At 40.5% G+C, this 71,060-nt stretch overlaps 4 protein-coding genes and 1 long non-coding RNA gene across 6 annotated transcripts; 1 reads left to right on the forward strand and 4 right to left on the reverse strand.

The window, feature by feature from the left end:
- Window positions 1-21,115: 21,115 nt before the first annotated feature.
- On the reverse strand, window positions 21,116-22,116 carry LOC149401292 (uncharacterized protein At3g60930, chloroplastic-like). Its single transcript, XM_089610656.1, has 3 exons — window positions 21,546-22,116; window positions 21,321-21,455; window positions 21,116-21,222 (listed from the first exon to the last, which is right to left on the reverse strand). Exons 1-3 carry the CDS (start codon window positions 22,114-22,116, stop codon window positions 21,116-21,118), a joined length of 813 nt encoding a protein of 270 aa, XP_089466782.1.
- A 2,218-nt stretch (window positions 22,117-24,334) lies between these two features.
- On the reverse strand, window positions 24,335-28,261 carry LOC149401293 (putative disease resistance RPP13-like protein 1). 2 transcript variants are annotated; one of them, XM_089611237.1, is made up of 2 exons: window positions 25,790-28,261; window positions 24,335-25,327 (listed from the first exon to the last, which is right to left on the reverse strand). In XM_089611237.1, exons 1-2 carry the CDS (start codon window positions 28,231-28,233, stop codon window positions 24,694-24,696), a joined length of 3,078 nt encoding a protein of 1,025 aa, XP_089467363.1. In that variant the 5' UTR covers window positions 28,234-28,261; the 3' UTR covers window positions 24,335-24,693. The 2 variants fall into 2 exon arrangements, with proteins under 2 accessions (XP_089467363.1, XP_089467362.1); XM_089611236.1 differs by having other exon boundaries at window positions 24,335-25,339.
- A 15,462-nt stretch (window positions 28,262-43,723) lies between these two features.
- LOC149401294 (putative leucine-rich repeat receptor-like serine/threonine-protein kinase At3g14840) lies at window positions 43,724-51,931 on the forward strand. The gene is made up of 23 exons (XM_089611241.1): window positions 43,724-44,134; window positions 44,245-44,395; window positions 46,657-46,728; window positions 46,928-46,996; window positions 47,119-47,190; window positions 47,292-47,363; window positions 47,463-47,534; window positions 47,637-47,708; window positions 47,797-47,868; window positions 47,973-48,044; window positions 48,166-48,237; window positions 48,318-48,389; window positions 48,529-48,594; window positions 48,747-48,812; window positions 48,892-48,927; window positions 49,025-49,065; window positions 49,146-49,721; window positions 49,934-50,092; window positions 50,322-50,440; window positions 50,521-50,731; window positions 50,815-51,052; window positions 51,129-51,279; window positions 51,361-51,931. The coding sequence occupies exons 1-23, from the start codon at window positions 44,038-44,040 to the stop codon at window positions 51,739-51,741; spliced, it is 3,009 nt and encodes a 1,002-aa protein (XP_089467367.1). The 5' UTR covers window positions 43,724-44,037; the 3' UTR covers window positions 51,742-51,931.
- Window positions 51,932-52,274: 343 nt separating this feature from the next.
- Window positions 52,275-64,709, reverse strand: LOC149401295 (putative leucine-rich repeat receptor-like serine/threonine-protein kinase At3g14840). Its single transcript, XM_089611240.1, has 24 exons — window positions 64,514-64,709; window positions 63,951-64,113; window positions 58,626-58,697; window positions 58,383-58,451; window positions 58,202-58,273; window positions 58,036-58,107; window positions 57,890-57,961; window positions 57,726-57,797; window positions 57,556-57,627; window positions 57,379-57,450; window positions 56,866-56,937; window positions 56,364-56,435; window positions 56,113-56,181; window positions 55,838-55,894; window positions 55,726-55,761; window positions 55,598-55,638; window positions 55,152-55,531; window positions 54,788-54,989; window positions 54,496-54,654; window positions 54,142-54,260; window positions 53,846-54,056; window positions 53,514-53,751; window positions 53,253-53,403; window positions 52,275-53,148 (listed from the first exon to the last, which is right to left on the reverse strand). Exons 1-24 carry the CDS (start codon window positions 64,602-64,604, stop codon window positions 52,774-52,776), a joined length of 3,009 nt encoding a protein of 1,002 aa, XP_089467366.1. The 5' UTR covers window positions 64,605-64,709; the 3' UTR covers window positions 52,275-52,773.
- A 1,943-nt stretch (window positions 64,710-66,652) lies between these two features.
- On the reverse strand, window positions 66,653-69,393 carry LOC149401296 (uncharacterized). Its single transcript, XR_016296430.1, has 4 exons — window positions 68,996-69,393; window positions 68,258-68,371; window positions 67,798-67,892; window positions 66,653-66,820 (listed from the first exon to the last, which is right to left on the reverse strand). It is a non-coding gene; the product is annotated as an uncharacterized LOC149401296 (long non-coding RNA).
- Between the last annotated feature and the right edge of the window lie 1,667 nt (window positions 69,394-71,060).

Consider the following 71,060-nt stretch of genomic DNA (forward strand, 5'->3'; position numbering starts at 1 on the left):
GGCCGGCTCTGAGTCGGCCATGGAGGCGAAGGCCGGCTCTGAGTCGGCCATGGAGGCGAAGGCCGGCTCTGAGTCGGCCATGGAGGCGAAGGCCGGTTCTGAGTCGGCCATCGGGCGAGGGCCGGCTCTGAGCCGGCCATGGCCGGGCGCCGGCTCTGGGTCGACCGTGGCCGAGCGCCGGCCCTGAGCCGGCCCTGTCAGGGGGCGGCGCGATCTGGGTCGACCCCAGCGCCGATGAAGCCCCCACTCGACTGGGTGGGGCCGTCTGGGTGGCCATCAGGCGCGCCAGCGAGGAGGAACGCCCGGGCGGAGCGAGCGGGCCGGGGGCGGTTGCGCCCGGTGAGGCCGGCGCCGGGAGGGGCGCGCCGGCCGGCGTCGACGTCTTTTGGGCCGGTCCCGACGCGGGGGAGACCTTCGCTCGGCCGGGTGAGGCCGCCGCGTGGCATGCAGATCGCGCCCAGGATGGGAGCGCTCCGGGCCTGGCCGCGCCGGCGATGACGCACGCCGCTGGAGGACCGCCGACGCCGGGCGCCACAGCCCAGGGAGGGGCCGACGCCGGGCAGGAGGCGGCCCGGCCAGGTGGCGCCGGCCAGGGGGCGGCAGCCTGCCCAGCCCCTGGGCAAACCCTAGGCCCCATTGGGCCGGGCCTGTGCGGTGAGGACCCAGCCGGCCAGGAACCGGGCTGGCTGCTGGTTCAGGCGCGCACGAGGAGGGCCCAACCAGCCAGGGGCCGCTGGGATGGGCGCGCACGAGGAGGGCCCAACCGGCCGGTAGCCGGGCCGGGCTGTTGGGCCTGGCGCGCTTGGGCGAGCGCTGGGACGCCCGGGCAAGGCTCACGGGCCGGGGACCCAGCTGACCGAGAGCTGGGCCGAGCTGACGGGCCGGACGCGTGCGCTGAAGGCCGGGGGCCGCCTGGGCCGGGCCTGCGTGTGGAGGAGCCACCCAGCCAGGAGATGGGCTGGGTCCTTGGGCTGAACGCGCGCACTGGAGGGAGCATGGCCGACCAAGGGCCGGGTCGGTCTGACGGAGGTGGCCTGGCCGGCCGGCAGCCGGACGCGCGCTCGGGCGACTACGCCGAGGTCGAGGGGAGCCGACGGCTCGAACAGGCGGCCGAGAGGGGGTCACACCCTGCCCGAGCAACGCTCCAGACGCCGAGCGCTTGAGCGATTCGTCGAGCCTCCACGTCACACCTGCAGCGACTCTTTCCTCAATCGCGCGGGAGGAAACGCGAGCCTTAACCTTCCCGATTGGAGAGTCGGCCATACGGGGCGACCTTGACTGCTCGGGTGTTGACGTCCCGAGTTCGCTCTCGATTATCAGCTTCATGAGCCTGAGGAAACGCTACAGCATCCCGGAGTTCGTGTCGATCCTAAGGCCATTACCTGATGATCTTCCGACTCGCCCGCGAAAGGGGTATGCCGCGGTCCACGAGGCGAGTCTCCGTGGAGGACTGAGGCTGCCCTTCCAACCGGTTATCCATGAGTTGCTGGTTCGATTAGGGGTACATGCTTCGCAGATGTCCCCATTCTTTTATCGAGTGGTCGCGCCATGCTACATGATGCTCTATCGAGCAAAGAATAGGGCCGTCACCGCGGACGACATTCAGGATCTTATGACGGTGCGAGGGGTCCCCGGGAGGCCGGGCTCCTACTTGGTATCGCATCGGAAGCGCCTCGCTATCATCACCACGGTTACTTCGAAGCACAGGTACCCTTGGGTGTGGGTGTCCGAGTCAGCTTTCGGAGTCGCGCCTCTCGCCTTTGGCCCCGCGGCCGACTTTTCACCCGTGGGCAATATCGAGGGCTCCGAGCTTGACGCGGTGATCAGGGCGGTCCCGGAGTCGAGGCGGCAAGGATCGCTCTTCGAATCCCCAGACCTAATGGCGAGGACTGGGTGGTTCGTGCCTGGCGACGACGCTCCTCCATGCTCTGGTCTCGGCGCGGAGGTTGCGGAGGATCCTGAATCAGAGGCGGGGGGTTCGTCCGCCCCTCCCCCCGACGCGGAGGGTACTAGCCGTGCATATGCTTTCGCGTTATCGCACTTTTCATTGTATTATGCTTATTGTTGTGTTCTAATCTACTGACGCCCTTTCTCTTTTGCAGATACCATGACCCGACATCGATCGCGCGCACGAGTTCCGAGAGTGGCACCTACCATCGAAGCTACGATCACGGCTCGTCCCCGAGCTAAGGCTCGCCGCGGGGGGTCGCCATCGCGGGCGAGGAACGAGGCGATCTCTTCCAACAAGCGACCGTTGTCGTTGACCTCCTTCGGATCACCCTCCGGCCACAAGCGTGCCTACGCATCGGCGGTGCCGGATAACATGGATTCGATGCTCCTCGCGGAGGCGGCGGAGCTGAGGGACCAGTGCTCCCGAGGGATCCTTGAAACCTCTCTGCGGGATTTCAAGGGTCTGCTGATGACAAACGACCTTGAGCATTTCCAAAGTGGGATCGGCGACGCCCGAAAGGTATGATTCGTTTGCTCGTCTTATGTGTAATCATTATACTTATTCCGATTATGCGTATATCACTTGTTCCCACAGATGCTCGCACGCCAAGAGCGAAGTGACCGTATTCTCCGGGACCTGCTGCGGAGCATGCAGATCATGGAGAAGGACAAGGAGAGCACGACGGCCGCCCATGCTGCCGCTCTAGCGGGGGTCCGTATCGCCCGAGAGTTTCAAGCGCTCGAGGAGGAGCTGGAGCGAGTTCGCAGGGAATCGGCGGCCGAGAAATCACTTCGCATGGCCGAGCAGGCGTCCCGGGAGAAGGCGGAACAGGCGGCCGACACCTTCTTAGGGGAGACGAAGAAGCTCCAGGCGGTACTCTCGAGCCGGGACGAGGAGCTGAGCATCGTCCACGCTCGACTATCGGCGAGCGAGATCTCCTGGGTCACGGCCGAGAGAGAGAGGGATACTTTGCGGGCAGAGGTGCAGACCCTCGTCGAGGAGAAAGAGGATGCCGTGCGATCCAAGACGGACTTGGAGGACGACTGGGACCTCGTGTTGGAGGTGGCTCGTTACGAGGCAGCCATACGGGTCCGGGACGCGACCGCGAAGGAGAACGTGTCTCGCGGGACCACATTTTCCTTCTTCGACGCCATGTTCCCTCCTTTGGATGATGAGCCGCAGGAGGATGACCCGCATCCTCAAGTCCCCGCAGAGGCCGCCCAGTCAACGAACCGCCAGTTTGACGGAGAGGCCACCGGCGGGTCTGACGCCCCTCGCCCCGAGGACGGCGAGGAGCAGATCGACTTCGGCTCAGAGTAACCAACTCTTCCTTGGTTTTTCCGCGCACTTGTTTAGCGCCCGCTTTATGTTTTCTTTCGGATACTTGTCATGTTTTTCACTCGTTTGACGTTTGTCGTACTCTCGTATCTTCTTGTTGGGTTGTTCGTACAACATTGTTTGCTTTCGTATTATGCGTCTTATTTCCTCGACTTACTATGCTTAGCGTAATCGATTTGCGCAGTCCGTTTAGTGCATGTCTTACGAACCCGGCTTACTATATCTAGCGTAGCCGGTTTGCACGGCTTACTGCCACACCTGGCGGCGAAGTTTCCCGCGACTCTCTGCCATCCATTCGTGACTCGCTACCTAACAGCGTGCGCGAGCTGGGCGGCCGTCGCGCCCATTCCCCGGCGAGTACGCTACCTATCGGCGTGCGCGTTATGCATCGGGATGGGCTCGTTGTAGACGCAGTTCCCAGTGAGCGTGGTACCTGTCGGTACGTGTGTCACGTTTTGGGTTTTGACTGCTGAGATCGACGATCCGGTGCGCGGACGCGATCCATCAATGCCGATTTGCGAGGCGTGGAATCGCACGGGGGCGCCTCGCGGGATTCATGCAGGGTCGGAGGTCCGGAGCGCGGATCCGACTTGTCGACATTTCGCTACCTCTCGGCGCGTGAAACGTCGATTCGTGCATGCAGGGTCGGAGGTCCGGTGAGCGGATCCGACTTGTTGACGTTTTGCTACCTCTCGGCGCGTGAAACGTGGAGTCACGCGATTGTGTCGCGCGAAAAATGTGTGCCTGTTATCCTCCTTAGCCCCCCGAGTTTCTTGTGTACTCGTAGAGGAAACTAGAAATTATAATACAATAGGATAAAGGTTTCGAAGTGAAATGTAATTCAATTATCATGTCAAAATAGTTAAAAATTACATTCCCAGGCCGTTGGCCGTACTTGAAATTTGAAATTGTCTTTTGCTAGAATCGAAAATGAGATGAAAACAACAAAACATAGGGCAAGCGGGAACGGGCTTCTACTGGTAGTATTGCCGCAGGTGCTCCGCGTTCCATGGGTGTGTGAACACGAGTCCCTCCAGGTTCTCGAGTTCGTACGTGCCGTTGTGGATGGCTCGGCGCACGCGGTACGGACCTTCCCAAGTGGGGCCCAAGACTCCCTCCCCTTGCACTTTGGTGTTTTGGAACACCCTTCTAAGGACGAGGCTTCCGTCGGCGAACTTCCGCAGCTTGACCTTGGAGTTGTAGTACTTCTTGACCTTCCTTTTTTGTGCAGCGAGGCGGGTGAGTGCGTCCACCCTCTTCTCGTCTATGAGATCCAGCTCGAGCCTGATTGCGTCGTCGTTGGCGGCTTCTTCATACTCCTCGATGCATAGGGTCGACAGCTTAGTCTCGACAGGTACCACGGCCTCGACGCAGAAAGCGAGAGCGAAAGGGGTTTCACCGGTCGCGTTTCATGCGGTGGTTCGGTATGCCCACAAGACCATGGGAAGCTCGTCGGCCCAAGCCCCATTTCTTTCTTCCAGCTTCTTTTTTAGGTTCTCTTTGATCGTCTTGTTGACCGCCTCGACTTGACCATTGGCCTGTGGATGGCGGGGAGAAGAGAAAGTCTTGCTAATGCCCAATTGTTCGCACATGTCTCGGAGGCGCGCGTTGTCAAATTGCTTTCCGTTGTCGGTCACAATCGACGCGGGGATCCCGAAGCGGCAGTAATGTTCTTCCAGATGAAGCTCGTTGTGTTCGCCTCGGTGATCTTCGCCAGCGGTTCGGCCTCTACCCACTTCGTGAAATAATCGATTGCCACGATCGCATGCTTGTATTGCCTCGGGGCCATGCATAGCTCACCGATGAGGTCGATTCCCCATTTTGCGAAAGGTCGTGGCACAACAATCGGACACAACAGGGCCGGTGCCTGGCGCGGGATGTGGGTGAACCTTTGACATTTGTCGCATTTTTTGGCCCACTCGTGGGAGTCCTTTTTCAAGGTAGGCCAAAAATATCCGAGCCTCAGTAGCTTTAGTGCCAAAGATTGTCCGGCGGCGTGGTTCCCGCACACCCCTTCGTGCACCTCGCGGAGCGCTTTCTTCGCCTCGACCTCGGTCAAGCAGCGGAGAAGGGGCATGGAGTAGCCTCTTTTGAACAAGTTGTCTTCCCTCATTGTGTATTTTGGCGCCAAGCTTCTCAGCTTTTTGGCCTCTTCTTTGTCTTCTGGGACGACTCCTTGTTTAAGAAATTCCACGAGCGGCGTCATCCATGAGGGGGGCGGAGTTCCGTCAATTACCCCTACGTCGCCTCTCGAGACGTAGGGTCGAGTCAACACTTCAATCGGAACGCTGCCTTCTCCCTCCTCGTCTATTCCGGACGCGAAGCGGGCCAGGGCGTCGGCGTCGATGTTCGCCTCTCGGGGAACTTGGGCGATCTCGAACCATGACATGGCCTCTAGATTCTTTTGGGTCTTTGACAAGTACGCAATCATGTTGGCTCTTTAGCGGCGTAGTCGCCTTTAACCTGATTCATAATCAACTGCGAGTCGCAGTGGATGCGAAGGTTTCGGACACCTAGCTTGTTCGCCAGCTCCAAGCCAACGATCAGAGCCTCGTACTCTGCCTCGTTGTTGGAAGCCTTGAACTCGAACCGCAGGGCGTATCTCAGCTTTTCCCTATCGGGATTTGTGAGCACAACGCCGGCGCCAGCTCCCCGGGCGTTTGACGCGCCATCTACGTGCAAGTCCCAGACCGGCCCTATCGGGCCGCCGATCCTCTTCTTTGACGACTCGTTGCGGTCATTCTCCTTGTCTTCCTTGTTCTCGTCGCCTTTGTCGCCCTCGTCAGTTGAGGGTGCGCTTGTGAACTCGGCTATGAAGTCGGCGAGGGCTTGGCCCTTGATGGCGGTTCTCGGCTGGAACTCGACCCCGTACTCGCCCAGCTCCTGGGACCATATGGCCATTCGAGAGGAGGTCCCTTTCTGCAAGGCCTTCTCGATGGGGTGTCCCGTGCGAACCACGATGGGGTGCGCTTGGAAGTAGGGCCGGAGCTTTCTTGCGCTCGTGACAAGGGGGAGGGACAATCTCTCGATTTCTGGGTATCGGGTCTCGGCGTATAGGAGCGCCTTGCTAATGTAATAGACCGGCCATTGCACCTTGTCTTCTTCGCGTATGAGAACTGCGCTCACGGCCCTATCGGAAACCGCGAGGTAGATGTACAAGGTTTCGCACATCCTTCGGCTTTGCGAGGAACGGGGGGGGGAGACGAAATAGGGCGGAACGCTTCTTCGCACTCCTCCGTCCATACAAACCCGTCGGTCTTCTTCAGTGCCTTGAAAAATGGTTGGCACCTATCGGTGGCCTTGGAAACGAATCGCGTCAGGGCGGCGATCCTTCCCGTCAGACTCTGTACTTCTTTCACTTTTTGCGGCGACCTCATCTCTAAGATCGCCCTAATCTTCTCAGGGTTAGCCTCGATCCCGCGGCGGCTAACCATGTAGCCCAGGAATTTTCCAGACTCAACCCCAAAAGCACACTTGTTGGGGTTGAGCTTCATCTTGTAACGTCGCAGGATCGTAAACATCTCCCTCAGGTCTCGAACGTGGTCGTGGGCCTTGAGGCTTTTGACAAGCATATCGTCCACGTAGACTTCCATAGTTTTGCCAATTTGATTGGCGAACATTCGGTTCACCAACCTTTGATACGTTGCCCCCGCGTTTTTTAGGCCAAAGGGCATGACCTTGTAGCAGTAGAGTCCGCGGTTCGTAACAAAGGTGGTCTTGATCTGATTCGGCTCGTGCATGCGGATCTGATTGTAGCCTGAGTAGGCGTCCATGAAGCTCAACAACTCGTGGCCTGCCGTGGCGTCCACAAGTTGCTCGATCCTTGGGAGAGGGAAGCTGTCTTTCGGGCAGGCTTTGTTGAGATCTTTATAGTCGATACAGATCCTCCACTTCCCGTTTGGCTTCTTGACCATCACCACATTGGACACCCACTTGGGGTGCTCCGCCTCCCTGATGAAGTCGGCGGCGAGAAGTTTGTCAACCTCTTCACCAATGGCTTGGTACCTCTCCCCGTTGAACGCCCGCCGCGGTTGAATGCGCTCAGTCACTCTCTTGTCGTCGTTGAGACGGTGAACCATTATCTCGGGGTCGATCCCCGGCATGTCGGCGTGTGTCCACGCAAAGACATCTTTGAACTCGCGGAGGAAGGCGGCGAGCTGGGTTCGGACCTCGGACGGGAGTTGGGCGCCTACCTTGACTACTTGGTCAGGCTTGGCATCGTCCAACACGATAGGAACGAGGTCGTCCGGTGTCTCCACGTTTCGACGCTCGACATCGTCCCTTTGGTCCAGTTCTCCGAAGGTGCCTCCTTCCTCAATCTTGCATGAGAACTTGTCCCCGAGCTGGAAGACGGTGCTCACCATCTTTCCCTTTTCTTTCCCGTCCACGCCTTGGATGTAGCACATTCTTGCCATTGATTGGTCTCCCAACATCATGGCTATTCCCTTATCAGTCGGGAACTTCATCATCAGGTGGTAAGTGGACGTAATGGCCTTCAATCGATTGAGGGTCGGGCGGCCGATTATGATGTTGTAAGCAGAGGGTTGGTCCACGACCAGGAACGACACGATGTGGGTGACCTCGAGCCCCCCCGGTGTCCCGAAGGTTACCGGGAGGTCGATGGTTCCCTCCGTCATGACCCTCTCCCCGGAGAAGCCGAAGAGTGGAGTCGAGATCGGGGTCGGTCTCACCCCGGATAGCTTCATCCTGCCCAGCGCCGACTTGAAGATTATATCGGCGGAGCTTCCATTGTCGATTAGGATCCTCCGGACGAGGTTGTTGGCGACCGGGGCTGAGACGACTATCGCGTCGTTGTGTGGGTGGAGGACTCATGCCGCCTCTTGGCCAGTGAAGAACATGGACTCGAATGGGGTCGGAGGAGGAGCCTCGTACGTGTGGTTGATGTAGTGCGCTACTTTCCGTTGGGAAAATTCACGCACGTACTTCTTCCTTTGCGTGGCCGAGTCTCCGAACTCCGGGCCGCCCATGATCGAGCCCACGATGTGCAGTTGTGAGCTCTCCGGTTCTTCAGTTGCCGCTCGGTCCGTAACGGTCACTGTCGCCGGACCCTTCCTTTCTTGCCGCGGGCATTCTCCGTGCGCCACGGCCGTCCCGATCGTTCTCAGGACATATTCTTTCAACTTCCCATCTTGAATCAGGGCCTCGATCTGACGCTTGAGTTGGTAACATTCGGACGTCAGATGCCCGTGATCTTGGTGGTATTCACAGAACTTGATTCGATCCCTTTTCGCGGGATCCTTCGTGAGAGGAGTTGGACTTCCCAGCTTGTCACGGTGCAGAGCCAGGATCCGCTCTTGCGGAGTATTCAGGGGGGTAAATGTCGAGAACTTTCGGAAGCTATCGACATGCGGCGGTCTTGGCCCGGGGATGGAGCGACCGTTAGGGGCCTGGTCTCCCTTGTTCCTCCTCTTTCGAGGGTCGGGACGATCTCCATCCTGGTCGTCGCGGCGGCGACTACCTTGTCCCCCTGACTTCCGGCCATCTCGGCCATCGAGATAGTCCTCGATTCCCATATACGTTCGGGCTCTCGTCATTAGCTCTGCCATGTCCCGCGAGACTTTTCCAACAATAGATTTGAGGAAGTCGCTCGTGCGAACTCCCTCGGTAATTACCGTGATGGCATCCTTGTCGTCGAACCCTTCGACCTTGTGAGATTCATCGGTGAAGCGAGCGAGGTATTGTCTCAACGTCTCGTCTCTCCCTTGTCGGATGGAGAGGAGGTGGGTCTTTGATTTCTTTTGCGCCACGAGAGTGGCGAATCGTGCAAGGAAAGCCTCTCGCAGAGCCCGGAAAGACGAGATGCTCCCCGGTCTCAAGCTTCGGAACCATTCAAATCCCGACCCCGTGAGGGTCAGGCTGAAGGCTTGACATAGGGTCGCGTCCGACTGTCCTTGCATTGTCATCCACGTCTCGTAATGTTGGATGTGGAAGTTTGGGTCCGTCCGTCCATCATAGGGAGGGATGAACGGCAGTTTGAAGTTCCCCACGCAAGGCTGTGCGAGGATTTGAGCGGCGAAGGGAGAGTATGACTCCTCGATCCCTCCGTACGGCCTTTGCCTCCCCGACTCCCTCATCTCGATGATTTGATTCTGGAGGCTTTGAATCATCGTGACCATGTCGAGCCTGTTACCAGGGCTGACCGCCGGGGCCGCGGGAGTCGCCTGTCGACGCTCGTTGGACGCTTGGTCCCCGACATTGGCCTGAGGTCGGCCGAGAGTCGTGGCGGGGAGTGCGTCCCTCCGAGAGTTGAGCCTTTGGCGCAGGTCCTCCCCTCGGGAGTTTCTCTGCGCCGTTAGGCGCTCTTTAAGATCCACGCTCGGCGCTTGACGGGGCGAGGCCGCCCTCGGCCGAACGGTCCGGCGGGCGCTTCGGCTATCGGCGCCATCGTCTCCCAAGGTCGCTCTCTCCCCGGCGAGGGGCCGTGTCCGGCCGCCTCTTGAAACCGAGGGGGCGAGTCCTCGGGAGAGTGACCGCGCTTGCTGCCGCGCCGGTCCGACCAAGTTGTCGTTCGTGCTCTCGGACCGTGAGGGGACGAAGCTTGGCGTCACCTCGTCGGTTCTTGACTCCCCCACATAGTCGGGGTTGGAGTCGTCTCAGGCGAATCTATCCTCGACGTCGTAGCCGAGGAGATTGGCGATGAGCGAGCCGTCGACGCCGGGACGGTCTAGGAGCTCCGCGAGCCGCCGAGCCATGTCCTCTCGGAGCGCGGCCTCGGGGTCATTCACCGGGTCTTGGGGCTGGCTCTCGTTATCACGAGGTTGCCCTTCAAGACGGTGCGCGAGGTTTCGGAGACCGTACCTCGAGCTCGTCGCTCGAGTACCAGCGGAGGCAGTAGGAATGTGACTCATCTCTCGAGAGTTTTGTCGTCGAAGGTAGAAGAAGAGTGGTAGAGGGAATGTGTCACCAAGGTCGGGAGATCCCCTCCTTCTAGCGCCAAAATGTTGTCGCTGTTTTTCGGACAACTATTTAAGAGCCTAGAGTGGTTAGACCCAAGGCCAGACCAAGTGGTCTCACTTCGGCTTGAGCGTGTCGGACTTGGTATCCCAAGTCGTCCCTTAGCTGTGAATGAAACTCACCTCGTCTCGATACCTGAAAAGCAGCAAAGAGTGCGTGAACTACAAAGGGGAAACAGAGGGGTTGCCTCTGTTTACCTCTCCGACGCTCAACATTAGTAGGGTTGAGGTAGATTGTTGAGGGTTTAGGTGTTTAGAGGTCGAGACTTGAGAGAAACGAGCGAGGTACGAGTTCGACAACGTTTCAGTACTAAAATTCGGATTACCTGGACCAAGGGAGGGACCCCGGTATTTATAGGCGACCAAGGGGCGTTTTGGGCATCCCCTTGGCCGAGGGCCGGCTCTGAGTCGGCCAGGGAGGCGAAGGCCGACTTTGAGTCGGCCATGGAGGCGAAGGCCGGCTCTGAGTCGGCCGTGGCCGAGCGCCGGCCCTGAGCCGGCCATGGTCGGGCGCCGGCTCTGAGTCGGCCGTGGCCGAGCGCCGGCTCTGAGTCGGCCGTGGCCGAGCGCCGGCTCTGGGTCGGCCGTGCGCCGGGGGAGTCCTAGGACGGCCACTATCGCGGCCGTCGCCGCTTTACCGGGCCGAGACAGACCGGTAACATTGGATTTCGTGGTAAGATTCTTCACCGCAGTCCTCTTCCATCTATTGAATCTGTGGTCAATGAGCTGTTGGCCGAAGAGATTCGTCTCAAGTCCAAGATTGACAAGGAGAGTCCATCACCCGCAGTGCCTGCTGTCCTTGCTGCCCCGAACCGTTCTCCTGTTGGTAGTACGCCCAGGTCCTCACTCCCTCTGGATAAATGTGCCTTTTGTAAATAGAAGGGACATTGGAAGGCTCAGTGTCCGAAGTTAGGCAGGGATGGAGCACAACAGCAGCAGCAACAACAACGTCCATCCCAGCCTCAATTTCGCCCAACGGCTCCGTGGGCACTTCATCCGATAGCTCCATGGGCACCTCGTGCACCAACTCTGTGGGCACCTCGTCTGACACTCTGTGGACACCTCCGCCCACCATTGACGTTGCTACCCCATATGTGGACCCGTACATGTTTGAGCAGTTCCAGCACTTCTTTGCCTCTCAACATCATGCCATGTTAGCCTCTTCCTCTAAAGGTTTGTCCTCATCGTCATTCCCAGGTATACCATCCTCCATTTGGGTACTTGATTCGGGTGCCTCCAACCATATGTCCCCTCATTTTTCATCTTTTGTGTCTTTTTCCCCTAACTCATCCATACCCATTATGACCGCCGATGGCATCCCTATGAAATTAGAGGGTTTTGGTTCTATTGTTACATGTCATATTTCCATTCCCGATGTCTACTACATTCCTAGTCTTGTTTTAAATCTTGTGTCTGTTAGTCAATTGACCGATTATGGTTTCGTAGTCACTTTTTCTTCTTCATCTTGTTGTATTCAGGATCCGCGATCTCAGACGGTGATTGAGACAGACTGTAAGCAGGGGGGACTACATGTCTTGGATGAACTTAAAGTAATGGATGTGGCTGCCTCTAGTGTGGATTTATCTTCTTTTCGTTTGAGTAATTTGTCGTCTGACTTTTATTTGTGACATTCTCGTTTGGGTCATGTTTCAGTGTCTCGTTTGCGTTTTTTGGTTTCTACAGGAATTTTGGGAAATTTGAACTCCCGGGATATTTCTGATTGTAGTGGTTGTAAACTTGCAATATTTTCAGCTTTACCTTTTCATAAAAGTGTTTCGTCCTCTCTTGCTCCGTTTGATCTTGTGCATTCTGATATGTGGGGACCTGCTTCCGTGTCTACTAAGGGTGGTTCTAGATACTACGTTTCATTTGTTGATGATTTCACTCGTTATACTTGGGTTTATTTAATGAAATGTAGATCTGATTTTTTGAGCATTTATCGTGATTTCAATGCCCTCGTAAAAACACAATATTCTGCTGTCATTAAATGTTTTCGTTGTGATTTAGGGGGTGAATATACTTCTAACGATTTTTTCCAGTTACTTGCTTCTGATTGGACTATCCGTCAAACCTCATGTACTGACACACCTCAACAAAACGGTGTAGCTGAAAGGAAACAACGTCATCTTGTTGAGACTGCTCGCTAATTCCTCATGTCTCCCGAGGTTCCTAGTATTTTTTGGGGGGGAAGCTATCCATACCACTGTCTATGTCATAAACAGAATCCCAACCTCTCATAATTCAGGTTTGTCCCCCTTCGAAAAGTTGTTTGGAAATGTCTCTGATTATTCTTTTTGCGTGTTTTTGGTTCCACTTGTTTCGTGCTTCGACCTCACGTCGAGCGCGATAAATTGTCTCTTAAGTTTGCTTTGTTTGTCTTTTTGGGATATGGTGTTGGTCAAAAAGGATATCGTTGTTTTGATCCGGTCAGTAAAAAATTGTATGTCTCTCGTCATGTTGTGTTTTTAGAGCATATTCATTTCTTCTCTGATCCCCCTAGTTCTCATAACATGACTCGGAATGATCTTATTCGTATTGATCCTTTTGATATTGACACCGATGAGGTTGTACACACTGATACTTTGGTTCCTGAGACACACACGCCTCCGACCCCTCATGCTACGACTGCTCAACCATTACTTGAGATTGCAGATTATCTTCATTTGCGTCAGTCCACTCGTCCTCGTAAGGTCCACAAAACTTCCCGATTTTGCCTATTCTTCATACTCTACCTCTTTTGTTTCATTTCTCGTGTCTCCTTACTCTTTATTTTGGTTTTTTTCTATAGAGAGGCTGTTGTTGACCCCCTTTGGCAGACGGTTATGGCTGAGGAACTTACGGCTCTACATCAGACTCAAACTTGGGACTTCGTACCGTTGCCAACAGGGAAGCAGGCCATCGGTTCTCGTTGGGTCTATAAGATCAAGACCAAATCAGATGGGTCCGTGGAGCGGTATAAGGCCCGTCTTGTTGCTAAAGGCTATTCTCAAGAGTATGTTATGGATTATGAAGAGACTTTTTCACCAGTTGCAAAGATGATAACGATCCGCGCTCTAATTGATGTGGCTTCCATACATCGTTGGCAAATATCTCAAATGGATGTGAAGAATGCATTCTTGTATGGTGATCTTCACGGGGAGGTCTACATGACACCCCTCTTGGTGTCGCGCATCAGCCCGGTCATGTGTGCAAGCTACGCAAAGCTCTTTATGGTCTCAAACAAGCTCCTCAAGCTTGGTTTGAGAAGTTATCCACTGTGATCACCTCCCTTGGTTTCATTCCTAGTCAGCACGATTCCGCTTTGTTCATCAAGCATACAAGTACATGTCGTATCCTCTTGTCTTTGTATGTTGATGACATGAGTATTACCGACGATGATTATGATGGGATTGAATCGTTGAAGTCTGACTTGACTCGGTGCTTTGCTATGAAAGATCTGGGTTCGTTGCGTTACTTTCTAGGTATAGAGGTGACTTTTTCGCCGAAGGGCTACCTTCTATCTCAGTCAAAGTATATATCAAATCTTTGAGCGCGCTCGTCTCACTGACAACAGGATCGTTGATACTCCTCTTCAAACCAATACTCGCTACACTCCATCTGACGGGTCTCCTCTGCCCGATCCCAACCTATACCGCACGGTGGTTGGAAGCTTGGTTTATCTCACGGTTACTGGTCCTGATGTTGCGCATGCTGTTCTTATTGTCAGTCAATTTGTCACTGCTCCTACCACAGTTCATTGGGCTACCGTTCTGCGTGTATCTTTGTGGTACTCAGTTTCAGAGTCTATTGTTTAACTCCTCATCTTCATTAGAGTTGCGCGCTTACTCTGATGTCGATTGGGCTGGTGATCTTACGGATCGCAATTCCACCACTGGATTCTGTGTTTTCCTTGGAGATTCACTCATCTCTTGGAAGAGCAGGAAGCATGATGTTATTTCTCGCTCTTCCACTGAAGCTGAGTATCGCGCTATGGCTACGACTACATGTAAGATTGTTTGGTTACGCTAGTTACTTGCTGATCTAGGTGTCAGTCTTCATCATCCTACGTCGTTATAGTGTGATAATCAGAGTTCCATTCAGATTGCTCGTAACTCGATCTTTCATGAGCGAACCAAACAAATTGAGATTGATTGTCATTACACCCGCCATCATCTACAGCTTGGTACAATCACATTTCCATATGTTCCATCTTCTCTTCAGATTATCGATTTATTCACGAAGGCTCACTGCACTTCGCGCTTCCGCTTCTTAGCTGACAAACTCTCAATGCTTATTGTTGTAGCATCGTGAGTTTGAGGGGGGATAATAGCGCTCGCGCGCGCGCACATATATATATATATATATATATATATATATATATATATATATTTGTCATTATTATTATTATTAATATTATTATATATGATGTCCTTGAACTGCTAGTCGTTTTTTTTATAAACGATAAACATATTCCACACTTGAAGATTTAGGGATTCAAAGAAAAAGAGGAAATCTGAATAGTGAATTGCATAGAAAAGAAATATAATATAGTCTGGGTATATATATAACCCTAATACAACAAAAAGGAAAATAAAGGAAAAAGAAAATAATAATAATAATTATTATTATTATAATTATAATAATAATAATAATAACGACTAATATATATTAGGGTTAGTCATTATTATATATACCCAGACTATATATACCCAGACTATTATATAATGACTAATACAAATTAGGGTTCCCTTTTTGTTGTATTAGGGTTATATATACCCAGACTACTATATTTCTTTTCTATGCAATTCACTATTCAGACTTCCTCTTTTTCTCCGAATCCCTAAATCTTCAAGTGGGGAATATGTTTATCGTTTATAAAAAAACGACTAGCAGTTCAAGGACATCATATCTATTGAGTAGTCAGTAAAGATTACATATCCTTCCGGATGAAGGTTCAAAGGCTCTACCTACCCATCATATACTAGTATTGACAGTAGAATGTATCACCACATCGAGTCGTGTTGTGTCTTTTCGTCGTCGTTATTCAACTTCATTCATGTGGTAGATTGTTGGAATATTAGTATTAAAGATCATTTAATATTATGTGTATGGCTGATTTGTGTCTAAGATTTAAGTGTGGTCCACTCATCGGAATTGAGTAATTTTGTGTATTATTATTCCTCATTGAGACGGGTATAAGATCGAATATTTGTTTGCCAAAATTAATGTTATATTGAATGAGAAATTGATGCTCAAAGTTTGTTGAAAAACATCAAAAATTGTGAAGGAAAGACAAGTGTGTTGTGAATGGGTATGCACATACAAAAGTTTCACATGAAATAGACATGTTGATTTTGTTATGCTTATAAATGGAGAAATTGGATAAGCCTTTGGGCTCCCAAGGGTAACCCAATTTTGTAGAGGGGCTGGAGCACAGGCAAGCTCAAGCCCACCACACACACGGCGCGCGCGTCGCCGCCGCTATCCGGTTGGGTGTGATTTAGTGTTTATAACCGAGCCTTAATGGCTTTTGTAGAGGTTGAATTATTTTGAACGTTTTAACAGCCTGTAACCATTGCCTTGAATGCACACTTATTGCTTGGTCAGATGTTAATGATGGATGTTGTAACAGCTCCACGCATGGCTTATAAAAGGCAGACCATGGTTCTCATTTGGACATATCGAAAGAAAGCCTTTCAGAGCATTCCTTTTGTACGGGTAGAGTTCGACCTTCTTTAATAAAACAACATTGGGCTGTCAAGCCCGATAATCAAACGAAGACCATTCTACAAAGCGACACATAATTTTTGTCGTTTGTTATTCATTGACGCAGAGACTTAACGAAATCACCACGAAGTATCACCACGAAGTCGAAGTCAGCATAGGAGACGCGATCTCGTCTTGAAACCCGGAGAGTTAATGACTTCCACCGAGCCAATTGAAATAAGGAAGCGACATGGCAGAAGGAGAGGCAATGAAGGACGAAGTCGCCAGCACGTGTCACTAGAGATAGCGCATCTCATCGTGGTATAAATTCTCTTCTTCTGAGAAGATTTGCACGTCTTTTTACCTATTATCATTCACATCTCTCTGGATCTCTCTCAATTGTATCTTCGAGCTCGTTAGTCACTTTTGAATTGTTGATTTTGGCATTTGTGATTGAGATCAGAATATCAATAAAATCGATTGCTTTCTCATTTAATTGTTGCATATATTATTACAAATAATTAATATTTGTTTCTATACAACGTCTTTCTTAGATCCACATAATAAATTAAATCAAATCAAGCACCAAAATACTCTTTTGTTTCTTCGTGATTGTTGAGGCTCAGAAACGACATCAATACATTTCTTTCTCTCATAAATTGTTTATTTTCTTCTGTAATCCGGTGATAGTTCTGGCTCTTGGTTCCAGTTCGCCGAAGTCGAGTTTTGTGGTGTCAAAGCTCGTCTTGTTTGTCATTGTATTCAAGGAGGTGGTTGCTCGTTGTTTCCTGCACCCGTGAGAGAGCAATAATACTTTAAGGAGATTGTCCACCAGTTCTCGGCATTTCCTTCCGTTTTTCTCTATTCCAGTTGAGATTTCCATCCGGTTTTGTTCTTATGTTCTTGTCCAATATTTTAATTTTATTTTTGTAATTTGTCTAATTATTTTTTAGAAAATATTATTTACAAAAAATATTGTCTAACAAGAAGTGGTAGTAGAGTGCAAAAATTAAATGGATGAAATATAAAGAAAATAATAGAATAATATAAGAGAGATGGATATCAAAAGATTTTTCTTCTGTAGCCTCATATTTCATTTAGGAAAAAGTATCTTTTTTTATAGGTAGAATGCAATTATGATGTTTTGTGAGATTAATTGATTAAGACGCAAAAAAAAAAAAATTAAAATATCCACGAGAAGATACGTTATTAACAAGAATTAAACATAAGGAGAACTTTTAACAACAAACAAATAAATGGAGTGTATGATTGTGATATATTGGAAAGAGCAATGCTATTTGGCACTACTCACTACTTTGAACTATGTATGATATAGAAGCAGTATTTATTTAACCAAAACATATGGGATATAGTTGATATTTGCTGGCTAAGGTAATTTTTTAAAAAATATTTTTCCCAATTATTTTATACGGGTTCTGACTTCCTTTGAAATACCGTCGACATTTTTTTTAATAAATGATTATGAGATTTGTATACTATCATAATATAAAAGGGATGGAATCAGAAAAGCTCACCAAGGGAGGTTAATTTTTTAAAAAAAAAATAGGAGGGGTTAATTTATAAATTTTTAGAGTAAAATATGTAAATTTTTTTTAAATGGGCCAAAAGTATAAATTTTCAAGATAAAAAAATATAATTTCCTTTAAAACTAGGTAAAAGAATAATTTTATTTATGGGGGCTTGAGCCCCTCCTGGGCCTACTGTAGCTTCGTCCTTAAATATAATGTTGCAGCGATGGTGGTTTATGAGAAGTTTCTCAGTTATCCGCTTAGTGTAGATAGAATATTATTTTGATGGGTCCCTGTATATAATATTTTGGAAATGAACTAGATTGCTCTATTTTTTTTAGCGGTACTCATCTATGACTCATTCTACAATTGTTTCCAAATCAATACCATTTTTAGTGTAAATTTTGTGCAAGTGTGAGACACTTTTAAGAAGAAAACATGAAAGCGACGTAGAAGCCTACCAATATTAAAATAAGGGCAATAAATGTCATTTTCTCATTCTTAATGGTTTCCCAAAAGTAAAAAAAAAATATGGCACTAAAAGAGCAATTTGTTCATATTATCATTTATCTTTATTGGATAGAAAAATTTAAGAAGTTCAAGAACTGAAAATAGATATTTTAGCATAAATTATGGATCCCGTCGGTGAATGGTGTTGATTTGCAAATACTGTTTGATATTTGCATATGTTGTTAATTATAATAGTTTCAATTGATCTAAAAATGAATTGGTGATAATTGAGATTCACGACTTCTTAGGTCTTTTTTTCGACTTATGGCCTTATAATCCAAGGAAAAGGAATGACTAAATTTTGTAATACAATTTTTTAATAAACTTCCTCAACTTTTATATTTTTAAATTTTCTTTAGGAATTTTGACACAAATATTTTTAAACTTATATCATTTTACCAAGATCAACTAAAACATAAAAATCGACAATTTTATTATTAAATAAGTTGTGCAAAAATAATCATACCCTTCATAATTTCATAATAGATTGGGTAAAAAATATAGAAGTGATTTAAAATTTTCTGACGGATTGATCACGAAAAAAGAAATGGTTACAAAAATGGTATTTTTGTAAAAAATAATTCTCTCTCTTGATTTTAGTTATAGACCTTTTAAATTTTAAAGTTTGATTGATTTTGATAAATGATATGAGTTAAGTAATATTTGGGTCAAAATATCTTTTTTCTTACTCCAAAGTCCAAACTACACAAACAAACAAAAATGCAATAAATCTTCATTTTTGTCACTGAGATTTTTCGGGTCCAAACATAGGCCAAAGGTTTTTGCTGTCTTTCATATGGTTTATTTTGTTTGGATTATTATCGTTTTGCTAACGTATGATTTTATAATTTTTTTATGTGATTTAATTTAAACAAATTACAAAAACAATATATTTCGCATTGTTTAGGTGATTTTCCCTCGCATATACACCATACCCACTGCATAATTTTTTTTGTATTACAGAAACTTATTCATTCATCGCCACAGAGTAGCATTTCCGGAGCAAAACTCATCGATAAATTATTTCTTGAGAACCAAGAGGCGAAGGCGGATAGAAATCCAAACAAAATAAAGATTCTTTAAAACAAGCCACAATGATAAGAACACTTTCACAAATGGATGACAAGCGTCGGTTCCAACAAGAATTCTGTCTCTGCAGGGCATCAAAAATTGATCTATGATCACATTCAAACACAACTCTGTCACTACGTTTATAATTACACAATTAAATTACTTGGACAAAATTTACAGCATGTGTGATGTGTCCAATGCAATTGGTAGGGCCTTCTTTGTAACCCAACCACCCTTCCCAAAGCAGAACAGTTCACATACACAAAAATATGTGAAACATCAGATTTGTTTGGATCACCCAAAAAAAAACATGAAGATGTCAGTCCGAGTCCTGCAAACCCAAAGAAATATTTAACCCAAATAAGTGAATTGTTTCAGGTCAAGTCATATAAATATTAACCTTTCGATGCAGAGAACACTTAGGTCGAGTACAAGATCAAACGCAACTCCCAAAGAAAACCTTTTATGACTACTAAACTACTAAGACTTGATTATTAGGAGACGAGAACTTAGTCTATGTAGACATGTGGAATGTGGGCGATCTTGAGCCAGTCTTGGCCGTGGTCTCTCCGGCAGCGTTGCGTTAGCAAAGGGCACTCCGAGATATGTAACATCGAAAGCGAGCCTGGAAGCCGTTCCTCCGGCAAGCAGCGGAGCCCGGAGCAGCCAATAACTGACAGCCTGTCGAGGCGAGTGAGCCTTCGAAAGGCCTCGGCACTGCTCAGTCGGAAATGTCCCCCTTTAGAGCCTCCGAGATCAACTCTATGTTGCCTCGGCACTGCTCAAGCTTCCTCAGGACGATGATGGCCTCGTCCATCTTCTCCTTCTGAGCACGATACTTTAGTATCTGCTCCCGATACCGCATCGAGGTCGCTTTCCGCGTCGACAGGACTGCCCGAGCCTTCTCAACGTTTGCCGACCTCTTGACCTTCCCCAGTTCAGTCATAGCGGCGGCCAGATCTCGGTCCCGGTTCCTCACCTTGGCCTCGGATACGTCCAGCTTCTTTTTGAGCTCGGTCGAGTGGACGCCCCAGTTCTCGATCGCGGCCTCCTTCCTCGCGACCTCAGCCTCCAAGCCCTTGGCCTTCGCCACCAGGTCGGCCTGGGCGGCTTTGTACTTCGCCAAGAGCGCGTCCTTGGCGGCGACATCCTCCTCAAGGGAAGTTACCTTCCCGCCAACCTCCTTTAGCTCAGGTTGAAGGGACTCTGTCCCCTTCTTCACCGTGTCGAGCTCTTCGAGAGAGGCTTTCGTCTTTCGAAGACGCCTCTCATACCGGTAGACTCCCCGGTTGAACTGGGTACACAGCTGCCAACAAGAGAAAAGAAAGTGGAAAACGCTAAGTATTCCAATTCGACCATTTTGGTCAAAGTTAAGTATTTCAGTCCGGCCACTTCGGCGAAACGGACTGACTAAAAACTACAAATATACTTACCCTGGTGATGGTCGACGACATGCATCGATACCAGTCCGACTCCAGCAGCTCGGGAACCTTGGGCAGATCGTGACCATCAATGGTCATCTGCCTGACCAGCCCCGCGGACGAATAAAAATCGTCGCAGAGAAGGTGATCCTGCTTGTAGTGAAAGCTGATGCAGTGCTTCTTCTTCGGTCTTGAAGAAGAAGCACCAAGATCACCTCCTCGCACCCTTGCAGGGCCGCCCCGGGCCCTCGCCTCGTCGCTCCCAACAGCCTGCGTGCTCTCCCCTTGGGCCGCTCCGCCTTCAGGAGCTATCCCTGATTCGACCGGGGCGACTACGGGCTCCAGGTCCCTGTTCCCGTCACCCTTGTTCTTCTTCTTCCTCTTCCTCTGAAGAGGAACCTCTTCCTCTTCTTCTTCATCTCGGCCCTCGCTCCGGCCGGCAGAAGTTTTCCTCTTCCTGGGCTCCGCAGCGGCTCCGTCCGGGCCATCTGCTCGCCCCGCAAGCGCGACAGAAGCTGACCCGGGGGCTTGATCGTCCTGAGCCTCTACGGCCCCCACAGGGGCGACCTCAGCCTCGACGTCCACGACAGGGATGTCGGCCTGAGAGCGCTCTCCAACGACCTCGACCTCGGGATCTCAAGGAGAATCCGAGGGCGCATCAGCCGAAGAGGATGCTGTCGCGGTCTTCTTACTTCGCCTCGCGTCCCTGGCGCTGAGTGGCACGTTCATCGTTTCCTCGGTGACTATAAAAAAAATATACATATATATGGACGAAATAAAAATGAAATAAATAACGGTAAGAAACTCGTCGAGCAAAATCACATAAAGGCGTCGAGCTTACCAACTCTGGGAGAATGAGGCCAAAGTCCAGCTGAGATAAACCTTTCCGGAGTAAAGCTCGGCCAATCGTTAATGCCTTCGCGAAGTAGGTCGAGCTTGATTGCGAACTCCGCAATTGAAGGAGCCTTGATCTTCTCTGCGAATAGCAAAAATCATGATACACGGTTCAGACGCATGTATAAAAAACATACATAAATAAACAATACGAATTTTTAAGACCGCATACTCGGAGAGCTCGCCCACTTCGCCGAGAAGTTACGGGAACGGTTCCCGAGGGATTGCTCATTGACGGCGAAGTAAAAATAGCGCCGTCCCCAGTTCTTGTCTTTTGAAGGGAGGCCGGAAATTACTCCCCGGCCCGCGGCCTTCGAAAGATATAAGCACTTGGGGTCGTGCTTCGAGTTCGCCTTGACCACGCAAAGACGGACCAGGTCCGTCAAAACGAGGTCAACTTTCTGTTCATGGGCCACGACCAAGAGACCCATGACCATTCTGACGAAGTTAGGGCACATTTGGGGTAGGGTTAACCCCAGCGCCTCAACGAAATCGAAAAGAAGAGGATGGATCGGGAACCGAAGTCCACACGATTCCAACCAGACTTCATACATACAACAGTACCCTTCAACTATGGTATCCACTGTAGCAAGAGGGGGAGGTAAAAGAAGCCCGATCTCGGGGGCTATTTGATATTTGTTACGAATGCTCATGAGGTCAGAGCTTCCGACAGACGAAGGCATGAGGATGTCCTCATTACCCAACGGATTGGGTCCCGACTGCGGAATCTCGTTCCCAGACATCGTAATAAATAAAAGTTTAAAGGAAAGGGCGAAGTGTTTAAAGATGGGAACTTCGTCTAAAATCGCTAACAAAAATAAGGACGAAGTACTCAGAAAATAAACTTTAGCTTGAGTTCGCAAGACGAAATGAAGAACTTTAAAGACGAAGTCGCAGAAAATGAAAAGCGTTTCAGAGAAAAGAGAGGAGAGTATTTCAGAGAAATTAATAAAAGAAATGAGAAGTTACCTTTTTCGCTGAAGCCGCTCGGAATATAAATGAAGTGAAACGTCCCTTCGAATCACTCTTATTTATAACCATTTATTTTAAAACCGAATTCCGAGAATATCTAATGATTGCGAATCAAATCAAATATTCTGAGATAATACCCGACTCTTCGATTTCGACTGACGTAGTGCGACTGAGATCGCGCCACGCGTCACAAAAGTCTTAGGTGTGCGCACCATGCGCCAAAAGAAAAAGTGATCGAAGCAACTTTTCGGTTTCGGCTGACGAAGCGCAGTTACGATCGCGCCACGTGTCGAAATAACCCCGGAAATATGCACCGCGCGCGCCCAAAACCAAAAATTCGAATCTTTTCCCCCCAGTTTATTTCGGGATTTCGAAAAATACGCTCAAGTATTCTCAAAAATATTTGAAATATTTTTCAAAATACTCGGGGGCTAATTGTGGGGGTCAAAAATCAATTTTCTAAAATAAAAATAACAAAAACATTTAAGTTGGGCTTAGGGCTAACCAAAGCCCAACATCAGACCAATCCGGCTCTCAGGGACGTGTCTGGACCCAGCTCGACTCATGGAGTTCGGCCCAAGCCCAATAAAGAACCCAGCTCGCCACAGCAAGAGCCGCCCGCGTTGATTCAGCACGAAGAAGCGGTCTCAATCAGATAGAAGACCTCGCCGCGAAGACCGGATCTGGGATAGCTTTGACTGGCGACGCGACAGAGCCGAACTGACGAACACGTGTCCGCTTCTACAGGCCAACCTCGACTATAAATAGAAGTTGATATGTCAAATTTCACACACGCAAGCCATTGATTATTTTCGATTATTCATTTAATATATTTCTTTGAGTTCGTCCATATCAATTTCGGCACTTCGCCTCCCTCCGGTTTGTAATTCATTCAATTGTTAATAAAAGCTTCGAGCATTCACATTCACTTCTGTCCATTTTCTTCAAGATTTCTTTTGCTTCTTATACGACGTCTTCTGAAACCCATACTTATAATAAATCAAATATAAATACTATATTATAATTTGAGATTGTTGAAATCGACATCAACAATGACGCAATTATACCCTGAAATGGATAACAATATCACAAATCTCCATTTCATTGATATTAACTCTTATATAAGAAAAATCGAATCAAATCAAAACCAGTACCCTAATTTTCAAATTCTCTGTTTTGAAATAAAATTACCCTTAAATTGAAATTAAATAAAAAAATTCATATCTCCCAATAGATTATTTCATTATGTGTTCGAATTGCAACTCTAAATCCTTGATTATATGTTCGAATTTGTGATTTTGATGACTACCAACTGTCGATTTTTACATATATGATGTGAATGAATAAAGATAATTGGTGTTTATATATAAATATTATAGTCAACGTCAATGAAAATTCAATAAAAAGAATATTCGTGGTGCTGTTGTCTATTTCATGGTATAATTACGTCCTTTAAGTTAAACAACGAGTATAATTTGTGTCATTTTCCCTTTTCCTTACTCCCAACTACACACAAAAAAGACAATGAATCTTCATTTTTGTCACCGAGATTTTTCAGGTCCTAACATAGGCCAAAGGTTTTTGCTGTACGTCATATTTCTTTATTTTGTTTGGATTATTATCGTTTTGCTAACATATGATTTTATAATTTTTTTTATGTGATTTAAAAATAATATATTTCACATTGTTTAGGTGATTTTCCCTCGCATATGCACCGTACCCACTGCATAATTTTTTTGTATTACAGAAACTTATTCATTCAACGCCAAAGAGTCGCATTTCCGGAGAAAACTGGTCGATAAATTATTTCTCGAGAACCAAGGGGTGAAGGAAGGCGGATAGGAATCCAAAAAAAATAAAGATTCTTTAAAACAAGCCACACTGATAAGAACACTTTCACAAAAGACAAGCGTCGGTTCCAACAAGAATTCTGTCTCTGCAGGGCATCAAAAATTTATCTATGATCACATTCAACACAACTCTTGTCACTGCATTTATAATTACACAATTAAATTACTTGGACAATATTTACAGCATGTGTGATGTGTCCAATGCAATTTGTATGGCCTTCTTTGTAGCCCAACCACCCTTCCCAAAGCAGAACAGTTAACATACACAAATATGTGAAACATCAGATTTGTTTGGGTCACCCAAAAAAAAAAACATGAAGATGTCAGTCCGAGTCCTGCAAACCCAAAGAAATATTTAACCCAAATAAGTGAATTGCTTCAGGTCAAGTCATATAAATATTGACCTTTCGATGCGGAGAACACTTAGGTCGAGTACAAGATCAAACGCAACACCCAAAGAAAACCTTTTATGACTACTAAACTACTAAGACTTTATTATTAGGAGACGAGAACGTTGTCTATGTGGACACGTGGAATGTGGGCGATCTTGAGCCAGTCTTGGCCGCGGTCTCTCCGGCAGCGTTGCGTCAGCAAAGGGCACTGCGAGATACGTAACGTCGAGAGCGAGCCTGGAAGACGTTCCTCCGGCAAGCAGCGGAGCCCGGAGCAGCCAATAACTGACAGCCAGTCGAGGCGAGTGAGCCTTCGAAAGGCCTCACCGTTGAGGGCCACGAGGTCGTCACTGTTGAAGATCGACAGCCGAACCAAACCCTCCGGAAGAAACAAACCGTTTGGAGGAAAAGTACCGCCTTCCCACCCGCTGATCCTTACTTCCTCCAGCGACGATACTCTGCCCAAATCTCGGCCTTGAAACAGCTTTTTGCAACCGTACGATGCGAGCATGTTTAGCTTTGAGCTCGGCAATAGATCCAGAATATTTGACTCCAGTTCTGGACATGTGTCGAAAACCGCAGTGGTGAGGGAAGGTAAGGCCGTAATCTCCGGAGATGGGAAGGTGATGTGTAGCTTTGGGCATCCTTCAAGACTCAGATAAGTGAGGCGAGGTAAGGCTTTTGCGAACGACCAATCTTTACACTGCGACATGTCACTTACAACAAGCCTCTCTAAGCATCTGAAAGATAGACTGTTGTTGTTGCCAGGGTAAATGTCATCATTAAATTTTATACAGAGAAATTTATGAGCCCTTTGCTAATTCTATTATAATAATCAAAGACTCTCACCGTGGATAAATAAAAAAGGAAAAATGATATGAAATAGTCAATTCAAACTATGACTTTTGCAAAATAGCCATAGTTTCATTAGGTATAGAAAAATAGCCAATGGAGAGGACTACGACTTTTAATCCTGCCTCGATTAATTTTAATCCCGTCTTTATAAAGCTTACATTCTGTCTTTATAGTTCGTTGAGATTAAATTTAATCCAACCTAGATTAATCTTACTTTGGCTAATTTGCTTATAGTTGGCAAACTATGGCTATTTTGCAAAAGCTTAAATTCTATTTGGCTATATAGCCGCTTGACCCTAAATAAAATTAGAAAGGCCAAGAGAAAAAGAAAATCCCAAAAAATTTACCTCTGCCTCTGGTTGTTGCTGTGGAACTCATCGCCTACCGAGACCACGCCATGAAGCCCGTCTATGCGGAGACTCATCAGAGAGGGTAGTTCTCCGAGAGGAGGTAGAACGAGACAGCCTTTGCAGTTCACTAAGGAGACCGACACCACACGAGAGAATGAATCGTGGCAGACCCAATCTGAGAACGCTGAGCCTCCATAGCCGTCGATCACAAGCTTTCTCATGTTCCCGTGAGGCCGGAGGGAATCGAGCACTTCCTTTTCTTTCTCCGATCGAGAAGTCCACTGCAGAGTCAGGCTTGCGAGGCTGCTCTTGTCCTTCAGACCTGCCTCTATGGCCTCCGCCGCGCAAGCCACATTTTCAATGCTCGATATCTCGAGTTTTCCTAAGAAAGGTCGAACCTCTTTCAATGCCTTCATTTTGGGCCCGTGAATGCCGTCCCCAACGACTATCTTAGATAGCGACCGCAAGGATTTCAGTCCAAACAGTTGAATTGCCATCTCTTTAAGAGGCACTCCTTCAATATCGAGGTGTCGCAAGTTGACTAACCTTTCCATGTTCTTCGGCAATGCTTTGAGTCTTCGACACCATGACAGTAACAAGGTCTGCAAATTGTACAAACCACATACCGAACTCTGTAGATGTCTAATGTCAGAATTCGACAAGTCCAAGTACCTTAAATGTATCATAGTCCCAATCGAATTCGGAAGCTTATTGATATAAGAATTACGCAGACAAAGCACTCTTAAGAATCTTGTAGATTTCAATTCGTGAGGAAAGCGATAATATCCCAGCTGGAACGCTGGAATTTCAAGTAACGTGCGCAAACACTTCGCTTTATGTAAACCCCCGAGATCTTTGAGATAACGGAACGACAAATACCGTGTCTGGCTCTGAAAGCCGTTGGTGTGATCCGGTCCGGAACAAAATGGGCCTGACACGAAGACGGCTAGATCATGGACAAGGTCGTGCATGAGGAGAATCGACTCGTCTTGACTTGACCTTTGAAACAACGACCTCGACAAGAGATCTTCAAAGTAGTGTTCTCCGAGCTCCTCCATTGTTGTATAATCTTCTCTGTTGCTCTTCAAAAATCCTTCGGCCATCCACAACAGGATGACGCTTTCCTTCTTAAATCCGTAGTCTTTTGGAAATATCGAGCAATAAGAGAAACACCGCTTCAGATGCGTGGGCATGTGGCGATAGCTCAACCACAACGCCGGAAGGATGTTACCTTCTTTCCTGTACATCTCGTTCCAAACCTCGCTTCTGAGTATGTCTTCCCATTTCTTCGGGTTTCGTTCAGAGCACAAAAGGCCGCCGAGAGACTTGATCGCCAAAGGAAGGCCTTTGCACTTGTTCACAATCTCTTTGCCGATAGCTTCCAAATCCGGAGGGATATTCGTATCGCCTCCGAAAGCGTGCCTTGTGAATATGCCCCAACAATCTTCCGGCGATAAATCTGACAAGCGATGAGCTGGACATCCATTTTCCATGACCGACGTAACATCAGTGCTCCGAGCCGTCACAATGATCTTACTCCCGCACTCTCCAGAAACGAATGAGCTCTTCAAATCATTCCAAAGATTGTAGTTTTCGTTCCAAACGTCATCAAAGACAAAGAGAAACCGCTTCTCCTTTAACGAATCCTTCAAACTCCGTTGAAGTTCGAACAAAGTATGACTCCCAGCGTCCTTGTGTTCCCCCAAAGTTACTTTATCGAAGAGCGTTTTGGTAATCTTGAAGACATCAAATTCTTCCGATACTGTGACCCACGCCCTTATCTCGAAATGCTTCACCACTTTATCATCGTCGTAAACAAGTTGAGCGAGAGTGGTTTTGCCGATACCGCCCATCCCAACAATCGGAAGCACAGATATTCCATCATTACTGTCTGATAGCAGAATATCGATAATAGCCTCTTTATCGCCTCGTCTTCCGTAGACACAAGATTCGTCAGGCAGAGGAGCACTTGGCCTACGAGAAGACAGTTTGGTCTGAACACCTTCCCTGAGACCAAGAGCGTCTCTTTGCTCCAAAAGTAACTTCAATCTATCAAGGATCTCCCTCGCCTCGTTCTTAACGTGGCTATCGAAACCACCAGAAGAATCGAATCGAAGACAGAGTACCTTGTGTCGGATCGAACCCTCGTCGAGTCTCCGCCGAGACGCCTTGGTGTCGATGGCATCTGTCAAGTCATCGGCTCGATAGACAGTGTCCTTGAGCTTGTCGAGCCACTTCCTCACCTGATCGTCCCCGATCTGCTTCTCCTCTGCGTCGTTAAGAAGCTTGTTCGCTGAGATCAGAACTGTGTTGAGCTCGTCGAGAAGCTTGATCACCAGCTTGTTTCCGCGGAACAGATCGAGTGTCTCCTCCGAAGTCAGCCTGTCAATCACGGCTTCAAAGAAAGCAGAGAGCAAAGCTCCTCCTACAAGTTCAGCCATGTCCAAGGACGGACGGGATATCTGAGGACGAAGATTATTCTTTTAGGTCAATCTAGAGTCTGTACGGGTACATAGACCATACAAATACAATATGATCAAAGTCATGACAATGTGTAGCGTTATTAATAACATAATTCTATGGGCCATATTTGGTTGAAAAATGGGTATAGAATAGTTTTCTTTGGTTTCTATTAAAAAAAAAATAGTTTTCTTTGGTTTGGAAAATAAACCAAAAGACCAATATCAGCCAACAAACAATATCAGACAAAAGACCAAGTCTACTGTAATTTCAATGAAAAATAAATAAATTTAATAACTGGTCATCGTGGTGCTGATAGGGATGGCAATTTCGTGTTCGTGTCGTAATCGTGTCATGTTAATCGTGTTTGCATAAATAATTGCTAGAACCAAATCCGACCATTTATTAATCGTGTCTGAAATCTAGATCCAAATCCGACCGTTTATTTTTTTTACAGATCCATAACCATTTAAATTAAACCGTTTAATAGTCGTGTTAAATGGGTATTTAATCGTGTTTTAACCTTGTTTAGATATTCGGACTCAATTAAATGCGATATAATAATAAAAAAACATATTAGTCATAAGATTAGAATTGTTCTTTTTCTTTTTACACTAACTTCCGATACATCGATACTGAGTCACGTGGCTAACTAATACTTTTGTTTTTCCTTTATTCTTTTCCTATTTTTTCACACAAAAAATTTGGCAAAATATCAAAAAAAAAAAAAAGAGGGAAAATAATGAAGGGTAAAAGTAAACAAAATAGGTAGTTGAAATTTTAAGGAGAATATGGAGGGAATGTTATGGAGGGATATCAAATCTAAATATTAGTCTAATTATTTATAGTTTCATGGAGAATATGGAGGGAATTTTATGGAGGGATGTCAAATCTAAATATTAGTCTAATGTTATGGAGAATATGGAGGGAATATTATGGAGGGAATGTTTTATTTGGATAAAAATTAGATATTGAATTTGAAATCAAATGGAGGTAATAAGTCATTTTACTATAATTGAAATCAAATAAAATTGAATACGATATGTTATTATGAGACTATAGTTATTGTGATAGTTAAATTTAAATTGTGATTTCTCGATATGAATTGAATTAAATTGAAATCAAATAAAATTGAATATGATACGTTATTATGAGACTATAGTTATTGTGATTGTGAATTGAAATCAAATAAATTGAATATGATACGTTATTGTGAGATGATAGTTATTGTGATTGTGTATTGAATTGAATTAAAATAAAATAAAATAACATTGAATATGATACGTTATTATGAGATGATAGTTATTATGATTGTGAATTGAATTGAATTAAAATCAAATAAAATTGAATATGATATGTTATTATGAGATGATAGTTATTGTGATTGTGAATTGTAATGGTTCGGTATGAATTGAATTGAAATAAAACAAAATTAAATATGATACGTTATTATGAGACTATAGTTATTGTGACTGTCAATTTTAAATTGTGATTTTTCAATATGAATTGAATTGAAATCCAATAAAATTGAATAAGATAAATTATTATGAGATGATAGTTATTGTGATTGTGAATTGAAATTGTTCGATATAAATTGAATTGAGATAAAATAAAATTGAATATGATACGTTGTTATGAGATAATAGTTATTGTGATAGTCAATTTTAAATTGTTATTTTTCAATATGACTTTAATTGAATTGAAATTCAATAAAATTGAATATGATACATTATTATGAAACTATAGTCATTGTGATTGTGAATCGTGATTGTTCGATATGAATTGAATTAAAACTGAAATAAAATAAAATTGAATTTAATACGTTATTATGATATTATAGTAATTTTGATTGCTCGATATGAATTTTGATTCTTATTGCTCGGGTTAAGTCAATTGGTATACTATAGACTATATATTATCATACGTGAATTGATATTTATACGAATATACTTTATTTTATTATATCATATTTTCTAATATCAATTTTATGTTTATAATTATAATTTTATGTTTATAGTTATAAATTTATAATTTTACATATATAATATTAATCGTGTTTAAATGGATCGTAATCGTGTTATTACTCGTAATCGTGTTAGTTGGATCATATTCGTGCGGGTCGTAATCGTGTTTCGTGTCAACCATTTAATAATCGTGTTAATCGGTTTTTTATCGTGTTACCGTAATCGTGTCGTTTTAAACCACTATTTAATCGTGTTAGCGTGTTCAATCCAATTAAGAACAGACTCATTTATTAAGATCCAAATCCGCTTTAAATCGTGTCGTAACTGTTTCGTGTTTCGTGTCCGGACCAAATTGCCACCCCTATGCTGATTCCTGGATGAAATGAACAAAATTTGCGCGTGTGATGTGTAATAACTAAAACCTACACTTATGAATGATTAGCCCCCACATGTATGTGAATGTCTGGCCCAATAAGACTAATCCTAGTTACAATCCAAAGCCCAAATCAATATGTAATAGTTCGACAAACACTTTTTACATGTTTGCCTGAAAAATGATTGACTACTTATAGTTGGATGCTAAAGTATTTGTTATCTCACCGATTCTAGAAATCTTCGAACGATTTTCGAAAATTCTTTGAAAATTTATTGACATCGTTGTCAATAAATTTTTTAGATGTCAATAAATCTTCAACAGACCAAATTCTTTGAAGATTTATTGACATTTAGAAAATGTATTGACATCGATGTCAAAAAATCTTCAAAGAATTTCCCAAAATCGTTTGAAGATTTATTGACATTCATTTCAATAAAAAGACAAAATATCAATAAATCTTCAAACGAATTTCCATATTCTTCAAACCAATTATTTTTTCTCCTAATTTTTCAAAATATTAGGTATATACGAGGCTTTGGAAGGAGTGGAATCGTGAAGCATGTTGATATGGACATAAATAGCTCTCTCTCTCTCTCTCTCTCTCTCTCTCTCTCTCTCTCTCTCTCTCTCTCTCTCTCTCTCTCTTCGCCTCCATGCCGATTCTTCTTCTTCTTCTTCTTCTCCACCAAAAAATGACAAAGAAACACTAAAACTCAAACCCAAACCCAAACCCTAAAGTCAAAACCATGACCAATAAACCTAAATCCTCACTGGTAAGGGGAGAGAGGCTCGAAATGAGATTGATTTTGGATTTTAAATTTTCAGATTTTCCAAACGAATTTTTTTTTCCAGATTTTCTAGGTTTTTCAAAAAAAAAAATCGTAATGTCGACAATGTCAATAAATCAGTAGATTATTGACGACCATGTAAATGAACTAGACAAACAAAATACAAAATAAAAAGAAAAATATATTTCATTGAGTAGTTTTGTACCAACAAATATAAGAAATTCATACTTTTGGATTAATTTGACATATTGGATTTTGATCCAAAAATATTGAGGAGGTCATAGTTTATGAATAATCCATGTTTGGATGAGTTTATATTATTGAGTTGCTCTTGGTAAAAGAAATAAAAAAAAACCTTTGTTAATTCTCATAATCTTAAATTTTTTAAAAGAATTTATATTAATTAGTCAAAATTTTACCTCCATTGAAATATTAGCCCATATTTTATTTAATTAAAAAAAATAGTCCAATATTTATATATGAACTATTATACTCTTTTTCTTTTTATGTATATTAATAACTCTAATTTTTTTTCTTCTTTCACTAAAAAGAATAATAATTTCGTTTTGTTATGGTGAATTTCGGTACTTATCTGATTATGCGATCATCGGCGCTATTTTTGTAATCCTTATTTTTCATTTTTACTTTTTGGGTTTTATTGACACAGCCCGCTATTTTTGTAAGCCTTGTTTTTTCTTTTTTGGATTTTATTGACACAACCCTTGATTTTTTTTAGGTCGTTTAAATGAAATATTTATTTTGCATGTTCATTCCAAGATCAGAATCATTATAGTATGAAAACTCACTAATTCAGCTTCTAATTCTCATATAGTCTGAAAAACTTTCAGATTTTGTTGGTAAATTTAAATTTCCAGAATAATAAATTTAATTTATCATTGAGAGAGTTTTCTTGTTTTTTCTTTTGTTTAATATAGTTGACGGTGCAGTTAAAAAAAAAATATTTTGCATGTTTTATTTTTTGAAGATTTTGTTTCTCTCTGTCAAGACTTCGCCTTCTGATTTCCGAATTCAACCGAAGATTTTCAAAAAATTTCAATTTGATTAAAATTATCAGCCTAATAAATTAAAGGGTTATTAAGTTATATAGTCACACGGTTATAGTGAATTGGGATATAGCTCACCTTTCGTTAATTTATTGTAAATAGTCAAGTTAACTTATTAACAGATTAATAAAAGACTTATTTAATCCAGCCAAACATGTAAAAAAAGTAATTAATAGGCTGTCACGTATGTAAATTGGCTATTTACAAAGTATTTACTAAAGGTTGGCTAATTTACAATTCCTATAATTTAGGTGGCTTATGTAGCCAATTTTTTATAAATTAAATATACAATTAAGATAAGCTTTATAAATTGTAGTTGTTGTTTAATGTTTGTTGTTTAAATGAAAATATTCATTAGTAGGCCCATTCCCTTATCAGTTAGAATAATTTTATCACAAATTATATAGTTTCGATTCTTCTAGTTCATTTGAAAATTTTCATGCTTTTTACTAAAAAAAATTAAAATCACCAAAATTGTAAATTTAATTTACCATTTGTAAATTATATTGCATCTAGTCATTTAAACAAGAAAATATACAAAACTAGTATTTTGAAAGTGCAACATTTGTAAGATAGTTGATGTTGATGCGTGTCGTTCCACGATAAAAAATAAACTCCTTAAATGAATACCAAGTATAGCAGCAAATAAGGGTCGAACTCACAATGATGTAGATTAATTAAATGACAAACTAATTTAAGGAAAAATAACTATACTACAAAGAATTAGGAGTTTTTTGGAAATTATAAATTTAACAAAGAAAATCAAATGGAAAAAGACATGATTAAAGTTTCATTCGCTCCCGCAACAATCCTATCAAATCTTGGTTCAATAGTGCTCACACAACTCGTATAAAATCAACGTGCACATAAAATCGTCACACACGGCTAAACCTGGCCTAACGGTAGCGGGACGGGACGGAATCCCCACTACCGTTAGCCACAGTAACGGGAGCGGGACTCCCGTTACTGCTACCGGGACGGGACGGGAGTCCCGTTAAGGGGACAAACGGGATACGGTGATCCCGTTAGTCCCGGTAAATTTTTTTTTTTTTTTAATTTCGGCCGTTGGATCAGAAGGCGTTATAGGCGATTTCGGCCAATTTTTTTTTTTTTTTACCCATTTATTTCTAAAATCTATAACTATCCCCCCCCCCCCCCCCTCCAATTTCATTCATTTTCTTCACACATTTCCTTCAAACTCTCTCAAATACTCTCAAACTCTCTCGATTTTAATCTCTAATACTCTTTACCACTTTCAATTTTTCATGGCATCCTCATCCCACAACCGAGGAGGTCGAAGGGGAAGAGCTTCCCGAGGTGAACGAATGCACCGTTTTGAAGAAAATTGGTTGCACTTGTCTCAAAACGCCCCCGACCTAAACACCTAATACTCTTTCGATCCAAATTATGTTGCTCCTACTTTCGGCCATTCAGAATTCACCGAAATTCCAAACACTCAAGTGCAATACTACCCTCAAATGGATCCCGAGCAAGCCTATCAAGCTCAAATTCCGTCATCCGAAGTGGCTTTTGAAGCATTTCAAGAATTCGAGCAACATTATCGTGAATCCCAAAATCCAAATGAAGAAGAAGATGACGATGAAACCCAAAATCCAAATGAAGAAGAGGAGGAGGAGGAAGAAGAAGACCTACCACCACCACCACCTCAACGTCGAAGTCAAGTACCAAGACCTCGACAACGTGAACAACAAGAGGAGACACAACAACGACGACAACGACGAGAACGACAACAACAACAACAACAACAACAACATGAAGGTGCTCAACAACAACAACAACCACCTCAACAACAACAACCACCATGACGTCGTGCTAGGTCCGTTGTGTGGACTTTCTTTGAAGAGGTGATTGCGAACGGCGAAAAAGCCGGAAAATGTCACAGTTGTGGCAAAATCTTCAGCGCTCACAACACAAGAGTCGGGACGTCGCTATTGTGGAGTCATCACAGGCACTGCCAGGGGAATCAGTCTGGAGCCTCGTCAAGCCAGGTAAGTCACATCGATCCTGTAAGCTTTAGACGTGATTTAGTAGAATATTTTGTTTCCACCGATCAATCTTTTAGTCATATCGAATCTCAAGGCTTCGTTAGATTCATGAGTTCTATAATTCCAAACGTTCAAATAATGTCTAGGAAAGCCTTGAGATCCGATATCCTAAAATGGTTTTTAGGAGAAAAAGAACAAATGAAACACACAATATCATCTGGCAGGTATAGCGTAGCCTTAACCTCGGATATCTGGACTGGTCAATCAAATATGGATTTCATGAGTGTTGTAGTGCATAATATAGACGACGATTGGAACCTCAACAAACGTATCATAGCCTTTAGGAGGATAGAAGGTTCTCACACTAGTGAAAACACCTTAAACATCATAGTTAGTGTTATAGTTGAGTGGGGTTTGACCGATAGGATTATATCTATTACCTTAGATAATGCCACAAGCAACAACGCCATGATTAGAGAGTTAAAATAGAAACTTCATTGTGACGATACCCTTTTGCATCAACGATGTGCTACCCATATCATAAACCTCATAGTTCAAGCTGGAGCCGCTAGTTATGACCATTCGATCAACAAGATTATGAATTACATTAGTTGGATAAATAGTTCAACCTCTAGAGTAGATGAGCTTAAGAGACGTCTTAGACTAAACGGTCTCTAAGAGCGCACCTTTCACATAGATAACAAAATTAGGTGGAATTCTATCTTTCTCATGTTGACCAACTTTTTATCCGAGCATTATGTCGATGTTATTGTTTCTTACATTAACAGCGAACATGGCGATGACGCTATCCAAGAGTATGATATTAGGATGGCTGAATCATTTGTTTCTTTTCTCGACATTTTTTTACATAGAAACTTGTTATCTCTCTGCTGTTTACACTCCTACTTCTTTTCTCGGTCTTCATACTATGACCGCAGTTGCTGTGCATCTTGATAAATATAAAAACCAAACAATTTTTGAAGATTGTATTCTAGCAATGACAGCCAAAATTTTAAAATATTGGGGGGCTAGAAAGTTTCCATTATTATATGGTTTTGGAGCCATTCTAGACTGCCGATGTAAAATTGGTGGTTTAAAAAAATTTCTTAAGTACATTAGAAACCATTTCGAGGATCAAGATTACGTTGCACTTGATCTCGCGAGGATCGTGCAAGCTTTTTATGATCTTTTCAGGGTATACGAGGCGAAACTCCTACCGCAATATTGAGCACAAGCATCTCAATCACAGACGTAGTATCCAAGAAAACACCAATACACGAATATCTTCGTCAACGCGCCTGCTTACAGTCCATCGCCTCAACAACAAGAAGCTGGGACAAGTCAGACGAGGTCGAGCCCAGGCGACGCACGGTCCAATCCGGAGATCCAAGAGTACGATCGGAACGAGTGGGTCAAACCGGATGACGAAGCCATCGACCTATTGGTTTGGTGGAGACAGAATGCGAGGAGGTGAGGTTTTTCCTCGCTGTCGCACCTTTTTATGGGTCGGTGAGGTTTTTTAGGAAGCCCATTTTTAAATTTACATTCTTCTTTATTCTTTTTTTTTTCTACCCACTTAGTTTAAAATCCTTTCAATTACATCATTCTATATAATTATTTATATTCTTTTTAAACATTTTTTTTTATTTTTTGTTATTTTTTTCCGCCTAACGGGGTCCGAATCCCGTTAGGCTGGACTCCCGTAATTACCGTCCTGTTCATTAACGAGACGGGACTCCCGTTTGGCCAAGTAACGGGAGTCCGGGCTTGGCGGGAGCGGGAGTCGCGGTATCTCCCGCCAAACCAGGTTTACACACGGCCAATAATCTCCGCAATCTTTTGATATTAGCTAATTATGACGTTGCGCCGATAAAAGGCCCTAATTGTTAAACAACCTAGTGAACACGTGCCCGAGATTTAATCTTACAACAACAATGTATTCCAAAAGCGAGACGAATAGAATAATGCAAATTTAAAACACGTAATTTAATTAATTCCGGTTATTCTTTTCACTACGTGTACAAGATCCTTGCGAAACTCGTACCCGTAGTTGCACTAGTAATTACCAACAATCCTAACAATTGCAGATTAAAATTGAGAGTGTGACTATGAATAATATTATTTCTATCTAGGTGATCAATCCAAACATAAACACAACAATTCATGAAAAATTAACAATTTTAAAAGAGATAACAACTTCAATACGAGAAATAAGAAACAAAGTCTACGCTAAGATCTTCAAATCATGTTTTGGGATTGAAATTTCCCTTAACCGTTCAAAACTTAACTAGACATAATTGAATAAAAAAAATACAAGCAATAGAAAAGAGAAAGAAGATAGAACGAGTTTGGGAGTCGGGACGGCTCCACGGAGAAACCGTTCGTACTCTGATCGTCGTCGAAAGTCTCATTCTCTCTTTGTGGTCAATGCGGCTATTCTTTGGCTACCATAAACCGTGCGGAATATAAATAGTTATGCCACTAAAGTCAGTTAATTAAACAATTATATAAACGATTTAGATTTGCTAATTGAATACTACTAAGTAGAGAGCAATTTTAACCAAGCGATACATAAGAGACGAATGGATTTTCAGAATACTTACGTGTTTGGCATTCAGCTGTTGAAAACTTTATTCGAGTTCTTCGTGAACCAATTTTGAGCTCTAATTACTCGATCTCCGAGTTTTTTATCTACAGTCTTGAATCGTCGATTTTTCTGAATCTGGATCCCTTTTCTTAATTCTCAAACTAAGGGAACGACGATAGGACTTCCGTCGATTGGATCTCCAAGGATGACACCGTAGTCTTCCAAGCCGTAATCTCCAAATGAATAAAGAATACAGTGTTGGCTCACTCGTTATCTCACAACGATCACTGAATTAGGAGTTCGGGTCGTGGTCATATTTTTGGTCTTGGAATCACAAATTCCAAGGGAAATGGAGAGAGAAAAATTTGGCCATCAAGGAGAGAGAGATGGGCGGAAATGATCTCTTTTTTCGTATCTCTTTGGTGTTCTCCCTTGCTTCTATTTACAGTGGTAGGAAAAAGATATTTTAGGAAAGCATTCGGTTTTCTTATTCTCCTATATTCGGCTCTAACAATTCCGTCTCCATCTACCAAAACAACCGGAAATGTTTCAAAAAAAAAAGTAGGCATACGACGTACAAAAAGTTCTCGACCTTCTTTATCCTTAAAGATAGGGTGTCCTAACCAAACAACAACTATTCCATCCCCGCCCTCTCATAGATATTAGGAAACTAATTAATAAGAGATTAATAAAGACAATTTCTAATTTCTTTATTTAATTGAGAGAAAATATCTCAACCATTATTATTCCCTCTCTTCGTTATTTAGTTACTTGATTTTTTTTAACGAATCTAGCAACTAATTGACGAGAGAATATTGAGAATTAAAACCCTAAAGTAGGCGCCCACTTTAGCTAGTATTGGGCCTAGGAATTTCGAATTTTATAGTGTCCAATACGCTCGACTTAGAATTCAATTAATTAAATACTTGTTCTAACAATACTAATTAATTCCACAATAAATAATAAATTCGGCAAAAATAAAATTTTCCGAAATAATGCTGCTAGACAATTTACAGATATGAGATTGTAAAAAATAATTCTTATTATTACTTGAGAGTTCTTATTCATCTTTATCAGATCCGACTCGGGGTCTATGGACTTAGTAACAGAAGCTCTCACAAATCCGAATAAATAGATGAAACAATACTTTCTCATATTTAAACGATTCGTCAATCTCGGCGTCACTCCACACTATGAGGCGAGACTGCACTGTTCTTATTACTAGAATTATGTTTTACTCATCGTAAGCATGTCCATTGATATATTCAGTTCATGAGCTTAATCCTCCAAGTTCAACTCGGATAGAAAAATGTCAATTATTCCGTTATACCTTTCTTGATGCATAGGAGCCGTAAGCATCGTTGCTTCCCCAACGAAAGATTCTTTCGTACGTACTTACTACGAAAGCGTGCACAATCAATCGGTTCTGGAATCGACCCTTAGGTGAGTGAACATTGACCTTCTTTCAGGAATGCAAAATTATGTATCCGTGAATTACTTCTCGCTCAGATTACATCCGAGAATTTCCAAGACATAAGTATTTAGGCATCTTCAAGTAGCCATTGACGAATGAATTAAAAAACTCGGTAATAAAACCTAGAAGTCGGTGACCACTTCAGTATTTGGATTAAGTCTCAATGTGATCATCATAGCGCGCCTGATTAGTATGATGTAACAGTACTTAAACGACACATCAACAACCAAAGTCTGTCCAGGCCATACACTTACCAAAAATGTAGAATGCTCCCCCAAAGTGATCAACCTTCACTTGCGTTCCACATTTGTGATTTTAGATCAAGCTATCCAGACATGGATCAATCACCGACCACGTTTTAGCTCGCCGCCCGAACTTAGATGCATAGCATGTAATTCAGTTTAATACGTATGCTATGGATGATAGTTGTTATTGATTCTAATGAGAAAACAACCCACTAATCAATAATGCTAATAAAGTAAACATCCTATTATATTCAGTAATCATTCATAGTTTATTTTATTATATTCACTGGGCAACATTCCTAAAAAAATGAGCTTTTAACGGAGCTATACTGCGGTACACATTTTCTGTACCGCGGTATAACCACAGATTCTCACTCATGTACCGTGGTACAATCGCTGTTTTGCTCCTCTTCAGTGCATTGCTCCGTTTTTTTTCTTCTAAAAAGTTGAAATATTAGCTCCGAACTCACCCGAAATCACCTAAACACATGTAAACACTCATATCATAATATGTTCAATTACAAACTGATTTTAAGTGATTACAATGAATAATGTGATAAAGAATGATCACAAAATGAATAAGAATTATGCACTTTTTAAAATCTTTTAAGCGTAGTGATTTTTCAAACTTCAAGCAGTCATTTTTTAAACATGGGTGTTGATTGGAACATGAAATATGTTCCGACTGAAGCGAAATTCTTGGTCAGGAATGTTTCGGCCAATAATGACCAATAACTTTTGTAAGCTGGAATGTGGTATTCTCAGTACGAATCCAAAATTATCCATTCTAGTTTTAAAATTAAAAAAATTAATATTTTTTTTAGGTTTTTAAACGAATTTAAAAGTAAATTGTTAAGTTTATGAGCTAAAATGGCAAAGTTAATGAAAAATACATTGTAATCCTCCCCGAGCAGACCCAAATAGATAAATTTTGGTAGATAAAAGAGCGCTTATAAATCTTATTTATAAATATTTCAACTTACAAAAAAAATAAATAAATAAAAACTCATTGTTAAGATTTGCATTTGAGAAATCATAATTAAAATTATCTACGAAGTCGATGTTGGTGAATGTCTCTTGAGCTCGCCTTGAACGAAGAAGCCAATATTCTATCACCATTAAAGCATCGAACTTGAGTTTAAACTTTAAACTAAAACGTCTATCATCAATAATATGCCCACGCGGGCTACTAATGCAACTTTAGATGAAATAGTTGAGACCGGGATTGTAACAATGTTACGAGCTATGGCTGACAAGATGAGAAACATGTTTTTGTATTGCCTCCACCATGTTAAGAGGTCAAAGTTTTATAGACACGTGGAGCAAAATTATTGACAGTTAATAGTATGATCTCGTTGTGTTTGGAGAGCTCTTGAGCCCTTACATTCCCCTCTTGGAGATGACCTTGGGGATTCATTCACAAGTACATAGCAATAATGGGTTCAAAACATTCCATGACTTGTTGCTGATTCGTTGGGTAGTGGGCTTAGTTTGGGAGAGTGCGACTTTGTTTTCTTTGTGAAACGTAATCTTTGCTAGTAACTCTATCTTTCTGACTTTGTTTTCTTTGTTAAAATCCACAACTATGCCATCACCAACCACATATCCTAAAAAATTACATTTACTACCATTATCATTGCCCCCATGATTTGTTTGATTAAAATTACCCACTTGTTTAATAGTCATTGTATTTTTAATACCGCACAAATATCACACGAATACTACAAAAACTGCAAATTTGCCACTAATAATATATGTTAAATTAAAAATTTACCGTAAATGCCGCACACTACTACAAATATAAGCATCCCGATGCCCTGAATGTCGCACCCGAAAGTTCTCCGGGTGCTACTTTAGGTGCGACATTGTCACACCCAAAAGTCCGTCGTTAAAAGTTTCGGGTGCGACATGTCGCATCTAAAAGAGTCGCATATTAGGTGCAACACTTTTAGGTGCGACATATCGCACCCGAAGTCACACATATTTGGCTTTAGAAAATCTCACAAAACGAATATTAGGTGCGATATGTCGCACCTACTACGTTATTTTAATTAAGTAAATTTACAAATTTACAGCGAGGGCTGAGCTGGCCGGCGAGGGCGAGACCGGCAAAGGCTGAGGCCGGCGAGGGCTGAGGCCGACGAAGGTGAGGCCGGCGAGGGCGAGACCGGCGAAGGCTGAGGCTGGCGAGGGTGAGGGAGGAGGGGCGGCAAGGGCTAGGGGCGGCGAGGGTGAGACCGGCGCTGTGACGGGGCAGACAGGCCGTCGCGGTCTTGGATGGCGGAGGTGCTCGGCGGTCTTGGGCGACAGAGGTGCTCGGCGGAGGTGCTTGGCGCGCGGAGGTGTCGAAGGAGCAGTTCAGCGGAGGTGGCCGAAGGAGGAGATCGTGTTTAACGACGTGTGAACGGCTAACTCTGGCGCGAAGGAGGGGCGGCGAGCAGAGGGACGAGAGAGAGAGAGAGAGAGAGAGAGAGAGAGAGAGAGAGAGAGAGAGAGAGATAGGCTATGTGAAGAAGAAGAAAGAACGGTAGTTTATAATTTTAACCTAATACTATCTGGTGCGACATCTCGCACCTGTTGAGTGTATTGGGCATTAGGTGCGACATATCGCACCGGATACTAAAAAAAAGAATCAATTCAGGATAGTGGAAATAAGAGGAGGGATTTTAAGCTCGCCTAAAATTTTTAAAACTTTAAGTGCGACATGTCGCACCGTATAGTATTAGGTGCGACGTGTCGCACCCAATACCACTTAAAATGAGCGAAATAAGATGAGGGATTTTAAGCTCGCCTAAAATTTTTAAAACTTTTAAGTGCGACATGTCGCACCGGATAGTATTAGGTGCGACATGTCGCATCCAATACCACTTAAAATGAGCGAAATTTTTGGTTTTCTGGAAAGGCATTCAGTGCGACTTGTCGCACCCAATGCCCATTTAGGTGCGACATGTCGCACTGGATATCCTTCCGCACCAGAAAATGAAATTTGTAGTACTGGCAATATACGTAAATATATTGAATATACCAAAAATACCACTATGATTTATTAATATATAAAATAAAATATAATACATAATTCATATTAATTTATGTGTTGCTCAAATACCCCGCGAGACTCTTTTTTGGGGGCTTACCTCAACGGTAACGATATATCACGAGGCACGAGAACCACTACCATTTGTCAAATATCGTGGTATGCTCAATACGGTATGTGGGTTACTAGTAAAATTGAAGGTGCTGCGCGGTTGCGGTAATATGATAATTTAAAGAAACTTATTGTAAAGATCAGTTAGAAACATGAATTTTTACACATATAACTTTTGAGTTTATTAATAATAGATATGAGAACATCTGTTTTTTGTTGGACAGTACTGTAGCTAAATAGCGATAATAAAACGCGAGAAATGCATACTAGTTATGGTTTTTGTTAATAGTTGGTAAATAATCAGTAGCGATTATATATGAAATGATACCAATTCAAGTAAAATATTTTTGATTGATTTAAATAATATCTATTAGTTGATTTCTTCCCAAAATAATAGGAACATGTTATTTTCTTACTATTTTCGTTGATTGTTTTTTTATTTCAAATTTGATTCATGCCGGGTCTGATAACAAGTCACACAAGACGGCTTCTCAATAAAAAGGACCAGAGACCAACTTATCATGTACGTATCGGCTTCTCGTGGGCTTTGAATGTTAAACAACCTATCTAATTTGTGAAGTCAGATACTAAGACATTAGCTCAACTTTTAAAAATACAGACTTTTTTTTATACGAGTATAGGTCTATTCGGTGTTAGGTGTTAGGTCATCGCAACATGATAGTAATATGAACTCTTATAGTATGTACATAATTTTACTCTTTTCATAGACAATGAATTTATTTTGTTGGAGTGAATTCCTTAGAGTCTGTAATTTTAATTAGAACAATATCATAAACACAAATTCACTTTCTAAAAATAGTGTATATAGTAAACATTTTTTTTATTTATCAAAGGTCTCGTCACGAAAATATATTTATAAAAGCCAAACAAACCATAGATTACAAGTTCTTCACATAAAATGGTAAAAAAAAAGAAAGTGAAAAGTGGATCATAATAAACAATATCATTAACACAAATTCATAAACACAATTATAAAAATAACTAGAACAATATCATTAACACAACTCCACTTTCTAAAAATAGTGTATATAGTAAACATTTTTTTTTTATATCAAAGGGCTCTTCACGGAAATATATTTATTAAAGCCAAATAAACCATAGATTACAAGAAATTAAACTTCACATAAAATTAAAAAATGGTAAAAAAAGAAGAAGAAAGAAAGTGAAAAGTGGATCATAAACACAATTATAGCATTCTAAGTTTAAACTTTAAAGAACCATTGAGCTATCTTACCTTTGAAAAAAGATATACAGACTGACTATTGTAATCTTCTAAGTCCTTTAACAGTTTAATTGGTTAACTTAAAAACCCCCCTCTCTATTCACATGCCACAATTCATGGATCATTTGCCCTAATTTATATTTGTTTTAAATAGAACTGCTAAGTCTAACAGAGGGTTAGTTGTAAATTATATATGTTTTATTGATAGGAGTTAGAGTGGAACTAATTCTCGGATATATTTTTGTATAAATGGGTTGTTATAATTAAAACCTTGAGAAATAAAAATTATATTTTTTCCTCCAATTATTTTGTGGCGTTATCATTGTTTAAGATGATTTTATTTGTTTTTTTTTATGTGACTCGAATTCGTCTCCTTATTAGGAAGACGGGTTGCTTATTACTTAATTGCTAGCTAGGCGTCTTGTCATCTTATTCGGTTGTTATTAATAAGTTGTGACCAATAATAAATTTACTTTCATAAATAAACTGAATTTACTTGAACATCAGGAGAATGATTTCTTCGGGGGTTTCTCATGTAAAGAGAAAGAGACATAATAAAATTTTAAAAAGCATATATATGCACGCATTTAATCGTTTCATATTATATGGGCAAGTATTTATGGACCTCTACTTGTTTGATGTACATCCAGCTGATAAGAGTTGACTTTGTATTATAAAGCCAGCTCTCTCTACTGACTCACTCCATGGTATTATGACTTACATTACCAGCAACACAGAAAAGATTTCAATATCTCCCTTCGCTCTCCTCAACCTCGCTCAAACTCATAAAGCTCTCTTTCCTTCTAAATTCCAGTGACATAGATTTTAGTGTTCAAAGAAAAGATTGGAATAAACTCTTCTCTTTAATTTTTAACACTTATATTGTAAGAGAAATGACTACTAAAATGATCGTCTCCCAAACCTCGCTTCTCTTACTCGCAACATTTATTGTCTACTTTTCCGCTGCCGCACAGCTGCCAAAATCCGAAGGTAAAATATCAACACAGATACATATATGAGAAAGAACAAGAAGAAAATTAGTAGTTTGAAATGATAAAAACATAATGTTTATTTTGTTGTCTTTCAATTTCAAATTTCAGTTCAAGCTTTACGGGAAATAGGGAAAACGCTTGGAAAGAAGAACTGGAATTTCAGCGTAGATCCATGCAGTGGGGAATTTGGATGGGAAATCTCCACTGAGAATGTCGTGACCTGTAATTGTTCCAACACACTCTGCCACGTCACTAGCATGTACGTGTAACTAATTTCATCTCATTTTTTTATACTAATTTATTTTATTCTTTATGCTTCAGATAATTGAAGGAAAAGAAAAATTGCAAGTTTACCAAAACATGATTATGTGAAGATCTTTTGGGTTTGAGAAACATTACAATAATTACAATAGTATTAAAAATTTCAAGTTTATCAAATAAGAATTAATGGAAACTGCCATTTTATCCTAGATCTTCTGGGTTGTGTTTGGTAGTTAACTCAAAAAGTTGTTTTTTGTTTTTTAATTTTTGTAGCTGTACTGAAAAACTGTTTTGTAGTTGTTTTCAAAAAGCTGTTTGGTACAGTTTTCATTTTTGTTTTTGAGAAAGTGAAAAAACTGAAAAAGTGTTTGGTATAGTTTTCATTTTTGTTTTTGAAAGAATGAAAATAGAAGATGAGGAGAAAGATGAGAGAAGAGAAGAAATTTTTTTTCAAAAACACATTTTATTTGTTTTCAGTTTTCTTTACTTTTTTCCAAAACAACTTCAAAATTTTTTGAAATTTTTTTCCAAAAACTTAAACCAAACATGTTTTCAATTTTTGTTTTCAATTTTTTCAACTAAAAAATTAAAATTTTTTTTTTGAGAGGAATACCAAACATGCCTCATTCCACAGTTTTCTATTAATTCATCATTCTTCATTGAACTGTATGTTGACCGAAGATTTCGAAGGGAATTTATTCACAAGGCGGAATTTTTTTTTAACATTCATTGATATGTCAGTGTCGTACGCGTTTTCTCACTGCTAATTTTTTTTAATTAATTATATAATGCAATGCAGAGTGTGATTACGTGAATTTTCTTTCACACACGTGGTTTGATTAATAAATAGTTAAGAAGTGAATAACTCAACGTCCAATTGGAGAAGAAGGATATATAATAAACTAAGCATTTCTATTGGACTAAACCAACAGCCACAATCTTTCACATTTCCGTACAAAGAAAAAAAAAACAGACCTAGTGGATACAAATTAGAGACGACCACGTGGGTCCACCGTACTTGTCGTTTTCTATCACATTCTACGCGTAACTTAAATAGCTCAAAGTTTATGTATATTATTTTAAGCATCAATCCCAAAGAGTTGACTTTGACTCAGTGTGTATGTGGATATGCACGAATTTAAGTTACGAGAACTTAAATAATAGAGGTTGATGGTGATGGGAATTTCTGAAAATAACTATCATATTATTTGTGTATTATTCCCTTGTATCACAAGTAATTAAAACATAATTTTTTATGTAACTTGTTAGCTTTGAAGGTGATAAACATATTTTGTATTGTAATTAATATGATTAAAAAAATACATTAAAAATATCAAAATACAGATAACTCTCACGCATTCTATAATGTCCACAAAAAAAAAAAAAAAAAAAAAAATCCCCCCATGTATTTCACAACTAGAGTGGGAAAAAAAACAAATGACAAAAGCGTAAGCACACATACGTTCTAGATTTTTACCTCTTCAAGTTTAGCACATGGATGAATTAAAGTGATTGGATCCAAAAATTATTTATTAAGTGGTCCTACAAAGCATCTCTATCGACGTAGGAGGAATAAAAATAAATATCCTAAAGCCAAACACTCAAAGCCAGCAATGACTTGTCTGACAAAGCAGCAAATAATAACTTTTTTTTTTAATCTTTTATTTTTTTTAATTTTTATTTTATGAAGAAAGTAGCAAATTGTAGTTTGTGTTCATTGATAATAAACTAAACAAAACATTCCTTTAATTGTTACGGTGTCTCAGTGTATATGGCAAGTTGACTCATTCAAAGCCGCTGAAGAATCTTACAGCCTGTAATTCATAAACTTTCTGCTTGCGATATTTTTTGTATATATATTTTTTTTAATTCCAACTAATAATTGTGGTGGTAAATATCACTGCCCCCTATTCATAAAATTCGTCTTTTTAGGAATCATTTTTCGTACGTTAATGGGTTTCTTTAGAAATCATTTTTCATAATTTAATGGGGCCCTAATTTTAATGTGGGTATTGTACAATAGTTATGGCCCATATATAGAAAAGCCCAATATCGTGTCCAAATTCGGCCTAAACCTATAATCACATGCCCAACGGTAACACCCGCCAAAACTTGAGGATGTTGGTATTCCTATTAGTGTTTTGTTCTTTCTTTCTTTCTTTATTTTTTTTTTTGTTATCCCTTTATATCCAGTGGACTTTTGTTTTCATTTCAGGAGCTGATTAACCCAACAAAAATTGATTTTTTTTTTAAATGTAGAATTTTGAAGGCAGAGAATTTGGCAGGAACGCTTCCCAAGGATCTTTCAGGACTTCCATTTATCCAAGAGCTGTAAGTTTGCCAATTATTTTCTTTACACAAGTCAAAGAAAAAGGAGAAGAAGAAGAAGACAAAAATAAAGGATATATGTGATCAAGTTGTGTCCTTTTACATAATCACCACTAAATTTATATTGCACATTAGCTAGTTGACCCTAATTTTGTTACTTGCCACATTCTGATGATTTTTATTTATATATATCTGTCTTCAGTGACCTCACGCGGAACTTTATCAATGGTACAATTCCAACAGAATGGGGATCCTCAAAGCTTGTCAACATGTATCACCTCTCTCTCTCTCTCTCTCTCTCTCTCTCTCTCTCTCTCTCTCTGATGCTTTATAGTTCACTTTAAGCTTTTATTTTCAAAAGCAATGTGAAACTGATAAAATTGTTAATTTCAGATCCCTATTAGGAAACCGGATAACAGGTTCTATCCCCAAAGAGCTCGGAAACATAAGCACTCTGGAAGTTTTGTAAGTTCTAATTATTTACTCATATTTTCTGACCACAGCTACTTATTTCATCAAATTGTAAAAAAGTTATAATAAAAAAATTGTGTGAATGGGAAAATTAGGGTCCTTGAGATTAACCAGTTATCGGGGAAACTACCTCCAGAGTTGGGGAATCTAAGCAGCATTAAAAGACTGTAAGAAACTCTTCAAACACCTCGTTCCTTATATTTTATTTATTGTTCCAATCCATCAAATATATTTAGATCCTGTGATAATGTCTATATTAAATATAGGCTCGTCACCTCCAACAATCTTACCGGGGAACTACCTGCAACGTTAGCAGATCTCACAACACTGGAGGATTTGTAAGTTTATAATCCTGTTTGATTTTGCTTAATTAATTTTTAAGTACCTAGTCTATATGCTAATTTCGATTCACATTTTTTTTAACTTTCCCCGTAATGCAGTCGAGTTGGAGACAACAAATTTTCCGGGGTAATACCGGATTTTATACAGAAATGGACAAAGCTAAAAAAAATGTGAGATATTCTATGATGCCTTTTTTTTTTTATCAGATTAAAGTATTTTTGTTCACAAGTTACTCAAACATAATTTCCCGGGGAACAGAGCTATTCAAGCAAGCGGTTTGAACGGGCCGATTCCTTCAGGCATAGCTAAATTGGAAAAATTAACTGACATGTAAGTATGCACAGACTAGACCTAGTTTTAATTCTTTTTCTGGATGTAAAATCTATTATTAATCATCACATTAAATCTGATGTTTAAAATTTTCTGGTTTGCAGGAGAATCAGCGACTTGATTGGGCCAGAAGCAACCTTTCCACCACTTAATAATATGACAAAGATGAAAACTTTGTGGGTTAACTTCAAGATTCACGTTTCTTTTGTAGATTCAAGATTCTTCTTTAAAGCTATATATTTAATTCAAAATTTATCATCGTGATTATTTTTCTTTTTTGCTTCACTCGATTGATAGGTTCTTGAGGAATTGCAATCTCAATGGAACCATACCTGATTACTTCACGGACATGCCTAGTTTAAAAGATTTGTTAGTATACTTCTCTTTCACTTTATTCTTTATTATCGTTGTTTATGTTCATAAGTTTGAAAGCTCGTTTCGTTTTGCAGAGATCTCAGCTTCAACAAACTCAGTGGAGAAATCCCTACTAGCCTTACCACTCTAGCCAAAATCGATCACATGTAAGAAGCGATTTTCGCTAGTGAAAATAATGCTTGAAATATTTGTATATGTCTAAAGACACTAGAAAGCTAAATAAGATCTCAAATCAAACAGGATCTGATATCGTTTGAGTTTAACTTTTCATTTGTTTTGCTTTAGATTCTTGACAGGAAACATGCTAACTGGTCCCGTGCCCGAAAGATTATTTACTGGAAGAGACAACATGTAAGTTTCTTATAGAAAACTTTCTACATTAATCAGTTTCAAACAGAAAACATAAAGAATGTAGCTTAGGCATGATATTCACAACAGTGAGACAGTTAATTCGATGCGCGCTGTATAACAATTTGTGTGTGTGTGTGTGTGTATATGTGAAGTGACCTTACATACAACAACTTCACAACTGGAAACTCGGGAAGTCTAGAATGCCAAAAGGGAAGCGTGTAAGAGACCTTCTATATCTTTATTTTTCTATTTGTTTTTTTTTAATGAATTAAACATTTCATGTTGTTTTTCTTCCAGGAACTTGTTTGCTAGCTCCTCTGGGAAAAATACATCGTAAGTTTTACAAATCCCTTGACGAGAATACAAACTTCAATTACGAGGACTGATATTGCGATATCATATTTCTGACACGTCGATCTTACTCTATCAGAGGCGCTGCTTCGTGTTTGAGAAGCTCTGAATGTTCTAAAAGTAAGTATTGTTCTTTCTTGCATTGCAAGGAAATAAAGACGATGATTTCAGTTCATATTTTTTTAATCACTTTCTCTCAGCCTCGTACGGTCTACACATAAACTGTGGTGGAAGTGAAGTGATAGTGAACGGTACCAAGTACGAAGACGACACTTCGGCCGCCACATCATCGTCTTTCTCGTTGAAGAGCAACGGGGACTGGGGTGTGAGCACTACCGGGTTCTTCACGGATAACGACAGTCCCAGAGACTCGTACATCTTCACAGACACATCGAGACTCGCCACGGGAAGTCCCGAGCTGTACACGACCGCGCGCCTTTCTCCCATTTCCCTTACCTACTACGCCTTTTGCCTCGGAAACGGAAGCTACACCGTGAAACTCCATTTTGCGGAGACAATGTTCACCAACGACCAAACTTATAGTAGTATCGGAAGGCGTGTTTTCGACGTCTACATTCAGGGAAAACGAGTGTTGAAGGACTTTAATATCGTGGATGAGGCCGGTGGAGCCGGGAAAATTCTCGTCAGAAAGTTCTTGGCCGATGTGAGTGCCTCTACTTTGGAAATTAGATTCTATTGGGCTGGGAAAGGAACAACTGCTATCCCAAATAGAGGAGTCTATGGTCCTCTTGTGTCAGCCATTTCGGTCAATCCAAGTAAGATTTTAGGCCTCTTTCAACTTTGGACTATATTAGGGTATACCATATTAGGTTTTCAACTTTATAAGCTCATGAGTTAATATTTTCATTGACTCAACAAGATATGTGAGTCCACAAAATTAACCACCATCTTATGGTGGCACGTTTAGTTATCTACATTACCCTATAATCTAGTCTAATCTCATGCTTAATTATCTTCTATTCGGAAGATTTTAAACCGCCCGACACAGAAGGGGCTAAAACTGGAAGTAGCGTATCAGTTGGTGTGGTGATTGGCGTTGCGGCTGCAGGAATGCTCATTGTGCTGGCAGTCGCGGGTCTTCTTTGGTGGAAGTTTTGTTTAAGAAAGAAAAGTGATTTGGAACGAGGTAAACTAAACAATTTCAATCTAGTCATTTACATGTGCACAGTCATGGAAGTTCCAATGTCATTTCTTTTCAGCTACTTATACACATGTTATAGCGCATCACGATTGACAAGGCAAGCTTGATTTTGACTTCATTTGGTGCATGATTTCAAAGAATTACTCGGGTCTATGAGTGCAGTTTGAAAAAAAGAAAATCATATTTTAACTGTGAGTTTGCTTCTGATATGTAGATTTAAAGGGTTTGGACCTGAAAACTGGAAAATTCACGTTGAAGCAAATCAAAGCTGCAACCAACAACTTTGACGAAACGAATAAGATTGGAGAAGGAGGTTTCGGTTCTGTATATAAGGTATGCATTACATTCTCGTTGAAGCTATTCATGATTGAGATGTATTAGGGGAGTGAGATTTGGATGTATGTACAAATCAGGGTGTTCTATTGGATGGAACTATAATTGCGGTGAAACAACTTTCTTCCAAATCGAAGCAAGGGAATCGCGAGTTCTTGAATGAGATAGGAATGATTTCAGCGCTTCAACACCCTCATCTTGTCAAGCTCTATGGCTGCTGCATCGAGGCGGATCAACTGTTGCTCGTCTACGAGTTCATGCAAAACAACAATGTCGGCCGCGCCTTATTTGGTATAAGCTTTTCACCTTTTTTTATGTTCAAGACCAATACAACGAAACGATTGTTTAATTTGTTATCCTCTACATTTCAAAAGGTCCCGAAGCCAATCAAATAAAGTTAGATTGGGCAACAAGGAGAAAAATTTGCATCGGCATTGCAAGAGGCTTGGCTTTTCTCCACGAAGAATCGAGACTGAAGATCGTTCATCGGGACATCAAGGCGACTAATGTTCTCCTCGATAAAAAACTTAATCCGAAGATATCGGACTTTGGTTTGGCCAAGCTCGACGATGAAGACAACTCTCACATAAGCACCCGAATCGCTGGAACTTAGTAAGCTAAATTCGATTTCCCACAAGTTTATATTTTCCGTTCACGAACTCAAACAAAATAACTACTGTCTTTGCAGCGGCTATATGGCTCCAGAATATGCAATGCGAGGACATTTAACGGATAAAGCTGACGTCTATAGTTACGGAATCGTAGTCCTCGAAATTATTAGCGGAAGAAGCAACACAACTTACAGGCCAAAAGAAGAAAGCTTTTATATCCTTGATTGGGTAAATAAATTTTAAAAAAAAAATGTTTTCAACACCCAATACCAACATTACTGAATGCGGTTTTATGTTCTCCAATGCTAGGCGCTTATTCTGAAAGAGAAAGGTGATTTGATGGAGCTAGTTGACCCGAGACTAGGCACGGGCTATGACAGAGAAGAGGTTTCGTTGACTATCAAGCTGGCCCTACAATGCGCCAGCTTGTCGCCCGCAGCGAGGCCGAGCATGTCGTCTGTGGTGAGTGTGCTCGAAGGCAAAGCTCTTCTCCAAGACGTTGCAATCGCTGATGATATCTCATCGAAGGACAGCATTGTGGAGATGAGGAGACACTATGAATCCATAAAAGGAGATAGTCAAACTCATAGTATGTCAATCGATGGGCCGTGGACCGGCTCCACCGCGTCCGCGCCTGATCTTTATCCGGTCAACCCCGATTCTGACTACTGGAAGAGTAGGAACAACTAGAGATCTTCACGTCAAGAGAAGTATTGGAGAGTATTGATCAAAACTAGTGATCAATAATGTATCACGTTTTCGGTTGGTTTCCGTAAATTTTATTTTATTTTCTCGTATGCATATTTAAAGCTTGAACGTGTATATGATTTTCATGTAGTTGTTTGTGAGTAAATGAATGTTGGGCCAGTTTGATAAAATAGATTAAAATATGTGGTTTGAATTTGAATAGGGTAAATTATTTATGGTTTATTGGTTAGAGATGGAGATTGAGAAGATGACGCCATTTGGGACTTTCGACGAACACCTTATGTGCAACTCTTTAAATTTCTACTTCAACTCTTCTTCTTTTTTACATAATCCTCACTATTCGTTTCACTAAAATCATCAGAGAGAGGAAGTCAGTTAAAGGTTAGAGAAATACCTTACTAGCCCTTGATTAGAGTCCTCGATGAAAACTGAGATCGATCAAACGGCTCACTCGCACTCGGAGTATCATCTACACCGATCTCTCCGCCGTAAGCCATGGCGTCCGAAAAATCACAAAATTAAGGTTATTGGATTCAATGAAAATCTTTTTCCACAATTGTACACACCAAACACATGAATAGTATTTTGCATGAACATCCATCTATTTTTCGTCTTCCTCGTCTCACAACATTCTTCGGAAAAATATTCCACATCACAGGGTTCGATCTTCTCCGATGATCGTATGACGAGCAAAGGAGGTTCGGATCGTCCACTCGCAGTCGCTTCTCCCGAGATCCAATAGATGGGTAAGTTCTATTGCGAGATGGCTCTAGTTGCTTGAAAGAACTTGACTTTAACAGTCAAATCCGACTTAGAAATAGATGTGACCGAGTGAATATTGTCACCGATCACAAGCATTTGAAGTTGGCAATTGAAAACTTTAACATTTCCCCACTTACATTCAATAACAAAGAAGACAGAGACATGCAAAGAGAGAAACTTGTTGGTGAAGTAAAAATAAACTTGACGATGAAAAGCACACACAAATATATATATAATATATATAAAGGCTCTTTAGTTCCTACTCTTCCCGTAGTAGTCAGAATTAGGGTTGACTGGGTAGAGATCAGGAACGGTTGAGCCGGTCCACGGCCCATCGAGCAACAGGCTATGAGTTTGGCTATCTTCTTGAATGGCTTCATAGTGTCTCCTCATCTCATCCAGATCGTTCTTCGATGAGACCTCGTCGGCGATCATGATGTCCTCAAGAAGAGCTTTGCCTTCGAGCACGCTCAGTACCGAGGACATGCTCGGCCTGGCTTCTGGAGATACACTTGCGCATTGTAGAGCTAACTTGATTGTCAACAACACCTCTTCTCGGTTGTAGTCTGTGCCTAGTCTCGGGTCAACTAGCTCCATCAAATTGTCTTTGTCTTCCAAAAAACGTGCCTAGAAAGAAACATGGAAAAAAATACGAGAGAATAATGGTCTTGTTAGGTAACGGTCTTGGGTTGGATTTGAGAAATTATTAGAGTTTTAAGAATTTTTTTTACCCAATCAAGGACATAGAAGTTTTCTTGTTTTGCCCTGTAAGTTGTGTTGCTTCTTCCACTAACAATTTCAAGGACAACAATTCCGTAGCTATAAACGTCTGCTTTATCGGTCAAATGTCCACGCATTGCATATTCTGGAGCCATATAACCACTGCAAGACCACACACACACACACACACACACACACACAAAACATATATGTGTATATATTAGTTGAGTTCATTACTGAAAAACTATTTTGTGTAGTTGAATTAAACGTACTAAGTCCCAGCGATTCGGGTGCTCATGTGATTGTTGTCTTCTTCATCGAGCTTTGCCAAACCAAAGTCTGATATCTTAGGATCGAAATTTTTATCGAGAAGAATATTAGTCGCCTTGATATCTCTATGGACAATTTTCAATCTCGATTCTTCGTGGAGGAAAGCCAAGCCTCTTGCAATACCTATGCAAATCTTGCTTCTTGTTGGCCAGTCTAACTGTATTTGGCTTGCTATGGGACCTTCAATTTGTAGAAGAAGAAGAAGAAAGAAAAAAGTAAATAAATGTTTCATTGTATTAGTTTTTAACATAAAACGTTAATGAATAGATTTTACCGAATAAAGCACGACCAACATTGTTGTTGTGCATGAACTCGTAGACGAGGGATAATTGATCACCCTCAACGCAACATCCATAGAGCCGGACAAGATGAGGGTGTTGAAGAGCTGAAATCATTCCTATCTCATTCAAGAATTCGCGATTCCCTTGCTTTGATTTGGAAGAAAGCTGTTTCACTGCAATTATCGTTCCATCCAATAGATGACCCTACACTTGTACGCATTCAAGTCTCATTCAGTTAAGGTAAGAGTTTTTTCAGTCATAAATAGCTTCAACACGAAGGAATATATACCTTATATACAGAACCAAAACCGCCTTCTCCAATCTTGTTAGCTATGTCAAAGTTGTTTGTGGCCGCTTTGATTTGCGTCAAAGTAAATTTTCCAGTGTTCAGGTCCAACCCCTCCAGATCTGCGTATTAAGAAGCAAACACACAGTTACAATACGGAAATGTTATATCCTAGTCATTCTTCGAAAGCCAGACACAAAATGCTCAACTAGACCTAGTCAAATCGAGCCTGCCTTGTCAATCGTGATGGGCTATAACAGGTGTGTAAGTAGCTGAAAAGAAAGGACATTGGAACTTCCTTAACTGAAAATTTTTGCACAGGTAAATAGCTATATAGTTTTTGTTTCAATTACCAACCTCTATGCAAATTGCTTTTCTTTCTCAGACATAATTTCCACCAAAGAAGACCCGCAATAGCCAACACAGCTAGCGCCCCCGCAGCCGCGATGCCAATTGCCGCACCAATCGATATACTATTTTTAGTTTTAGCTGTCACTGTGACGGGCAGCACAAAATCTGCCAAACAAGATAACTAGTTGTAAGACCTGGTCGTGGACAATAATATATGAATGAATTTAGGAGCAGCTCAAGATTAAATTACAGATTGTATATCCTGCTAGTTTATTGTTTACAAACGTATAAAGCTTACTATGATGGATGGAAATGGCTGATATAAGAACACCGTAGACTCCATTTTCGGGAATAACAGTTGTTCCTTTCCCAGCCCAGTAGAATCTGATTTCTAAAGCTCTAGTAGACTTGGTCACATTGGCAAAGAACTTTTTCATGAGTGGTTTACCGGTCCCACCGGCCTCTGCTGCGATATCAAAGTCCTTCAACACTAGTTTCCCCTGCTGACATTGAAATTTTCCCGTTGAAGTGAGAGGAGGAACTCATTATGTTAATTCTGTACATCTTTCCGACATGAAATTTGTTTGACATAAACTACCACATATGATCTCATTAACAAAGCCTGATAATATTTTCGTCAAGATTATGTGTGAAACCCCGACCTGAATGTAGACGTCAAACACACGCCTTCCGAGGCTGCTGTTAGTTTGGTCGTTTGTGAACAGAGTCTCTGCAAAATGGAGTTTCACAGTGTAGCTACCGTTTCCGAGGCAAAAAGCGTAGTAAGTAAGAGAAACGGGTGTTAAGCGCGCGGTCATGTAGAGCTCAGGATTTTCCATGGTAAGTCTAGTTGTGTTGCGTAAAATATAAGCATCCGTCCTTTTGCTATTGTCTGTGAACATTCCGGTTGTGCTGACAGCCCAGTTCCCGGTGTTACTTTTCCAGAAGGATGATGCTGTGGCCGGGTAAACGTCCGCTTCGTACTCGGTATCTTTGATTTTCACGCTTGGTCCGCCACAGTTTATGTAAAGATCGTATGAAGCTGAGAGAAAAAAAAAAAATCGTTTCTAAGTCGCATAAAAGAATGGCAAGGGAAGAACTTCCTTACTTTTAGTGCATTCGGATATTTTAAGACACGAAGGAGTGCCGCTGGTAAAAACAGGGAGAGCACATGTCAGAATTATATAAAATTGTGACCGGTCTTCTTATATATGAGGTTGGTTTTCTCGAACTTACGATATATTCCTCCCAGAGGAGGCTGCAAACAAGTTCCTAGGGAAAAAAAACATAGAGTTTAAATCTGTTTTACAATCTCAAAAGCGGAAAGACAAAAAAAAATATCACTTACACGCTCATTTTCTGACATTCTGAAATTTCAGTTGTGAAGTTGTTGTATGAAAGGTCACTGCACAAAGAAATAGAAGGTATATCAGTATATCCGATTTTCTGTAGCCCAATAAATAAAAATTTCAGTACTACTATATGTGTGATGGCTTTGTGAAGTGCAGATATATAAATGCTACATGTATTTTATATATATATATATATATATATATATATATATACATATTTATATACATGTATATATTTATGGATGATAGCTATTTGCTATGAGAAACTTACATGTCGGTTTTTTTTTTGTCGTACAATTCCTCGGGTACATGACCAGTTAGCATGTTTCCTGTCACGAATCTAAACAAAACCAATGCAAAATCAGATGGGACTAATAAAAGCAAGAATTTGCATCCATTTTTTTTTTTTTTTATGGAATGCAAACAAGATTTTTCGATACTTGTTATCTGAAAAATACTACTAAAACAAGAAACATGAAATAGTGCCAAACGGTCCTTAAGAATATCCGAATCGCTCCTTACATGTTACTGATGTTTTCTAGATTGGTAAGGCCACTGGGGAATTTTCCATTTAGTTTGTTGAAGCTAAGATCTCTGCAAAACGTAACGAGCGTTCAAACTTAAAAAGAGTGAAGATATTTTTGTGCAGGACGATTCTAAGAAATCAATGACAGTAAATAAATAGGAAAGTACATATAAGAACGCGTAGATATAGGTAGATAATCCAAGACGGAAAAAAAATCACGGGCATATGAGAGAAAATCAAGAAAGTTGTTTTTACAATTCGAGATACTACAAAATGAAAAAGGGTAATAAAAAATAAAATAAAATAAAAAAAAAACCCAAAACCATAGGAACAAGCATATTGCTCGCATTGCTGGTTTGGCGAAATCCATTCTAGTCACAAAAACTCTTAACAGCAGTATTGAGGGTAGATGAGCTTTCAAACTTTCAGAGAAACTAATTCATATGTGCACAAAAAGGACACAAATCTAAAATAAAGTAAAAGATAAAATTTACTAACATATCTTCTAATTTAGACATGTCCTTGAGATAATCAGGTATTGCTCCTTTGAGATTGCAATTCCTCAAGAACCTGCCAACCGAGCCAAGGAAAAAATTCAAGACGTTCCGTTTGGAACCCAAAAAATGCAAGGGAAAGTGAAAATTTGAATATAAATGAAAATGCAAAGGAAAATGTAAGGAAAAAGTTAATTTTACGTGTTGTGTGTTTGAAAGTCACGAAAAAGAGAACGAGATAGTAAGAAAATTGACACAAATGTGGGTCCCATATATACCAATTCAGATGAATTTCGTTTTTCATAGAAAATCGAATATTTCGATAGTTATACATTTTGCTTCCTATTTTCATTGGATCTAATGAATACAAGGAAAACTTAATTTTCCTTATTTTCCATCCCTCTTATTTTTCTGTCCATTGTATTTTTCAGGTTCCAAACACAAGTTAGAATGAATACGTTACAAAGTAGACTTTTTTAAATATCTTGAAAAATGTGGCTCTACAATTTTAGCTTACAAAATTTTGATTTTTGTCATATTGTCAAGTTTAGGAAAGGTTGTTTCTGGCCCACTCAAGTCGGTGATTCTCCTGCACAGAAATAAAGAAAAAAAAAATAAAGATTAAGCATTGGAATTCGGAACGATCATCAAAATACTTTTCCTTTATTATGAAAGAAAACGAGGTAACACTAACAGATCAGTAATTTTATTCAATTTAGAAATGCCTGAAGGAATTGGTCCGCTCAAACCGCTTGCTACAAAGTATCTGTCATTGCAAAAAAAAATGTTATAAAGTATAAAAGGAAGTTCCACAAATTTTCATACAAACCAAAAAAAAAAAAAAAGATAAAAAGAAAATCTTACAGTTTAGTGAGGTGTTTCCATTTCTGTATAAAATCTGGTATGACCCCAGAAAATTGGTTGCCTCCAGTTTGACTGCATTCAGAAAAATACTAATCAAAATGAACATATAGACTAAGAAACTATTACCTTGTAATTATCACAACAAAACAAAATCAACGGTTTACAAATTCTCTAATGTTGTGAGCTCTGCCAATTCTGCAGGCAGTTCCCCGGTGAAATTATTTGAGACAAAGAACCTGGATTAGGAACAAACAATGTAACATAATCCAAAACCTATATTTGTGAGCGACATGATTGAAAAGTTACTTACATTTTTTTTATGCTAGTAAGTTTGCCTAGCTCCCGAGGTAACTCGCCCGTTAGCTGGTTATTCTGAAGGTCCCTAAATATACAAATTTTTATTTTATTTTATTTGATAATTTGAACAAAGAACTATCTGTAAACCGTGATATGAAAGTTTGATTTGTAGAACTCACAAGATTTCCAGAGTGGAGATGTTTCCGAGTTCTTTTGGGATAGAACCTGTTATCCGGTTTCCTGAAATGGAACTGCAATTCCCCAATTTCTCAGTTTCGCATTACTTTTGTGAAATAAAATGCTTCTGAACACTATACTGAAGAACAATACAATAAAAATTAACCAAAGAGAGATATATACAGATGGACAAGCTTTGAGGAGCCCCATTCTCGTGGGATTGTCCCGTTGAGGAAGTTACGCTTGAGGAGGCTAAAATATTTAAAAAAAAAAAACTTGATCAGAATAAAGCTAATTAACAAACTATTTCCAGCTAGCTACTGTGCTCCAATCACGTTTATACATTAGGACACACATCTATTTTGCTTACTGGAAGAAAGTAATTATATATTTCAAAATGGTGGTGAAGATAATGTTGGTACTTACAGTTGCTGGAGAAAGGGGAGCCCTGAAAGGTCCTTGGGGAGTGTTCCGCGCAAACTCTGTGCCTCCAAAGCTCTGCGTATCAATTTTCCCTAAACGACGATCAGCTTTATAATTCCAAATATACCTTTAATATTTGGCTTGGTTGATAATATATAAACTTAATAAGTGTTAGTTAATTTTTGTTTGTTTATATCATCTCGTTTTATCTTATATCTTATAAATTAAACGAGTCTTTTATAGTTGTAAACTTGAGTAATATTGGTAAATTACACATTCATATTCTATTTGTATTTGTTAACTTAAAAGTGAGTGTTCATATAATACAAATCTTATTCATGTTGTATAACCGAGCGTGCCAAATTTATTAAATTTTGTATGATCTATATATAAGATCGTTTATATTTAATAAAGGGTTAGGTGGTTTAAAGTCCATTTGAAGGTCTTTTCACCGGTATTAAAATAATCATCTCGTCGAGAATTTTGCGTCGGTACCAAGTTTATTAAAAACAGTGGTGCAGATCATGAATTAAGTATTTTTTTTAGACTCGATGAAGAAAGAAAATATACATTTATTTAAACTGGTATTATTTATTTTAATATAGATTTGTATCCATATTTCTTGTGAAGTAAACTTCAGTGTGCATAAGCTACAACATAAACGGGAGTCTTTGTATTGCAAGCATCTGGTTTACATTTTATGACTTATATTCGCGTATATAATTTTGTCTATTGTTTTCTACACTATTATCTACTTTATATTCTACAAACTAAATAGCTTTCATACACACCATTTAAATATATAAGCTACTATTATTATAAGATCTCCTAAGCCAGGGAACGAGACTGATCGGGGTTAAAATAATCAGATTTCCGAGAACTTTAATTAAAGAGAATTGTTACTTATTAAGCCACTTGAACGTGTGAATTTTATTTTAGCTAACGTTTAATTTTTTTTTTAATAGTCATCCAGCTAACAGCATGCTTTTATACCCTTATTACCTTTATTTTTATTAGTTAGTTAAATAATATTTTTGAAATTAAAAAATACCCAATTTATTATTCAAATCCACTAATTAATAGGATCTAACGTTCTCTCTCCTATCTCTCTTCTTTGTTCTAATCTCTCTCCTTCTCTAGGAACAAAGTCGGAATTTCGCAAATCAGTTGGGATTTTTAATGAAAACAGGCCAACAAAAACAACCTCATGACCGCCTTCGATGATTTCATTCAACTTCCACCGTTTGGAGCTCCAAATCAATGTTTTTATCCGATTCAGGTTTGGAAAATTTGGGTTTTATTTTTTATTGTTTTCCGTGAAGTGCTTGTTGTAGGACTCACAACTGAAGATCGAGGCTAGGGTTAGGGTTTGAAGATTGGCGCTAAGATCATCAACAACAATTATGATTTTTTTTTTAAATCAAGTTCAATTAATGATTGATAATAACTGTTAATAGGGCTCACCATATGGACTTTCTCCTTCTCGCTCAGGTCTTTCACTCTCTAATTAGGCAGTAAATTTCTATTGAATAACGTCAATATGCCATGTTTTTGTACTACTTCATATTTTTAGATTTTGAATCATCATAAATTTACGTTAATTAACGCTTATATGCCTTGTTTTTGTATGGTTTCATATTTTTGCTTCTTAATCGTCAATTAATTTGTGTTAATTATCGTGAATATGTCTTGATTTTTGTATTATTTCAAATTTTTAGCTGCTGAATTGTCAGTTAATTTATGTTAATTATCGTTAATAATTAATCGTGATTGCAAATATGAAGTTACATTATTTTCAGATTTTTTTTATTTCTTTACAATTTTTTTTCGAATCGTTGGCTCAGAGTTTTGATATATATATATATATATATATATATATATATATATATTTTTTATATTTTATAAAATATTTAATTGTGTTTATTAGGTAATAAATGATTCCTTAATATTTGTGGAATTTTCCTTACTTCTCATTTTTTTTTTCTAAAAATAAACACTTATGGGCATTTAATTAAAAGATTAGTATAACATGCGTTGACTATTTATTTTAAACCTCGAAGACATTGTATATTAAAATTATAACGGTTTCAAAATGACTAATTGGCTAGAGTGCCCTTAATTAAATTCCAAATTTGCCTAGAGTGTTAGTCTAGAGATTGAGTGTAGAGAAATGAACATATATGGTTAAGTATTTTTGTAAACTCAAAATAATTAAGAGGCTGATGATTTTAAAATTTGTGAAATATTATCTACTTTGTAACCATTTAACTTTAAGAGGAATTATATGAAGTAGGCCATTTCAAACGTAAAGATTTCAAAATAGCCATTGTTTAAAATTGTTTAAAAAACAGCCAATAAATATGAGGTGGCAATTGGTAAATTATTAAATTCCAAAATTTTCCCTTTTAGTTTTTTTTTTTTATTATTTTTCTTTTCTAATTATTTTATTGATCTTGTATCAATATAGTTAATACTTGCCCTTAATATTAGGAATCGATTATTGTCGAATTTGTTTGCTCTACGATTGTGGGATGGGATTGAGTTGATTGTGATACCTCTCTCTCTCTCTCTCTCTCTCTCTCTCTCTCTTTCAATTTTTTTGTTTTTTGTTTCTTTCAAAATTTCAAAAATCCATATTTTTTTCATTTGAACTCGAAATTGAATGATTTCAAGTCCTATGAATTCGTGGTGACGAGTGCTTCAAGAATATACCCATTGTGTTGGCTGTAACATCCAATCTGGTGTCGTGAAATTCCGCTGGATCTAGACTCCGATGATGGCAGAGCTCTTCGTCTCGGCCGAACGTAGCGCGACGAGATCTAAGCTCAAAGGGTGACATAGCTCTTCGTCGACTAGCGGAGACGCAGAAACACTATGCATCGCGATCGAGGAAGATATGAGTATTGCGCCAGAAACGTCTATAAATTTTTCTTAATTAACGTTACTTATAATGTTGTGTTCCATGTTTTCCCATATTGTTACTTCTAAATCTTGTGTAGTTAATAACAGTAAATTTTTATAAATATTCGTTAATAAGAGTTAATTATTGTTAATATGCAATCGTGTTCATCTTCGACTACAAGTTTTTTTTCTTGGATTTTTTTGGAGTTAATTCGTTTTTTAGACTTTTTTTGTGTTCAACGTTTACGTTTTTCAGTTATATTTTTTCTCCAGAAATTTAAATTGGGTTGAAGGACGAAAATTATATTTTTTGAGATTTTTTTATTTCTGAAAATTAATAAATAAAAATGGGCATTTTTCTAGGTAGGGTCAAAAAGGGTTTTTTACATGCTAAAATTTTATCCACATCAGCAGATGGCTATTTGATTAAAACTTATGAAATGTTGACTAAATTGAAATCTCAACGTTTTAATTTAACTAGTTCGTTAAAGTACCCTAATTTTAAATAGTCACTTCTTATCATTAGTTTTTCCTTTGGTTATTAGTCGGCTTCTAGAAAGAGATTACAAGGACAAAATTCACGACATAAAGGCACTAATAATAATAAAAATTAGACATTGTAATATGTCATTAATTTAAAAAGGAAGAGCTAGCTAGGCATATGGTTTATTTGGACTGTTATGTTAATTTTTTTAGCATAACGCTATTATAATTTAAAAAATAGTCCAACTAAACAACACGTATGCACTATGCACTATACCATACCGTAGGAGAGTTAAGCATGAAACATGGAATAATAGAAATGAAATAGGGAGCACATACGTGTGAAACTAAAAAAATCAAAGAGGAATTTGAAAAAAAACGATTTTGCAGGCATGAAATTAGTTTTATCCGAAATAGTCATTTCTTATATATATATAAAAAAAATCATCTGGTTAGTTGGCTTTTTAAAAGAAATACAAGGATAAAATCTCTTAATAAGGGCAATAATCTATGAATTAAAAAAAAAAAATAGACATTGCAATATCATAAATTAAAAAAAAAAAAAAAAGAGCTGGCATATGGCCCATTTTGGACTATTGCATTGAATTTGTAGTCTAACATTCTAATAATAATTAAAAAAAATAGTCAAGCTAAAATAACACGTATGAATATAAAAATATATGAGAACTATGCATGAAAAATTAAAAAGACACGTACATGTGAAAATAGAAAAATAAAAGAAAAATTTGAAAAAACTATACATGATTCATAATTCAGGAAATTTAGAGTTTTACTCAATAGTGTCATATATATGAAAAAATACAACTCTTTTGCCCAATTTATCCTCAATTGCTAAGAAATACAGCGTGTGACAGCAATCAGAAGAAAAAAATTGTTGGGATTAGGCCATTAATGTATTTTGGTTCTTGAAAATGACATACTTCTGGAATTTTTTGACAAGTTTGGACAAAAAACCAATTTCGTGACTAATGAGAAATATATTTTCCAAATTTCGCAAATGAACTCGCACAAGAAGGGAGCCGTAATGATTAATTGGGATGGGTTAACTGGTGAGCACTTGACTAAATGTGAATAAATAATTTAGACGGTTAGCAGTTAACCGTTTGAAACAGCTAAAGATTTAACTAGTGAATCATAGTTTCTAGAATAACTAGCTAATGAATCGTTAATTTCAATATTTTATTTCGAGGTCGTTAGTTAACCTCAGTTAACTATGAAATAACAATTTAAAATTAATTGTTTAATCACTTCCAATAAAAGAAAACAATATGATTAATTTAACAATGAAAATATAAATGAATCGACCAGTAATTTAATCGATTAAAATATCCATCGTTCTTTAAGCACTTATACCTAACCCAATTTAAACTGCAGGTTTAAGTAAAAAAAAAAAAAAAAAAAAGGGAAATTTTAACTTGTAGACCTATTTTAAGATTTTAATACGTAACAAAATATCAAAATTGAACTTGTTATGTACATTTTTTTCTTATTTATTTATCTAAAATTAGACTTTTGTAACATTTTTGGACAAAAATACTCCTTCAAATGATGTAAATTGAAAAATATATTGAATTTCATCGTAAATAATCGCTAACTATCGTAAAAATTGTAAATAAAATAAATCGAAATTTTTAGCAACATCGATTCCTTTTGTAGTCGTTGTTGAAAAAAGAGTCGTTGCAAACAATTCAAATTTATTTGCAATGGTTTGCAATTATTTGCGTTAAAATTAAAAAATATTTTGAATTAAAATTGTTTGGAGGAGTTTTTTTGGTCTAAAAATATGACAAAAAACTAGCTTTAAATAGAATCTTATCGAGAAATTTCTCTATAAAAAATTACGCTACAAAAATGGGGCCATAACATCTCACGGGGATAGGCAGGCTTAATACACAAAACATATATTTTTTTAATTATACGCACATGCTATTGACGTGACAGAGTCTCTGAGAACAGTTGCAGTTCACAGCGTTTTCGGCGTCCTTAAGAGTGGAGCTATTCCACCCATATTTGCCACTGCATGGATCTGCGTTGAAGTTCCAGTTCGTCTTTCCGATTGCCTTCGCTATCTTCTGCAAAGCTTGCACTGATAAAGACAGCATTAAAATATCAAAAAAAAAAAAAAAATTAGGTAACTAGCCAACTAAAACGTTTGGCATTGCTATATAGAAATTTTTCGCAAATCTTAAGTAAATAGCAATAAAGATGACGTGACATTCTTGATTTGTTCTTTCATTGAAATAAAAAAAGTGTTGTATTTACGTCAATTTATGCGTGTAAATACATAGACGTGGTTATTACGAAACGTTGACTATATAGCAATGTGAAACTGTAAATATGACTATATACTTAATGAATCTTTAAAATATATATACTAAAAATAAACATATATATACAGCTGCTAATTTTCCGTTTTTTTTTTTTTGGCAGAGCAGCGATTTAACTCTCATTTCTAAATGTGTTGATGTATATACAATCGTTATAACCTTCCGAAATGGGCAATAAGGCAGCAGTCGAGAGGCAGACAAGCATCGCAAGCGAGGCCGAGAGGAGAAAGGAAAATTTCGAGACTAACATTTCGTCTAGTAGTTTTGCACCAACGTAATATTACTAAGCTGTATATTTATGTTTTGTTTGATACAGATATAGTGTTTTTTAGGGAGCTTGAGGAAGAGAAAGGATATATCTTTATATATATATATATATATATATATATATGTAAATATATATATATAGAAGAAAATGATTACCTAATTATTTTATTTATGACTGAGTCGGCAAATGGGTCATACAAAGTGAGAGACCCGACTTTATAAGTCAAGTCAACTCTTATCACAAGTCATCAACTTGCCCAATTTTAATTTCCCTGTCGATTTATAAAGATATACCGTACGTATAGCACGTATCGATCACACACCAAAAGATACAAGTATAAGTTCCTAACTAAGACATTTAATTACAGGGTTAGTTAGGTAAAAGTTCAAATTTGAAGATCATTCTTAATTCGATACATATTTTTGAATTAAATAAATATCTAATTTATATTCTGTTAAAATTCGTTTGCAGTTTATTTTGTTTTATCAACCACAGTTAATATAAAATGTACCATGTATTGGAAATAAGTTTTCACTGGTATCAAAATCAGATCCTCTCGTCGAGTTATTTGTATTGGTATTTTTTTTTAAGGTCTAGATCACTGAAAACCAATGATTATTAACTTTAGTACATGTTGAAATTTAGACTGTATATAAATTTCTTATTAATTACGAATATGCTTTCCGTTATCAACTAGTTTTGTTTAGGAAAAATAACGTTATGAAACTTAATTGGCTAGACAAATACTCAATAAAAAAAAAAAAAAAACTAATAGGATTATTTTATACAAGATTGGTGAGCTCAAAGAGAAACCATATCTCTGGGGACACACACAGTATCGATGAACAAAATCAAACAACGCTTCAATGATCTACGTGTCACCTCTTCTTCAAGTAATAAAATAACAATGGTGAACTATTATGCTCACTCGAGGATATCGAAGAGCCATCCTAATGCCCAAGCTCTAAGTGTATATATGAGTTCCTCGAGAATGAAGATAATGCAGGTTTAGAGAGAGAATGAGTTTTGAGGTTTAAAACTGTATAATATATATTATGCTTTTTTTTTTTTTTTTGAGGAAACGTGGTCGGTGCCACGGAATATCATAAAAGCCCTCACGTATGGCGGAGGAAAACCGTGGTTACAAAGATAAGAGTGAAACAGAACCAAACGGTAAAGAAAACAGAAAACTCAAACAAACAGGGCCCTAGGAGGCCGCGCGGGACCTCAACTCGCGATCATCGGCTCTAATGGCCTCTTCCGAACAAGGCGGGACTAAACCCAGCCATGTCGAGGACGAGCGATGGTTAATCGCGTAGCGCGCAAGATTATGCGCAGCAACATTACAAAGACGAGAAATATTCATAACGCGAAAACCCTCTAGCTCCCTCACCTCTCTGAAGATGCGGTGTAGGATCGTCCCAAGCTCTGTCGCAGGCGTCACGCCATCATCGATCATTCTCACCACCCCCAAGCAGTCAGACTGGATCTCCGCTCGCCTGCCACCGACGCTGCGAACTAGCTCTATGCCCTGGAGGACAGCATACCCTTCCGCAAGCTGGGGGGAGAACCCCCTAGCCAGGAAAAGCGTCTGAGAGGCGATCACCTCTCCGGTGTGGTCTCGAACTATACAACCGACACCGAAGCCTCCACGGTCGCGAGCGAGTGCCGCGTCGACGTTAATCGAGAGGGTCCCGTCACTAGGGGGGTCCATCTGGGGGTCGTAGTCACCGTCGTTGTCACGACCCGCGAGCGTCGTCACCTCGCCCGCAAGCCGCGACTCGGCGGAACCAACATCACGTAGCGGGAGCATAACATATATGAATAATATAATGTAAACAAAACAATTAAAGTAAATACATAATTTACAAAACATATAATATATGAAATACGATATTATTAAAAGTGCGGAAACGTTTACAACAAAAGTGGTTATCGGAAATCTCGGGAAATTTTTCGTTTTTCTTTTAGAACTAGAAGTCGTATATCGACCCTTATACATACATATATATGTACATAAAAGCTCCCGACTTTACATATATACGCGAGATATTATTTAAGGAAGAGTCGATATTATTCAAAACATTATATATATAGAGGTCTACTTCCCGAGCCAGAACCCATAGCCCGTAGGTCAAGAGATACGCGTTCCGTCTCAGTTTCCTTCTCGGTTGTCTACATTGCCGCCTTGCCCTTATCTACATTACCAAGGGACATAAAACTATGAGTCGAAAGACTCAGCAAGCGGGAGTCTAGCTTATGAAAGAAAAGCAGCTAATGCAAAGCATATGACGTGTGAACAAGCAAACAAGAATGCAGGATGCAGCTATCACCTAAAAGTGACTAATGAGCGCGCATCCTAGAATACTAGCCGTCCCGCAAGGTTATACACTCCACACTGCTATAACCTCTGGTCCGACTAGAGACCAGTTTTCAACTTCGAGCAGCAGTCGTCAACTGATCTAAGTTTTAACACATGTCTGGGATCCACTAGTGGTACTTCCTTCATCATGACGTCAGCGCCACTGGTCTCTGGCATAGTGAGCTCGCGAACCGCGACCATCACCCACTACGCCCCGGTGTGCTCAAGGCAGCTTCCGGTGAGTCTTCCAGCAAGCAATGAGCTCGCGATGCGCGACCTTCACCCATTGCTTCGAGTACTCGGCGCACGGACCGACATGGCCCGCCAAGCACAAGTCAGGGACTTGTGAGTACCACCGACACGAGTTTAAAGTTTGGGTACACTGCAGCTAGCAGCGTACACGTTAAACTTATATACGGAAGAGCGTGACGGGATAAACCCCGAAAGAAATTATTGTTTCCCTTTGAAGCTCGTTTAGTGTTTTAAGTTGAAAGCTCGAAATGTGACTTTCGAACTCTCTACTCTCGATTGAATTTGAGAGTCTATCGCTCTTCCGTCCTCTCGATTCTAACCTACTTCCTAGAGTTAGAAGAGAAGTCTAACCACACACAAAGCAAGCAAGGCTGGTTCAAGTTAGCGTTTGAACCTAACGGGCGAACCCGAGCTAAGTTTTCAAGCAAGAGTGGCCGAAGCCTTAACTTTCGAGTTTATTCATTTTTAGGCTTTTACCTACTCTTGTTTACTAGCAAGCATATGCACAAACAAGCAGGATTATACCCTTGGTAAGTAGTTGACTTATGTCTCCACACTTACCCGGAATTGTTCGATAGAACGCTTGACAAGTCCTGAAGACGTCTTGCTTCACACGTTCTTTGAGGCACCTGGCGCTTGTCGAAACGTCGGAAGAACTAGCATCCGGAGTTGAACATCCATTAGTTATTGGATTCGAGTTTACTTAAAGAGAGTAGGGTTCGTTGTCGGGATTAGAGTCGGTTCGGAATTCGAGAATTTAATTTATTATTCCCCGGTTTTTCGGAGGTTTATTCAAGACTCGCGTATCCCATATCGAGAGTGATACGAGATAACGTTCAACGAGTAATCACGAGTCTTAAATAAATCAAATAATCCGAAATTAAAAATAACCGAGAATTCCAAATGAATAATTAAATTAAATTCATAAACATTATTAAATAAATAATTCTAAATTATTTATTTAAATACTGAAAGTACATATATAAGAGTATTTAAACGCTGTAAGCGATTTAAAACTCACGAGTTAATCGAGCTTTATTTCGATAACTCTATCAACTTGAGATCTTCAGAGGCTAATCTCAACGCTCTCGACTCGTCTGGTTCCCGTCCGTCCGTCAACGTCTGTAAATCAAACCTGGAACCCAACGACGAGTTAACATCTTAAAACCAAATTCCGATATCACATAACTCAAAACCCGAACCCATAATCCAATCAAACGAACTCAACACAAATCCAATTAACCGGAACCGTCCTAACACAACAACGATCCCAACATATCAAACCGAGGCTCAGAGATATCATCCACAAAGCAGACAAACCAAAATAGCCAAAACAAGTCACACGGCCAACTAGCACTCAAAGACAACATCATCACAACCACAACAAGCTTTCAAACCAACTAATCACACGGCCAAACAACATACTCAACCAAACAATTCAACATCTCAATATCATCATCATCACAGCCTCAAACACAGGTATAATCAAGCTCAGACAACATAACAAACCGAGCAATTGCACTGAAATCGAACCCGAAATCAAAAACCCCCAATTCAAACCCTAGTTCATCATTTTCGGATAAATTAGGAAAAATCCGAATCAAAACTTCAAATTCAGGTTACAAACAACATCAATCGAGTTCAATGAACGATAAAAACCAATCAATTTCACTGAATTCAATCCGGATCCAAAATCCCCAATTTTGAATCTAAGAACCCTAGCTCATGAGATTTTCATTCAAGGAAACGAAATTCTCACCTTAACCCGTGAGATTAGCTTCCTCGGAGGGTTCTCGCGTCCTTCCCGGTGTTTTTCCCTTGCTCCGGCGTCACGGCGGTCCTCGGCGGCGTCGTTCTTCTTCGACCCGGAGTGCGCGCGATGGCTCAGCGATCGGTGACGCGCGAAGGAGAGGAAGAGAGAGGAAGGCGAGTGAGAGGTGGCGGTGGCGACGTCGGGGCTCGGCGGTGCTGTGCTTCCTCGGGCCGGAGCGCGCGGTGGAGCTCGGTGCTGGGTGGTGGCGCGCGAAGGAGAAGAAGAAGAAGAGAAGAAGAAGAACGAGGGTGATGGTGGTTGTCGGCGACGAGCAGAGGAGCGGCCGAGAGAGAGAGAGTTCTTCTTTTTTTTTTTTCTCTGGTTTGCTTGGTGTGGTGTGGGTTTCGGCCGAGAAACGCAAGGAAGAAGAAGGAGAAATAGAGAAGAGAGAGAGAAGGGTGAGGTGGCAAGGATTTGAGGAGGAAGTGGCCATGTGGCACCCTCATTTATTGCCACGCGTGCATACGTGGACCAATCCCCTCCTGCCACAACTCTCTCAAATCAACCCCAGCTTCTCTTTTTCTTTCACTTTCGTCCTTCAAAATATTGCATATAAGTCCTTTCAAAATAAACTCTCACAATCTTGTCCTTAATTAATTAAAAATAATCTTGAAAAATAACCGAGAAAATTATTATTATTTCTCGTTATTTTGAATATATTTAAGGGATTTCGGAATTCATTCTTTACTCTTGAGAGTTTTTAAATCTCCGAGTATGTTTCGAATAATAATATTGGATTACTCGAATATTCTCATTCCGAAATTTCATCGACCTTAAATATTATCATATTCCAAGATATTTAAAATTTAAGGACGTCTCATATGCAACAAGAATTTGAATTAAAACTCGTCCATTTTATTCAAATTCACAAGTCGAGCGGTTACAAAAGTTTATACATTACAATCCCTACCCCCTTAAAAGAGTTTCGTCCTCGAAACTTAGAACAAGGAAGGGTATTTCTTTTGCATCTCGCTCTCAAGCTCCCAAGTAGCTTCTTCTGTAGAGTGACTCTTCCAAAGTACTTTGACCAAAGGTATAGTCTTATTCCTTAAGACTTTCTCCTTGCGATCTAGGATTGCGACGGCTGATTCTTCATACCTGATGTCAGGAGAAACTTCAACCTCTTGATCTTGCAGTACATGTGAAGGATCAGACATGTATTTCCGTAGCATCGATACGTGAAATACATCATGGAGGTTGGACATCGACGGTGGTAGAGCTAGGCGATACGCTGCCTTGCCCACTCGCTCCAGAATCTCGAAAGGTCCAACATACCTCGGGCTGAGCTTCCCTTTCTTCCCGAATCTCATGACACCACGCATCGGGGAAACCTTTAAAAAGACTTTCTCTCCTGCTTCGAATTCTAACGGTCTTCTCCGCTTGTCTGCATAGCTCTTTTGGCGACTCTGAGATGTTTTCATTCGGGCTCGAATCGTCTTGATTGCCTCTGTAGTCTGCTCCACCAATTCAGGTCCGAACAGCTTGCTTTCGCCAGCTTCATCCCAATGAATTGGAGAGCGACACTTCCGTCCATAGAGGGCTTCATAAGGCGCCATTCCGATTGTCGCTTGGTAGCTGTTGTTGTAGGAGAATTCGACCAAAGGGAGATAACGACTCCACGAGCCTGGGAAGTCTAAGACACACGCCCGAAGCATATCCTCCAACACTTGTATCGTGCGTTCACTCTGACCATCTGTTTGGGGATGAAAAGCAGTACTGAACTTCAATCGTGTTCCCAAATTCTCCTGTAGACTCTTCCAGAATTTGGAAGTGAACCGAGTATCTCGGTCGGATACGATTGAATTAGGGATTCCATGGAGACGTACAATCTCCTTGATATACAATTCAGCAAGCTTATCCACCGTGTGAGTGGTTTTGATAGGTAGAAAGTGAGCTGATTTGGTTAATCTATCAACAATAACCCAGACAGAGTCATGACCAGCAGTGGTTTTTGGCAAACCTGACACGAAATCCATCGTTATCTGCTCCCATTTCCATTGCGGAACCTCAA

Source organism: Urtica dioica, chromosome 4 (genome assembly GCF_054948205.1).
Source record: "Urtica dioica subsp. dioica isolate 48M chromosome 4, U.dioica_male_clone48M_v1_H2, whole genome shotgun sequence".
Taxonomy (NCBI): domain Eukaryota; kingdom Viridiplantae; phylum Streptophyta; class Magnoliopsida; order Rosales; family Urticaceae; genus Urtica; species Urtica dioica.

What these genes read in the sequence shown, in the direction of transcription:
- LOC149401292 (XM_089610656.1), bottom strand. Translation starts at nt 22,116, where the DNA reads ATGTCTGGGAACGAGATTCCGCAGTCGGGACCCAATCCGTTGGGTAAT. An exon ending in GAAGTGGGCGAGCTCTCCGA is followed by an intron (nt 21,456 to 21,545) that starts GTATGCGGTCTT and finishes TGCTATTCGCAG; the next exon opens with AGAAGATCAAGGCTCCTTCA. An exon ending in GCCTCATTCTCCCAGAGTTG is followed by an intron (nt 21,223 to 21,320) that starts GTAAGCTCGACG and finishes TTTTTTTTATAG; the next exon opens with TCACCGAGGAAACGATGAAC.
- LOC149401293 (XM_089611236.1), bottom strand. Translation starts at nt 28,233, where the DNA reads ATGGCTGAACTTGTAGGAGGAGCTTTGCTCTCTGCTTTCTTTGAAGCC. An exon ending in AGCAACAACCAGAGGCAGAG is followed by an intron (nt 25,340 to 25,789) that starts GTAAATTTTTTG and finishes CAACAACAACAG; the next exon opens with TCTATCTTTCAGATGCTTAG.
- LOC149401294 (XM_089611241.1), top strand. Translation starts at nt 44,038, where the DNA reads ATGACTACTAAAATGATCGTCTCCCAAACCTCGCTTCTCTTACTCGCA. An exon ending in ATAAGCACTCTGGAAGTTTT is followed by an intron (nt 47,191 to 47,291) that starts GTAAGTTCTAAT and finishes TGGGAAAATTAG; the next exon opens with GGTCCTTGAGATTAACCAGT. An exon ending in ATGCCTAGTTTAAAAGATTT is followed by an intron (nt 48,238 to 48,317) that starts GTTAGTATACTT and finishes TTCGTTTTGCAG; the next exon opens with AGATCTCAGCTTCAACAAAC.
- LOC149401295 (XM_089611240.1), bottom strand. Translation starts at nt 64,604, where the DNA reads ATGTTAGTCTCGAAATTTTCCTTTCTCCTCTCGGCCTCGCTTGCGATG. An exon ending in ATGTCTAAATTAGAAGATAT is followed by an intron (nt 56,436 to 56,865) that starts GTTAGTAAATTT and finishes TACGTTTTGCAG; the next exon opens with AGATCTTAGCTTCAACAAAC. An exon ending in AGCCATTTCCATCCATCATA is followed by an intron (nt 54,655 to 54,787) that starts GTAAGCTTTATA and finishes CTTGTTTGGCAG; the next exon opens with ATTTTGTGCTGCCCGTCACA.